Source organism: Lactuca virosa, chromosome 5 (genome assembly GCF_052849685.1).
Source record: "Lactuca virosa cultivar CGN04683 chromosome 5, Lactuca_virosa_CGN04683_v6, whole genome shotgun sequence".
In the NCBI taxonomy this organism is placed as follows: domain Eukaryota; kingdom Viridiplantae; phylum Streptophyta; class Magnoliopsida; order Asterales; family Asteraceae; genus Lactuca; species Lactuca virosa.
The window spans coordinates 188,037,796-188,109,884 of record NC_136430.1 but is presented as its reverse complement, the minus strand read 5'-3'; the positions used below and the strand labels follow the sequence as shown (position 1 = coordinate 188,109,884).

Genomic DNA, 72,089 nt, shown 5'->3' with positions numbered 1-72,089 from the left:
TTACGTGCGAGAGGTGGTGGCTAGGCACGGGGTGCCAGTGTCAGTAGTCTCTGACCGGGATGTCCGATTTACATCTAGATTCTGGAAGAATTTCCACGAGGAGCTGGGCACTCAGTTACATTTCAGCACAGCGTACCAACCCCAGACAGACGGCCAGAGTGAGAGGACGATCCGAACACTCGAGGATATGCTTTGGGTATGCGTGTTGGACTTTGGAGGGAGTTGGGATACATGTATCTCACTAGCAGAGTTTTCATACAGCAATAGTTATCATGCTAGTATCGACCGACCACCGTTTGAGATGTTGTATGGTCGGAGGTGTAGGACCCCTGTTTGTTGGGGTGAGGCAGGGCACCGGGTCATGGCGAGCATCGAGGTGGTGCTGAAGACGACTGAGTTGATTCAGCAGGTGCGCGACAGACTACGAGTCGCACAGAGCCGTGAGAAAAGCTATGCTGACTGGCGCCGATCGGATCTTGAGTTTCAGGTGGAGGATTTTGTCTTGCTGAAAGTGTCACCATGGAAGGGTGTCATTAGGTTCCGGAAGAGGGGCAAGCTAGGGCCCCGATATATTGGACCGTTCAGGATTACTGCCTGAGTGGGCAAGGTGGCCTATCGCTTGGATCTGTCGGACGAGCTTATCCATATACACAACACCTTCCATGTGTCCCGGCTTTGGAAGTGTGTCACACATGAGGCCACAGTTGTTTTTCTGGATGACATTCAGGTGGACGAGAGCCTGAACTACATTGAGAGGCCCGTTGCAATTTTGGATAGAAAGACCAACGTTCTTCGGAACAAGGAGGTGAGGTTAGTAAAGGTGCAATGGCAGCACCGAAGAGGCTCCGATGGACATGGGAGCCGGAGGATGAGATGCGAGAGCACTACCAAGATTTGCTCGCATCAGCAGACTTTGAGGACGAAGTCTAGTTCAAGTGGCGGAGATTTGTAACGCTCATTTCAGGTATCTATTTCTTTTCAGAATTTTAGGGTTTTAGACTGGAACTCGACGAGTTGGGGAGCTCCAACTTGTCGAGTAGAGATCATTGTGGGATGCGGGATTTAGGACCTACTCGACGAGTTGGAAGGCCCAACTCGACGAGTAGGCACTGTAAAGGAAAAGCCTAAATTTTAGGGTTTGCACCCTATATAATCTCCTTAAAACCTTGAGGTTGACCTTCCATCAGCCTCCAAACCCTAAGAACGTCAGTGCTAAACCCTAATCCCTATTTTTTTCTCATATTGTGAGCTAGAGTGACTTTTGGAGCTTAAGAAGAAGAAGATAGTGAGAAGAAGGAGGAGATCCAGCAAACAAAGCCTTCACTCTTGAGCTTGACCATCTTGTGGACTATTGTAAGCATTCAAGATTCGATTTTTATCTGAGAATATGACTAGATCTTGAGTTTACTCTTCGTTTCCCATCATTCTTGTCGATTGCATGAATGGGGTTCATAAAGTTTGCAACTTTATGAATCTCCAGGGAAAAATGGTCCCATGGTGGGCTAGATCTAGCTTTTGGTCAAGCATGGATGCCATGCATGGAGTTTACAGTATATGTTCCCTTTTTGGCCATTTTGACTTCAAGACATGCATGTCCATCAAGCCTCCATCTTTGGAACATTTTGAGGATTAGAACCTTATCTGGAAAGGAGGGATTCCAGATCCCTAGAGTCTTGAACCACATGGCTAAGCTTTTGAGCTTTCCAACCTTTGTTAAGCGCTTTAGAGCATTCAGAGTGGTTCTAGAGGATAAAGTTGGAAACTTTATCCTTTTAGACACCTTTAGGTTTCAGATCTAAGCCCTAGAGTCTCTGCAATTGACGTATCATCGGAATAAGCAAACAGGGGGAAAACTCGACGAGTTGCCCTGACAACTCGACGAGTTGGATCGGGTTTCCCCGTATACTGGATATTGCGTGAACTCGTCGAGTTGATGAGACAACTCGGCGAGTTAGCTAGGGTTTGTCCCGGTTTTCTGGACTCTGAAGGAACTCGACGAGTTGCTAGATGCACTCAACGAGTTGGGGTCAACATAGACTGTTGACCTTGACTGTTGACTTGGACTTTGACCAGGGTTGACCAAGTTTGACTTTGAGGGTATTTATGGTATTTCAGGATTTTGACAAGTTAATCACATGATAGTTATAGGTCGTTGAGTTGGAGCCGCGCGTTGGGACTTATCTGACCCAATCTTATCGGTTCAGCATTCTTGTGATGTGAGTCTCCTCACCATACCAATAGGTCGAAGGCACAAGGCCGTCCCATTTCGTGATATGTGGTATACTAGTTGATGTAGTGATATGTGGTATGATAGTTAATTATATGCTAAGTGGTATGCTAAATACCATGGATTTCCAGCTAAAGACCATGGGGGAGCCTATGCACTTAGGTGTAAGACCATGTGGGGGAGCCCATGACATCCTGGAGTAAGACCCTGGGAGGAGCTCACATCATCTTTATATGTTTGTATGCATGACTTATATGGCTTGTGTAGCTTTTATAGTTAGTATGGATTATGTGATTATGTGGTTTGTCTGGGGTATGCTCTGGGGAATTCACTAAACGTTAGCTTACAATTTGTTGATTTGTTTCAGGTACTTCTGAGCCTAAGGGCAAAGGCAAGCCTTGATGGCGCGATATGCACTCTCCGACATTTGATTTGATGGGACACTCTGATATTTGGAATAAAATGTTAATATTATGAATTTTGAAAACAATGGTCAATGTTACTTCATATTTTATGGGAATGTTTGGTTAATTAAAAATGAAAATTTGGGTCGTTATACAAAGCTAGACAACAAACCACACAATTACAAAAGGATACTCATAAGGGACTTTTCCCCCAAGAGCTCCAATAAATACATATATTTATTGTTCATATTCAACAACCAATCATACGATATTTAAAAATAAAAAAATGAAAAAAAATAAAAAAAATACATAAGCACTAACACCATTAGCAAACAAAGTACCAGCTGGGGATTTGGCGTTTTCTTTCCTTAACTAATGTTGGTTAGACTTGTGTTTGTTGATCCAATACCATACCAAGGAGTATACATCTGACTCTTTAAGATATTTGTATAGACATGTTGTGTTATGTTGTTGATGTTTGGGGCATTGTTTTGAATGAATGAAATCATAATTTTTCCTTCTAGATTTTCATCTAACAATATGTTAGCACTCTTGACTCTTGATGTCTCTGTGTATTACTTCATTATCCTTCTCTCAAGTGAAGATAGTCATATAGTTGAGCCCGCTTGCTACACTTAGTAAATCTTGAGGCGTTGTATCCATGTAGAACTTTTACAGGAGTCTTGAAATGATGATCAAGGCTACAATTGCTAGCATACTTGTAGACTATAATCATCCCATTGCCTTCATCACAATAACCAATGAAAGTAATGATAGCACCTGTTCGGTTTTGCCAACATTAAAGATAATAGTCAAGGCTTCCATTAGGATCATACACATAAACTATAATCATCTCATTGCCTTCATCACATTAACCATTAAAAGGGGTGATGTTTTAACAAACATTAAAGATGAAGGTCAAGGCTTCCATTGGCAGCATATTTGGAAATCATCTCAATGCCTTCCAATATATAGAGACATCATACCAATGTTGCTTAGAACTTGCAACACCCGTTCAATAGTTTAAACAAGTATCATACCAAATGAGTATACATCCGAATATCTGGGATCCACGTAGAAGTTGGTACCGGCATAATATTTGGGATCCCTCGTCTTCAAACCAAATCAAAACTCAAATCCCTAATTAAAAGCCAGAACGAAAACGTAAAACAGAGTCAAAACCCATACATAATCGGATTAGTCAATCCCATGTTCATATATATAGTCAAATAAAGAACACGCATAAAAAAAAGCAAATCAAAAGCATTTCGATACCTTACACGAAATAAGCTGACAAAGGCCAGCAGGTGACGTGCTAGGTTAGATATATTCGTCTTCGGTCAACAGATCGTTAAGTTTCTTCAGGACTCCGATGAGGCCGTGAGATTCAGGTCGGTGACGGCTGGGAGGGAGCAGTATGATGTACCAGGATTTGAAGGGCCAAAGGAACCAATCAGGATCGATTGCCTCACGAATCACGATGATGTTTTCGATAACATCATTAAGCTTTTATAACCCTAAAAGTTTCACATCTCGTTCTAAATCGAGCTTGAATTTTGTCTGAAAATCGATTCAGCGATTTGGTAGGAGGTGTTACGGAGGGCAACGAGGGAAATAAATGAGGGTAGAGGCGACGTAACTTCAGTCTTTAGTTTTTATAGTGTAGGACTGGACTGAATAGGGATGGCAAAAAGCCCCATACCCGATGGGAACCCGAAACCCGCACCCGTTTTGACCGGGGAATCCCCAAGTTGACCGGGGATGAGGACAGGGAATCCCCGAATAAAAAAGTGGGGAAGGGGATGGGGATGGGGATACCCCTAATCCCCGACCCTAGACCCGCCCCCGATATATATTAATATATAAAAGTAATACAAAACATATATTTATAGTACAATTTACAATACATAGAATTTTATCCACGTAACCTAACTCATTAGTAATTACTTGGTTCAAATTATACTTTGTTTTTCTTTTTATCTTATTTAAACTCATGTATAATTTTTTTGTATTTTGTTCATCTATTTTACCTCAAATATCACTCTGATAATTTTTTCTACTTGATTTCTCATGTATGTATTTAAATATGGTAGAAAATTTATTTATATTTTTTATGCAATCTATATATATTTTTATATTTTGTAAAATCTTTAAACTTATGCTGGTAAAATTGAAATTTAGATGTTTTCTTTACATAAAATTTTTCATATTAAAAGAGAAAAAGAAATCCCCGATTCTCCGTTGGGGATCCCCAATCCCCGTTGGGGGTAGGGATGGGGGTTTATCTATATTCCCCGGTGGGGATGCGGATGGAGATGAGGATTCGGGGATTGGGGTCCCCTGTAAAACCCGCCCCCGTTGCCATCTCTAGGACTGATGGGCTAACAACCTAACGTCAGTTGGCTGAAAACTATGTATTATGTACTAATGTAGGGTTAGTTCTACAAGTCTAACTTATCTGAAAGTTTAGATTCATGTTTAATATATATTTGAGATTTTTTAGCTCAGTTTCATGAGAAGTTATTGTTTCGAGTCTTAATTAATAAAAAAGTCATTAATTTATCATTTTCTTAGATATTAACAAAAATAATCATAAGGTTTTAATCAAAATAATCAAATTTTCATATTTTATAAAAATTAAAAACATATCTTCTGTTTAATATGTTATTCTAGACTGATAAAAAATATATAACTTGTATTTTTTTTTTCTTATTTACAAATAAACTTTTTCAATTTAATGTTTGAAATATTTATTTCAAAAAGTTTAATCGTTTCGTTTTTCAATAAAATATCATATTTTAAGTCTATCTATCATTTTATTTAACTTTTTGTTAGGTTTAGTAATTTTTTTTTTCAGAATTTTTCAACAAATTTCAAACTTTTTCACCGCATTCCAAAATATATAATTTTTTGGTTATTGTCTAAAATTCAGTAATTTCTTTTATTAAATTTTTTTTGATTAGACATAAAGGAATATGCCATGCCTCTCTCCCAAAAAGTTGGCTTTTTTTTTAAAAAAATAAATAAAAAAAAAATAATTTGGACATTTGTAAATACTACATTCAAAAGTGGTTGGTTTCCATAATAATTGATTTTTTTTACGTATTTTTCATGTATGGACAACATTTATTCATCCTGACAACAGTGGCGGAGCCAATGGGTTAGTAATGGGGTGCAAGGACCCCACTTAAATGTGGGTTCCACCAGGTATATACATAAACAATAAAAAAAAAAAATTCTGAATATATGGTCCCCTCTAAGAAAATCATGTGCACCCACTTACCCCATTTGAAAGGTGAAAGTTGTGTATTATTTTTCTCTCTGTTGAGTTTCAACAAAAGCACCCCTCTTCCTTAAACCTAGCTGCTCATATGCACTGCTTCTGATGCCGTCCACAGAGATCAGATACCGGAATGAGCTCGTTTTTTCGGGCTCTCTCTAAATCTGAAGTCTAAAAACAACCACAAAGCTAGGTATGCTATTTATTTTTGACATTTACTTTGTTAAAAACAAGAAAAATCCGAGTAATCGTAACGGATGTTTTCGAATCGGCTTTGGGGTAATCTTTATCGGACCATTTTGGCTTGGTCATTTGACAAAATTTATGATAAGAATTCAATCTAAACTCAGGCATTCAATCAGGTTCCTTTTTCCATGATAAAATTGACTTGATTGTTTAAGAAATCCCCATTTGGATATGTAATATCTTTTAAGAAATTCCTAAAGGGATCAGCTGAAGATTGATGAATCTGATTAGATTCAGCTCTGAGCTTCAAGAACATTGAATTGTGGGATTTGACTTTTGTGTTTGCTTGGGTCCTTCGTTGTGTTGTTGCCGCCATTTCAGTTTAATTGAAGTGTTTATCTCTTTACAGAAAAGTAGTGATCCATTGTCGATGTTTTCGTTTTTTTATTAGGCTGACCTTGTTTTAGCATAGTTTAAGAGGTATTGTTATGCTTAATTTAATAATTTGACTTGTAATCAGCCAACCACTCTATTGTTATGTGTTTTTTGTGATATAGGGTTTAATGTAGAGGCTTTTATATTATCTTTTTGTTTAGTTTAAGGGGCATTTTGATGCTAATTTTATATTCTTGTTTAATGCTTATCTTATTGTTTAACAGAATAACAAGGGGACAATGGCTTTACTGGTTGGAATAAACCAGAAAGACAGACAGACTTAAGACTCATAAAGAAGCAACGGTCAACGGTCAACGGTCAACTGTGCACCCCACTTGACTTCCGGGCTGGATCCGCCACTGCCTGACAACACCTACTATGTATTCTTGCGTCCGTTCCGGATTGTACCGTCCATATGTAAGTGTTTCAGTTTGTATGTACCCCACCCCATGTTTGAGTTTTTATGCAAGTGAGGAGGTACATACAGTGTTATCGATAGCGATAGCGAGGTAATAGCGACGACCTACCTATATGCTACGTAGCGATAGCGATGAAATAGCGACGGCTATTTCATTTTAGCGATTGCCTATTAAAAAAATTAATACTAGTTTAGCTACACCTATTTAACAGTTATAGCTAATAAATAAGCTAAACACCAATATTATTAGTTCAAATAAGTTCTAAAACATGAATATGACAAAACAAAAGTGTTATTTTGACACTCTAAAATAGGATTCACAAGTTAAAGTGTCAATGAGCTTATAAGCACGAAGTCAAACATCAGAATTCACCAAAATTCACTATAGAAACAAAATAACGGAATCAAAAGCATAAGATTTTGGAAACAATGAGCATGAACAATCAGAAAACTCACTGTAGTTTTCTTCGTTATTCAATTCTTCTTTATAGTACAGAGAGAGAATTGTAGAATAGGAATATAAGAATGAAATATATAATCAATTGACTCTATTGGAAGCATTATTTGAAGTATCAGATAAGAAACCATAGAGTCGGATGTGAGCGTCGCTGGTTATCAGTCAGTCGAGATGGTTTTCCCGCCAATCCCCAAGTCGGCGATTGATTCTCCAAATTGGCAATCCCAAACGCCAAATTGGCGAACCTAATCACACATTGGACCTATTCCGATCGCTAAAAACATGTTTCAACTATCAATTTTGCAATTCGGGAAAAAAACATCGCTACATCGCTATTTTGTCGCTACAGATCACATAGCGACATACCATCGCATCGCCTCGCTAATCGCTATAGCGATCGCTATGATCGCTATTGACAACACTGGGTACATATACTAGCATCTTCAAATTACTATATTCTAAGTTTTAATAAGAAAACCATAGGTAGCATTGCTTGACGAGACTGAACCATGGAATAACTGAATTGGACTTAATCATATTGTTTGTATAGCTTTTGGTCAAAGCTTAAACACAACATAACAAGACGTTAAAACTACAAGATTGCCATTTATATTTTATTAGAAATATTAATACGTGAAACACACCTGTAACATCCGGATTCCCAGGTATCTTATTTTATGTATTTTTATTGAGTATTAGAGAGGGACTCAGCGAGTAGACGCTTAAACTCGCCGAGTAGGATCGACGTTTGCTGACTGTATTAAATGAATGGACTCGGCGAGTCCACGCTGTTAAGTGAAACCCTAATCCTCGGGGCCTGAGCCCTATTTAAAGGCCTTTATGGCCTCCATTTGCGGCCAATGCACCCCAGAGGAACCCTAGAGAGAGCAGTAAGAGAGTTGAGAGCAAAAGGAGGCTATTTCTTCATCTTTTTGTGTGGTTTGGCTTGAAGGAAGTTAGGAGCACACATCTAGAACGTGAAGGGGACTGGATCTGAGCTAATCATCTTGTGGTATCATCTTTGGAGGTATAAACCTTTCCCATTTCGTGTTATGTTGATGGATTCCTTGCTTTTAGGGTTTTTACCCTCATTTTATGGAAGATCTAGAGAGTATGAGGTCCACTTTGGGATTATGACATCAGATCTGGACCCATAGAGGTCTAGAGGACCTTTCCCACTCTGCTTTATGCTGATTCATGGAGGATTGGAGACTAGGTTGCCATATCTAGTGTTATTTCTCCATTTGAGGCTTGATATGTGATGCATGCACGTAAAGGTTGCACCTTTACGTGACTTTTGAGTGTTAAAAGGATGGATCTACTGTTTGGTGAAGCAGATCTGACCTCAAGAGATCTTTTGAGGGTTTTCATGGGAGGAACTCGCCGAGTCCATAAGGGACTCGACTAGTCGAGTCGGGTTGCCCCGCGACTCGCGACCTGTGACGACCCATAGAGCACCGGGTTGACCAGCGAGTCCAGGGAGGACCAGGGACGTAGAGTACAGACATGTACTCGCCGAGTCACTCTAGTGCACTCGGCGAGTCCGGTCAATGTTGACCGTTGACTTTTGTTGACTTTAGGGTTTAGTCAGTGGTTGGTCTTATGAGCCATTAGAGGGGCAGATTGGTCTTTTGCCCTTCTTAGAGAACTTATAGAGAGGGGTTGACCTAGCCTTTAGAAGTTGTATTAATTAGAGTAATTATTTATGTGATTAGGCGAAGGCTAGCGCAGTAATTCAGAGTTCGAGATTTACCGAGTCACCCGAGGTGAGTCTTCTCACTATACTTTACCTTGAGTGGTAATAGAGCTATGTGATAGAGTATCTTGTATGTTATGTATGTGAGGTGTTGCACTGCATTATTTCTATGTGGTATATGCTGTGTGTATTCCAGAGTTACAGAGTTAGAACCGGAAGGTTCATAGAGTTAGGACCAGAGGGTCCACAGAGTTAGGACCGGAGGGTCCACAGAGTTATAGCCTCGAGTGGCTAATATGTGTTACATGTGGTATTTTGGGGAACTCACTAAACATTTATGCTTACAATGTTTTGTGTTATGTGTTTCAGGTACCAGTGAGGATCGCGGGAAGGCGCCGGCATGATCAGTACATACATGAGGAGTTTTTTTATACTTGTGATCTTGGGATATGTTTTCTTGAGTGTTATGTGATACAATGAGATTTTTATAATATTGTGAATAAAATTATGTTTTTAAAATGTAAAAAAATTGTTTGAAAATTTTGGGTGTTACAAGTTGGTATCAGAGCCTTGGTTTGAGGGATTCGGATGCACCGTCGAGCGCATTTGAACTGAAACTGAGGATTTGAGGAAATTTTTTTTGAAATAGAACAAATTTTTCTAAAAAGAGTAAAAAGATTTGAAACGAGCAGAGTAGAGCAGTGTGTACGATCAGCCAGCGCCCGAACGGTGATTTCCCAAAATACCCTTACATTATGCGTTATGAGATATTATGTGATATGATATGCATGCTAGAGTAGGCTAGGTATTACTATTAGGACTAGAGTGGCCTGATCTGTGATGCCTTAGCCTAGGAGTTACTGCTACTATGAGATGCTTCGAGAGTAAGTAGGTAGCAGCGAGAAACTTATGAGTGGTTTACTAGAGAGTAGCCTGAGTTTAGTGAGATATGGAGTATTGGTGACCTGGGATCCAAGGAGGAGGACTTAGGGTGAATATTGATGCGGTGTGGACGGTAGTATAGGGCCCGTACTACTGAAGACACCGGAGCAGTGCGCACTCTAAGTAAGAATCCTTTGGGTACTAAGAGAGCAAGTAGGGTCGAGTATCGAGTGCGAATATACTCGAGCGAGTCTCTGATTCCTTTTGTGTTGTATTTCAGAGACATCATGGTTGGGACGCGCCATCACCCAGGGGGCAGTGATACCAGTGGTACCAGTGATGAGGAGATCCGTAGGCTGATTCACGAGGAGGTGGTCGCGGCCATTCGAGCTGAGATACCAGAGATGTTCGGGTCTATCAAGACCACGTTGATCGAGACTTTTGATGAGCGGTACACTGCTTTCACTGAGGCTGTTGTTGCTGCGGCTACCGTAGCCGTCGCTGCTGCCAGGCCGCAGGGGGGTGACTCGTTGCTGTACCGAGAGTTCAGCAACACGAAGCCACCAGAGTTTGATGGGATGCGGGATCCGATTCCTGCGATGAGATGGGTTTCTGATATTGAGGGATGCTTTTATACGTGTTCTTGTCCGGAGCATCTGAGAGTTCGGTTCGCGCTGAACCAGCTTCGCTTGGGAGCGAAGGACTGGTGGAAGTTTGTGACAGCGCACTACACACCTGCAGAGTCTGCCGCAGTGACCTGGGAGAGGTTCATCGCTATGTTTCGTGATGAGTATGTTCCCCCGGTGGAGAGGGAACGTTTGGCCCAGGAGTTTCTGACCCTCAAGCAGGGTACTGAGTCTGTTACTGTGATCACCAGGATGTTCCATGAGAGGGCGATGTTTTGCCCTGAGCACGTGTCTACCGAGCAGGCACGTATGATTCGGTATTTGAGTATTCTGAGGAAGGACATACGAGAGTTCGTGGCGAACTCGTCATACCGGACATTTGCTGAGCTTCAGGCAAATGCCCGGAAGAGGGAGATAGAGCTAGAGACTCAGGCTAGAGAGGAGGCGGAGTCTCAGGGGAGAGATCGGCGACCGGCACAGTCCCAGCCGGCAGCCAAGCGGGCCAAGCCCGCCGATTCGAGATCAGGGAACCAGAAGGGCCGCACTTGTGGCAAGTGCGGCAAGGGTCACGAGGGAGTTTGTAGAGCAGGGTCTTGCTACAAGTGTGGCAAGGAGGGGCACATGGCCAAGGATTGCCCCAAGGGGTTTGCAGTTTGTTTTCACTGCAACCAGACCGGACACCGGAAGACAGAGTGTCCGCAGTTGCGAGGGTCAGCTCAGGGAGCTTCTCAGGGATCTGTCCCTGCTGCCGTGCGGGTTACGGAGAGTCGGCCAGTGAAGGCCGAGGCGCCGGCATGATCAGTACACACATGAGGAGTTTTTTTATACTTGTGATCTTGGGATATGTTTTCTTGAGTGTTATGTGATACAATGAGATTTTTATAATATTGTGAATAAAATTATGTTTTTAAAATGTAAAAAAATTGTTTGAAAAATTTGGGTGTTACAACACCTTCCAAGAATTCAATGATTTTTGTATATATTGGCGAATTTTATTTCTCAAATAAAACAACCCTAATTGAGGTATATAAAATTCAAAATTATCTTATGCAGAAAATGAAGAGAAATACTCATGAAATGGATTATGTAAATATGTTATTAATTAATAATAACATGTATTGAAAAAAATATAAGAATCGATAACTTTCAATTGGAATTGGAAACATTAAGATTAGATAAATGTACTAAAGGATAAATTGAAGGATATAAACATGTTAGCAAGCATCATTAACATGTTTTGATTCATAAACTTTATACATCTTGTTATATGGTTAAATAGTTATGAAAGTTGCATAAATTGAATACAATAACAAGATATTGGTATTATTTGAACCTATTGAATGATGCATTTATGAGAAAAAGGGCATATTGACATTATAAGAATGTCCTAAAAAGACAATAGAAGATACATAGTTTCCAGGTTATGTACGATTGAATTACATGTGTGGGTTATACTATTGATTGATAAATATTGTATTAGGACAATTCAAAAGGATCAAAGGAAGGTTTGGAACAAGGAAAATAGAAGTCGTTAGTGGAACTAACTACCAAAGGTAGTGTTATGGGTGATATTTTCATAACCTTATTTTATTATGACTAACATCTTGAATCACCCAAGATCTTGAACAAGCCAACATCTTGGGATTGCGAACGTACTTCTTGTGCAGGACTAAAGGCTTATCTCACAAGACATGGACTAAGTCAACTAAGCATGTAGTCAAAAAGAAAAGACGCTAAATCTCCCCGACATATATGGTCAAGTAAGAATAGGGGAAGATACCAGATTTTTAGGGAAGCTAGTTAGCTATCAGATGTATAAATAGAGGATCTGAGATCATTTCACGCATGTTCAGATTACACACATACACTTGGTCACTCTCACTACCTCTCGGTCATACTACTCACTATCAGCTTGTACTTATAACGTTATTGCTTATTTATAATAAAAGTTCTAAAGGCATAGTGACATTAGTCATCTCCGGAGGTTTTATGTCAGGGATCCTAAAGGATTAAGGGTTTTCCTCGTATATTCATGTGTTCTTGTTCTTACATTTATGTTTACATTGATCTTTCTCAATTTGCATTGCTTTTACACGATTTATTAAACATATTTATATCTGATTACATCTTTGGCATATGACATTTATATTGGGATACTTTACAATATCTTGACCTTTTTGAACGTCTTATTGTTCTTTTCAACATTTTCTATATATTTACCACTTTAACATTATTTTTGTCCAAATTTCCAAATATACACATACTCATATATTGTATTAAATAAACATTCTTTTACTTATGTGATTTTTGACCAAAAAATGTAGTATATATAAAGATTTTAAATTTGGTATACGTCATAAATGCTAATATTTTTATGATGAATGTTTTTGGTAAGTATTGAATTGATTATCGGATATAGTTTCAATATGAATTGTTATGTTATCTTTTACATTGTATAATGAGAAATTGCATAACTCATGACATAAGATTATATGAATGTGGACCGAATGCATTTGGAAATTTTGTATGTATTATACTTGTTAGAACGAGGAATCGGTTTGCTTAATGATCGTGTTTTGCAAATCGTTTCTTATGTTTTTCTATTTTTGTCTATTGATTATGGGTAAAACCCTAATGTTTTCATTAGATTAGATGTAACCTACTAATTTGGTATGATTCAATTGTTTGAATATTAGTTTTGTTTAATATATTATGTTTGTTTGATTAAATTCTTTGTGTGTTAAAGTTTTGATTTTATTATCTATTTTGAGTTATATGTGATTTAGACAAGAAAATGGACTGCATTAACTTGAATCTTAATTAGTTTATGAACAATAAACTGTTAGGACTAGTGTTTGACAAAACCTAGGGACAAGTGATAAAACTGTACACTTAAATGTATAACAAAGTGTTTATGAACCACTTATGTTATTAATTGACTTTCATGACCATTTCAGTTAATTCCTAGATTAAATCTCTCATAATACAAATATAATTATAATTGTTTAGATAGTTAATTACATGATCATTATGTTAATTGTCTTTATAATTATACAATTTAGTTAATTAGACCAAGATAACTAATACATTAGAAATCGGTAAATAATAACTAATATTCATTAACTGAAATCCACCATATCTGAAGGCGAAATCGAATTCTATGTGAAAACAACTTTATCTCTTTTGGCTTTAAAAATGTTCTCTAGTTTCTTTTATTTTATTTGAGTTTAATTAAGATTAGATAAAACCTCTTTTGCTTTATTGTTTATAGTGTAATTAGCATTTGAATATATCTGGATTGAATTCCATGCTCTCTATGATCAACACCTGGTTTTACCAAAACTATATGGTTACATGATCAAGTATATTGTCTGTAATATGTATTAGTTTAGCCGCGACAAATTAGGATTTATAAATTTAAAACATGATATATATATATATATATATATATATATATATATATATATATATATATATATATATACACACACACACACATTAATTGCTATAGTTTAGAAAGAAGGGATAATGATTGTGGTGGTGAAATTACATGATAGAATAGAGAGGTGGTTCCGAATTGGAACAGTTCTTAGGTTTATTGGAGGTGTTAGATATGTTTATTGTTATACCTCAGAGAGATAAATGGATTTTGGATCTCTTATGTTCTCACGATTTTGCAGTTAAAGAAGCACCAAATCACATTGACAACAATATCTTGACCAATAGTAATATTAGTACAAGATGTAATAGATTTGGGCCTCTAAAAGTTAATATTTTTGTATGGAGACTTACATGGAGTCGTCTTCCTACAAAGGATAACTTGGGAGTTAAAGGTATTGATCTCTCTATTTGTCTTTAAGCCCTAATTGTGATAATTGCTTAGAGGAAATATATCATATCTTCCTCAAAAGTGATGTAGCGAAGCAATTTTTGGAAAAAAATATGTCGGTGGTATGATATTCACTTTCCTTCATGGATCTAGTTTGAGACTTTATTTTGTGGTTAAATGATATTAATTTTATATAACCAAAGGGCCCTTCGCCTATTAGTATCAGATATTTTGAAAATGTGTCATCCCTTGAGGGGTTGAGGGTTTAAGCTTATGGTGGACAAATATGTTTTTTTTTAACTTTCAACCGTATAATAAAAAGAAGCTTTGGCAAGGAGCTAGAGAAAAAAAAACATTACAAGTTGTTTAAAGGGTGCTACAACCAGTCAACACCATTCTTTTTATTTGTGCCACACTTTAGCTCATCCACCTGGTCAAATAAATTCCTAATAGAATCAAACCGATTAAAAGTAACATCCATCCATTTGAAAACTGCATCCCACATTCTAGTTTCCACCTCACAACGAATTAATAAGTGCTCATGTTGTTCCACATCTAAATGATCCACATCTAAATGAAAAATATGACATAATAAAGAATGGACATCAATTCCGCGATAATCAAGGTTTGTAAGAGTAAGGAGTCTATCCAAAAGAATCCTCCAAACATGAATATTAACTTTTCTAGTTGTATCAACAAAAGGCAATTTTCTTTATCAATTCGTCTTCTAGTTTCCGCAACAGTAAAATCCCCATTAGAATCTAAATTTCAAATCCACCTATCTTTTCGATTTGATAATGAAACATCAACAATAACATCCATCAACAAACTTAGTTGAATACTCTCTTCTCATATCCTAACTTTCTCAGCCAATGCCAATTCCAACCCTCTTCAGTTTTTCTGACTGCAATCATGCAATCACGATTCAACTCAAGCTAGAAAAGCCGAGGAAAATAAATAGACAAAGCTTGGTATCCAAACCAAATATCCTTCCAAAATTTTATATGCATACAATTTTCTAATTTTCTTTGCAAAACTGAAGTATGCTAAAAAAAAAAAAAAAAAAAAAAAAAAAAAAACACGTGAAGTCTAAAATTTAATGAAATAATTCTAGCCCAAGGACCCGTTCCATTCCTTCTTTCCAACTCCAAACCGGTACAACCTTTATCACCATATATCGCCTTTATAACTTTCGCCCACATGGAGTGCTCATTAAAAAAGAGACATCTCCATTTTTGCAATAATGAAAAATTAAATGCAATTAGACTTCCTATATGGAGACCTATTTGAGATTTTGCATCTTAAACAAAATTCCATTTCACCCAAGACAATTTGCAATGGTTTTCATCACCACCCAAAAAAAAATTAGCATGTAAAAATTCTAGTTGTTTAGCGACTGCAGTTGGCATCAAAGAAGGGTGTTGTTATTGCCACCCATCAAAGCCATTTTACAAAGTCAAAACCAGTTTTGACTTGATTACAACCCCAAATTGAAGTGACGTGTGCTATTATCCCACTACCTTCTCATTTTCTTCGCACACCTTTTTACTTTTGGAAATTATAACGTACCTGCTTTCTACAATTATTGATATTATTATTAATGTTCCTATATCCTATTTTCTTCGATTAACTTAACTTTTTGGAAATCTCTTATTTAGCATTTTTTTTTTACATTTTCTATTATATATATATATATATATATATATATATATATATATATATATATATATATATATATATATAAAATGTGGATCCAGTGAGTTTTAAAAAAATTATGAGAGCTACGAGAAATATTCTCCACCACTCACTACGTCAAGGGTACAAACGTTAAACCCAATATTTTAACGTGACATATTTGTATGTGACGCATGTTCGTGATATGTATTATAGCTTGCATTGATCACAAAAATATATTCATAATATAAACAAATAATTCAAAGTATGTTGATGTTTCTTGCATTGAACACAAAAATATATGACATAAAATTTGAAAAGGCTTCATTTCCTTCGTTTTCTCTTCGTAGACATTACCCTAGTAAATATTCTTTCTATTACGTGCATTTGATAAAAAAAAGAAGCTTAAATCAGTTAACATTTTTTAGATAGTCTTAGTAATTTCCAAAAATAGTTTTTTTTTCCATTTTTGAGCATGAATTTTGGACTCTAGATATAATCAAAACAGACTAATGATTATATATCACACGTCAAAAACAGGGTTAAAATTGAATGAAAAATTAGTTGTTAAAGTAAGATAGTTGGAAGAGAATAATATATGGGTTAAGTGAGTTTTTAACTCATCCCATATTGGTGGGAGAATGAAAAGAAAATGAGTTTATAACTACAAAGTATAGCTAACTTTGTAAGACTCATAGAATCAAGGCTTTCATTTGCACGCACACGTAGGGGGTGCAAATGCTAGCCAGTTTGGCTTTGGGCCACTGAACTTCTGTGTGAGCGCGAGTCCTGTAGTTACGAATGCACTACCAGTTGATCACAAAAGTTCAAAGAGCTTTTTGCGGTTTTTTTCTTTTCGTTTAAACAATTATAAACCTGAAATTAAAAGCCATTAATGACATATTTCGGTTTTGATTTCTTCCGATTCTTGATAGTTAATTCTTTTGGGCATATTTCTTTTTGTTTAAATAGTTATAACCTGTTCTTTTTTTTCTTTTTTCTTTTGGGACATTTAATTCTTGACAATTACGATTTTAAATTAATCATATCAGTTACATTTTGCAGTAAAAATATTGCATCTCTTTCACTAATAGGGTTACATCAAATGATCGAATTTGTAGAGTTCATAGTTTTTGTTTTGTCAACTTGTAATGGTTTGTTCGTAATGTCTTTACTTTGTGTGAGTTATGTTGCGATCTCGTAAGCTTGGTATCCAAACCAAATTGTAATCTTCATATAACTGATGTCCATGATAAGTAATAAAAGTAATTTATACATTATTAAAATTACATATTTTATTGTTAATATTAATGTATGCGTAATAATATTAAATTATACTTGTATTTAACAAAACAATGGTAAATGAAGAAAATATTTTTTATTAATTGTAGTTGTGTTTGGTTAAAAATAGTTGTAATTGTGCTTTTTTAGTATGTTTTTGCTTGAAGTTAATAATAATAAAAGAAAAAAAGACTAGGTCCCACCAATATGACGAATATCATAATTTTACTAATTGCCTATATAAAAATTTATCAATATGTGTAGCCGAAACGATACGGAATAATTAAAGATTAACACGAGCTTAATAAAATATAAAAAAATAAAGACAATAAAATATGAATACGTGACTAATCAAACATAAGTAAAAAAACCCATAGATTATAACAAATATATATTTTGTAAAAAATATAAGAAAAGTTAATTTAAATATTATAGTATATATCAATAAAAAATAAATTGTATGGATAATAGTTAAAAACTGAAATTATATTATTTTAAACATTAATATAAAAAATTGTTTTAAATAAAAATGTGAAAATGTTTGTAAAAGGTGGACGCAGTCATGATACCTTATTCATTAAACCATAATTATTTATTTTTTTATAGTTTTTTGTTTGACTTAATTAGAAGTGGTATTGACTTATTTAATAGTGGTTTAGTTTATGGTGCATTTAGAATCCCGCTGAAAGGTAACTAATAAGTACCTAAAGAACCCAAGATCAATTTTATCAATATAGTTCTTCCACCAATCGATAGAGTATTGATCTTCCACCTATTCATTTTCCTTTTAAACTTCTGTATTATCGGCTTCCAATAGGAAATTCTTGTCATATTTTGGCCAACCGGTAACCCTAAATACGAGCAGACTTATCAGGTTTGCACCCAACCATACAAGCATATTTCAATCCTGGGACAAGGTAAAAACATTGAAGAATGGACTCCATATTGATCATATTAGCCCTGTCCCATTTACCAAAAATAATAACGGTCATCTCCATAAAAAAGATACGAAAGAATATAATTTAGATGGAGTGTGTTTCATTCTAAAAAAGAACTCTTCATCTATTTAACAACAAATGTAACGGGTAGGATGCTATTATAGTCTATACGCACGCAGGCCGTATCAGAAGATACAGCAGCATGGGCGATGGCCTAGGGCCTCTAAATTTTCAGGGCCTATTTTTATGTATTTACTTATATTATTTTAGAAATAAAAAGTTTTTGGCATTAAGTCATTGCAGGTAGAGGCAAAAAAATAACCTCATTTTTTTATTTTGTCCAAGGCCTCAAACCGACTTGAGTCGGCCCTATGATGGAAAATTTGGATTTAGTTGTCATTTGCTAGGACCAAAGTGAGAAGAGGTATTATCTTTGATAGTATATTCATGATTTGGTTTGTTGGTTTGTGCATAGAAACTCAAAAGTGATTGGGTTAATCAACATCGAAACCAATCATTAACATTATTTTGTAATTGCTATTTTTTTCCTGGCATCTTGATATCTTGATAGCTTAATATATTCAAATATATTTAGAGATGCTAATTTTTTTAACACAATTTTATAGCTTACAACAAGTTTTGATGAACACACACATCTATATATATATATATATATATATATATATATATATATATATATATATATATATATATATATAAAATGAAAACATATAGTTTATGTTGCTTAATAAGTTTAGGGAATGTCTTATTAAACATGAACTTATAACTTTTTTAAACAATATCATCAATGATTTCATGTAGTCTCGTAATAAGAAATTAATTTAAAGCCACTACGCTACACCCCGTCTCATCATGCGGGAGCATATAGATCCATCACAGAAAACCTCACCGGAGAGGGAGACACCCGAAATAAGCACCACGAGTTGTGAAGTAATCTCGCACTAAATGAAAAAACTTTCACTTTCCATAACCAAAACGAGGAAAGTCTTTGTTTGGTTGCCTGGGATGGGGTAGTTTGGGTTTTTTAAAATAATAATAATAAAAAATAACCGATAACCGAACTGTATTGAAATTTGGGTATTCGGGTATAGGTAATTCGGGTTTAAGGTTGGGTTCAGGTAGTTTAGGTATTACCAAGGTTTAAAAAACTCGACATAACTCCAAGACTTATACCTGCCGCCACATTTTGACAAAATGTTGCCTTAAATTATATATGTATATAAGAATGAATTATAGTAGGATATATATATATATATATATATATATATATATATATATATATATATATATATATATATATATATATATATATATATATATATTAATTACATAAAAAAATTGTCGCCTTAAGTCACACCTTACAAACAACATAGCTTGTCGTGGCTCGAAAAAACTTGAAACTTGACATTGCTGTCAAGTCACGTCTAACGTTATTTAAAATCTTGGGTATTATCCAAAAAATATTAATAAAAGCAATAATTAAATAAAAATCAACATGTTACCTAAATTATAGGGACTAATTGGGTAACTATCTATTTAATTCACAATAAAAAATATTAATACGTTTGTAAATTTTTGTATTTCAATTACTACCTGTCGGTGATGTCTCGGGATATAGTCTTTGTCTTTCTATATATTGTAACTAGTTGTGATACCCGTATATTATACGAGTTGATCAATCAAAATAGTAAATACAAATGATTAAACGGCAAGTTTATTTGTTTGAAATTTGAAATAAGTAAAAATTATGAAAAAAAAACATTAAAAAAAACATGAAAAACTTATATTAAAATTATGTGTTTAGTTGTCAAACCCGTGTATTAAATGTACTAATTATAACAAAATGTTAAATACAAAGGTTTACACTGTAAATTTATTTAAAATTGAAATTGAAATTTGAAATTCGAAATTTAAAATTTGAAATCAATATAGTTATTATGGTATGTTTAATTTATAGAAACTAAATTAATGATATATTCAAAAATAAAAAATGAAGTAAATGACAAGTGGAAAATAAATATCTCAAAATTATGACAAAATGACATGTGGCGTAATGCATGAGAGAATGACATGTGGCAAAATTATTTTCATTTATTAGGTAGGATAGTATTAGAAACTATTTTGTAAATGTTATAATCATGTTGTACAATCGGAGACCACCATATAATAAGTACAATTGTTTAAAAAAAATCTGGTATTTGGTTATACCCGGAATTTTATATGCATACCCGACACCCTATACCCAAACTAATTTAATTTCAGAATACCCGGATTTCTAAACCCAAAACCTGATCTACCCAAATTGATAACATGTCGATCAGTTTATTCGGATATCAGTTATTTTCAACAGACGTATCATTTATGTTTGCTTTGGGGGTTCTCCATCCATTCTTAAAGGATGCAGATCTCTTTTAAACCTCAACATATATAAGCAACTCACAATTGCAAAACTATATGCATCATTACATGAAAAGGGAATGAAGTTCATATTTCATAACATAACCAATATGATCCACTCACTAAATGTGTTTCAAAACAACCAAAATGCAGTCGCATGTTTTAAAGTAATTACCGTTTGCTCAAGTATATTAACATACAACTTGAAAACTTCTTAGTAGGAAAGCATGCGAGATTTTTAATTTATAAAAATAATACCAATATTGCAATGAAGTATATCTTTAAAAAAAAATGATTTGACTTTAAACTTGGGTAAATTACAGATAATAGCAACATACTTGACTTTCTTTATCAATATAGACAATGTACTCTATTTTTACCCATAATAACAACAATATACTTATATTTCTTTACACCTTGTAGTTACAATATGTAACTCACAATAACTTGTACTTCACGCTTCAAACTTGTACATAACTTGATATAAATGAGCTTACGATTGATACAACAGCTTTTAACACAATACACAAATAAGAAAGTCTTTTTGATACAAAAATAATAAAATAAAAAATATTACTACAATAAAACTATCACGCAACCAAATATTCTCCATCGCGTCTCTTCATTTAAAGGAGGGCCTGATAGGACCAAAAGCAAACTAGAGGGATGATTTGGTTTACTTTAAGAAAGTAATGAAAATGTCACTGAGGCATTTCACCAAACATTTGGAGGGCATCATATAGATATTCCATGAAACCACAGCAAATCTGTTTAATAATACACAATCATGTTAAAAAGTGTACAAGATTCTTTCCACGTGAATTCGAAGGAAATGGAAGACGCTATCTTAATGATTAAATTAATTAAAATGCTGAATTAAATGAAACAAAGTTTTATATTTAAAAAAATAAAAATCACCTATTTTAGTTACAGACCCAGATGTTTTATTAGTTAGAACTTTCAAAAATCATTTAGTACTTTATTTTGGATCTTGAAGATTATTTAAATTATAAGAAGAGATAGATAATTCGAGGAAAAACCCACTAAGACTTTGTCAAAATTCATCTGGAAATTACAGATTCAAGTTAAAAGTACTTGCTTTTTACCAAGATCCTTCAGTTGATTACAAACTAAGAATAGTTTGGGTTTTGTTAAATTCATATAAAGGCCATTGATATGGCAACAACTCTAAAACACAAAAGCAGAGCAAAAGTAAAGATGACAACATACCTCTTCAAAATAAGTTGATATCAAAGATTTTTCAAACCCGATCAATATTTCAAAGCTCCGAAACTTACCCTGCCAAAGGTATCAATGGCAATGCAAACAATCCTATCCTTCATTGCAGGTATAAGGTTTTGCATTAGATCAACATACGCATCAACTTTAGAGAACTAGGATTTCTCCTCTTCTTTCCTTAACCATTGTTGGCTAGACTTTTGCTTGTTAATCCAATATCATACCAAATGAGTATACATCTGTTTTCTTCCAGATTTTCATCTAACAATATGTTTGCGCTCTTTATGTCACTGTGTATTACTGTGTTGTCTCTGTGTATTTTCATCTAACAATATGTTTGCACTCTTTATGTCTCTGTGTATTACTCTGTTGTGTCCCCTAGACCCGAGTAAAGGTAGTTGAGTCCTCTTGCTGACCCTAAGCAAAATTTGAGGTGCCATGCCCATTTCGACAACACCTCTTGCGTGTGGAATTATGATCAAAGCTACAGTTGCTAACATACTTGTAAACTATAATCATCTCATTGTTTTCAACACAGCAACCAATGAAAAAGATAATGTTTTCATGGTGGAAGCTAGAAATCAACTTAAGCACAATAAGAACATTGTTCTTTCATTGTGAGATCAAGGAGTTTGATGAATGATAACAAGTATAAGGTTTTTCCAACGTTCAAGAAAATGATCACTTATTTCATTAATGGAATACATGTGAACCATGATCATTACCATAATCATCTCATTACATTCATAAGAATAACCAATGAAAGAGATGATGTTTTCATGATTGAAGTTGGAAATCAACTTAAACTCGGCTAGGAAGTTCATTCTATCCTTGATGACCTTTTAGAACAAGGCGTTTGGTAATTGATAGCAACTGTGCGGTTTTTCCAACGCTTAACACAATGGTCAAGGCTTCCATTGATAGCATACTCGTAAACTATAATCATATCATCACCTTCCTTGCAATAATCAATGAAAGGGATTATGTTTTTACAGTGGAAGTCGGAAATCAACTTAAGCTCAATGAGAAAAATCCATCTATTCTTAATGAACTTTCAGGTCATGACGTTAGATAACCGACAAGAGCAATGTGGTTTTGCCGACGTTCAGAGAGTTATCCTCCCTAAACGAAACCATATCCAATGCTTGCTCAATCCTTTCGAGGATGCTATCAATCTTGCCTCGATCTTTCGATGAAAAAAGTATCTTCATCAATGTTTCAAATATTATCATACCAAATGAGTATACATCCGAATATTTCTTGATCCACTGTTCATAATAATTGGGATCCATGTAAAAGTCTGTACCAACATAACAATTGGGATCCCTAATCTCTAAATCAAAACCAAAACCCATATCTCTAATCCAAAATCAAAACGTAACACAAAACCAAAACCAATACAAAGTCCTCTTCTTCAAACTTCCTGTTCATGTATACTTAGTGGAACAGAATCAATACCTTCAATGAAATAAGCTGACGGAGACCAACCAGGCGACGTTGTAGATGTATATCTGCCTTCAGTCAACGGATTGGCAAATTTGTTGAAGACTTCTTCGACATGGCTGTGAGATTCAGGTCGTTGATGGCAAGGAGGGATCCTAATACAACTCCATCTCCTGTTAAAAATTCAAGCTTGAATTCGATTAGGTTTGTGACGATCGGCTGAAGAACTGATTCGGTGGTTAGTTAGGAAGTGTGATGGCTAGGTCGCAGGACGCAGCCGAGAGAAAGAAAGAGGGTTGAAAGGGCAGGTAAACTCTTTAGGTTAAGACATATGATTATATAGAGGATCCAGATCTGATTTTATGTCGTCAGCGACTATTCTAATTAAGGAAATACCGGATCGGATCGCACAAACATAACGGCATTGTCCATGAATCCATGGGATCGAATTTAACCCAAATCACCTGATATCCGCCCCAACTCCATCAGATGGGATCCGGTGTTTGGTGGATCTGGTTTGTGAACCGGGGTGAAGTGTTATTTTTGCTATCGGTTTAGGCAATATTTTAATAAAAAGTTTTTTAGTTGAACCTATGATGATTAGTTTTTAGTTCAACTAGTTTAATTGGTTTGATCGTTGGGTCAACTTGGGTTTTAGAATTTTGATTTTTTTTTTTTTGATTTTTTTTCATTTTACTGCACACAAACACAAACACAAGTTCAATATTAAAAATAGACATAAAATAAGTTTGAACATTAAAATAAACATAAAACAAGTTGTAGATCACTTCAAATATATGAAAAAAAACATATAACGGCAAGTCTAACATCAATATGCATATATAAAAAAAATAAAGTATAATAACAAAATATACTTTTACATGAATACAAACGAATTAAAAAAAAATTCATAATATTTACTTTATGTTTTTATTCAATTTAAGAAAAGTTTAAATAGATGTGAAAAGACAACAAAAGTTTGTTATGTAAAATGTTTCATTTCTATATGTTTTTACTCAATTTAACCGATTTAAGTGATTTGATTTAACCCGTTCAACAAGGTTTTTGAAAAAATCGGTCGGTTCGTCCCGGTTCAGAAATAGACATAAAACCGGTGATAATTGAACTTCTCTCTCCCCGGCTTCCGGTCCAACCGGTTCGACCGGCCGATTTGAACCGGTTTTTAGAACATTGGGTTTAGGTTTAAATTGTAAGATCAGATTAGACCATCCACATCAATGTAATATTAATTATTTTTCAAATTTATAGCATCAAGTTTTGTAATAACCTTACACATCAGTATAATACCAATATCCTAACAAAAATGGATCACACTATCACATTAATAACCATTTTATACATTATATATATATATATATATATATATATATATATATATATATATATATATGAAAAAGTGAATATACCCATAAATACATAAGGTTGTGTACCCTGATTATTAAAACTAGCGTAGTTTAATAGATGTTTTACCCATTTTCCTTATTTTTCTATTACATCGATTCCTTATCTCTCTTCACTGGAAAGCGGTATTACACCTCCTACATTCATTCGCTACACTACAAAAGAACAGTAACCTGCGCCTATTTACGGATTCAGACACCGCCACCGCCGATTCATTCACCACACACCCCACTGCATCAAGAACGAAAATTTCTTCCCTTATTTCGCTCACCCCCAGCCTTCACCTAAATCGTACTCTAGTTGTTTACATTTTGGTTTAAAAACGAAAATTTCTTCCCTCATTTCTACTTTGGAAGTGGGTGGTTCTTTGGGTGGTGTATTATTACATTTGATCGACTTCCAACTCAAGCCAATTTGAATGATATAGGAATTGATGTTGGGTCGATTTTACGAGTTCATGCCTTCCTGTTCCACACAACTATAGCGATCAAGCACATCTGGTTAGTATTTACGGGCATGAAACTGAAAGCTAAGCTTCCCTAGCTAATATTTTGACTTGGTTTCGCTTCAATTTTGATTTCCCACTATGAAATTGTGTTGTCAAATGATATCAAGAGAAAAGGAGTATGTGGTTCAGGTATGGTATTGTAATCATTTAAATGGGCTACTAGGGGAAGAAGATAAGTTGTGCACATAAGGTGCTCGATGAAATGCTCGAGAGAAACTCAACATCAGGTGTCAGTTTGATTTTTTTTCTTTGAATTGTGTTTATGTCTTCTTATTGCTGCTTTTGGTATAGCAGATGCCCTAGTTCAAGGCGGGATGATTGGTGATTTGGCTCTCATGTGCCCTGAATTCATTCAAGTAACTCATCACCTCCTTGTTTTCTATAAACTCCCCATAAAACATTGTCATATAAAACATTTTGAACTCGTTTTCTTAATAATAAAAAATGTTTTTTCTTTTTTTAGTCTTTTCCTAGCCGGAATGGCTGCATCAGGAGCTATAACTTCTGGTTTAAGATTACTAACAGAAGCTATTTTCAATAATTACCAAAATGGCCTCACAAAGGAGCATGTAAAAACTTACTTCCTTCATTCCTTCATAAATCTATTCAAATCCATCTTCACAAACATTAATTTCTAAAGATTATTATTATTAGTATTATTATTATTATTATTATTATTATTATTATTATTATTATTATTTATTGCAGTGTTATTCCTATGGATCTCCACACTCTTTGAGTTTTTATGCATCTTTCTGTATGCCTTCATTTTCACTAAGTTACCAATCGTGAAGCACTATCGTACTAAAGCAGCCCTTGAAGGTTCACAAACAGTTTCATCAGATCTTAATGTTGCTGGAATTCAAACAGACATCACCCTCACCCAAAAACTGGTTCATAATTTAATTTTTATTATTTTTCTAAAAAAAAATATCAGTTTTTAGCTGTGCAAATTGCAAGGAATGTCAAGGTACTTTACTCTAATTAGCAATATACGTAATGTACATTGATGTTATTGATTAAAAGAGTAATTACATTGCTATTTCTTGCAATTTGTCTTTTCTAGTTTTTTAATGAAAAAATTATGTTTTTTTTTAATTAAATCTCAGGTTGAACAGATTTCTATTTACTTGCGTTGAACAGATTAATTTAAAAAAAAAAGTTCGATACGATGGCCATAAATATGGCTTGAATCTCATTTGTTTTTGCTATCCAACATTAGGGGTATTTTTGGAAATGTCTGCTGATTTATCTTTACTATGCACATGGATCACCATTTTGTTGTGTATTAATTTGTTTGTTTGTTTACAGAAGGTATATTGGGGCATAAAATAACAATTAGACCAAATGCAAAGAAGTTGAGTGCTTTATTCATGCAAAGAGAGAAGATGTCACGGCGGAGTTTCTCAAGTAAAGTGAAATCAGCTATTTTCAAAGAGAGAACCTTGAAGAGAAAAAAGATGATCATTTTTTAGAATAATGGTTTGTTAGCAATTTTTTAGAAAAATTGTTTGTCATTTCAAGTCACTTTACTCATTGTGTATTTATATATGCGATTTTTTATGAAGCAAATATCCATGAATGATATGTGATTATTGATCATAATAGATGGTATTTTCCACGCTCAAAAAGTGTTATGGATTGAAATAACAGATTTAGGGATGTTTTGACAAAAAGTATATAAACCATGTATTTTGTGGATTGAGCTGAAATAGCAACAAAGTTACATTTTTAACCCAAAATGACAGCATACTTTTGTTTTTAACCCGTAATTGCAGCAAATTTACATTTGTAACCCAAAATGACAGCGTACTTTACTTTTTAACCCGTAATTGCAGCAAAGTTACATTTTAACCCAAAATGACAACATACATTAGTTTTTTCACAAAATACCCTAATACTTTCGTTTTTACACAAAATACCCTCGTATTATGTTTTTTTTCACAAAATACCATCATAATTTCGTTTTTTTTAGAAAATAGTATCACACTTTTGTTTTTTCACAAAATACTCGCAAACTTTCGTTTTTTTCACAAATTCCCTCATACTTTCGTTTTTTCACAAAATACAATCATAATTTCTTTTTTTCATAAACTACCCTCATAATTTCGTTTTTTCACAAAATACCTCCATAATTTCATTTTTTTTTCAGAAAATAGCATCATACTTTCGTTTTTATCACAAAATACCCTCATACTTTTGTTTTTTTCACAAAATACCCTCATACTTTCGTTTTTTCACAAAATACCATCATAATTTCCTTTTTTTCACAAACTACCCTCATAATTTCGTTTTTTCACAAAATACCCTCATAATTTCGTTTTTTTTCAGAAAATAGCATCATACTTTCGTTTTTTTCACAAAATACCCTCATAATTTCGTTTTTTTCACAAAATACCCTCATACTTTCGTTTTTTTACAAAATACCCTCATATATTTGTTTTTTTTTTTTTTTTCAGAAAATAGCATCATACTTTCGTTTTTTTCACAAAATACCCTCATAATTTTGTTTTTTTCACAAAATACCCTCATACTTCTGTTATAAACAAATAGTGGCAACCAAATTTCAGGCATAAACACATAAATCATAAACAATCAACAAATTTCATTCAAAAACATTAAAATTGTTAAGAAACATCAATAACTTCTACATTATTCACACATCAATTGTGTCTAAAACATGGAAAAGTTGCAGTTAACCAAAAAATCATGTCATGAAGCATCTACTTTTTCTTTTGCTCACAATAACAACACGTCTCATCATTATGTCTCTTGCAACGATTCATCCGCCTGATCCATGAAAAAAAAATAATTGTTAATATAATTTTTAGAGTTGTAAATAATGAATATTAAATTAATATAATAAGAACCTTTCTTTTTAAACAACTAGTAGCGTAATGACCCAATCCTTGACAGTAAGAGCATATTCGTTTTTTGGGGGCTTCTAAAGAATACTTGATTCTACTAGCAATTTTAGGACGCCCTTTTGTAGTAGTTGGACCAAGAGGATCACGGACAGATAACTGTGGAATCATATCTACTTGCGAAACTCCCATACAAGAACTTTGAGATACATTCTCCAAAGACATAGATTTTTTCGATTTTCTTGATCATCTAATAGACTTATCAATAGAGTATTGACTTTATGTATCTCCGAAGGGGAGTCTCTTTCTTGTTCAATTAGTTTACTAAAATTCGAACGGACACACCATAGTGTGTAGTCACTAACTGCGTTTTCATTATTCATTTCTCCGAGTCCGATACTAACACTGCCTAGTTTGTACCTAGCATCAAGGGTCCATCGTGGTAAAATATAGTGAATCGGGAGTTCTTGAATGTGCTTCTTCTTCATCACATATAGGCTATGCTTGCATAAAATGCCATTTGTCTCATACATAGCACATGAACATGTGACACTAACTTGACCCAAAAAACGAAAGGTAACAATCCGCCAATATTTTTTATTAACGTCCAGTTGCCCAACTCTATATATGTTTTCTTCTGTAGTTTTTGTTAGAGTCTCGTGAGTCAAATTGGTAATAGCTTCGGTCCATTCTTTTTTGAAAGTATCAAACATCTTTCTTGTATAACATTGACCTGCTTTTGCTTCAATTGGATACACTGAGGAAAGAACCGGCCGCGAGTTCATAGTCTTGAAGTCTTCATCTTCTTTGGCGGCCCTTCGAGACTCAATTGCTTTGTCGTATTGTACAACGAATTCATTCAACATAGTCCTCGAGTTAACAAATCCATCAAAAAATGAATTGATACTCTCACTTCGTCCGGTTGTTGTTGTTGGATATAGTGTCTAAGTCCATAACTATATTTGGTATGTACTTGACCCGACCCGGCATGGTCCATTTGGGTTGCACTTCACCCGAACAATTTATGGATAATCGTTTGAGAATAGTATAAGTTATGATTTATTAATATATTATAAGTCCTAATATATTAATATAAAATCATATTATTTAATTAGTATTGATCTATAATTAATCTAGAATTAATTTAGAGATCAAAAGTATGACTAATTAAATATGGGCTCTTGTATTTATATAGTGTGGGCTAATGCTTATTTGGAATGGGCTAGGCTTGCATGGAAAGTCCATGGATACTCCATGGAGCTTTAACCCATGGATCTCATGGAAATGAAAAGACATGGGTATTAGGGTTTACATGAATGTAACCCTAATCCACCACACTATATAAAGGAGACTTTGGTTCTTGAAATCACACGAGTTGTGGTGAGTAAAGTAAGAGGGCCGATTTCAAGAAGGTGATTACTATTCTCTCAAAGTTCCAAGTTTGTGGTGATTTGTGATTTCCATTTGAGGCATCCACACTATTGGTGCTAGGCTCTAAAACTCCAAGCAATCAACTACAACTACAAGGTAAGTAATTCTTCTAGCTTGATTTGATTCAAGTTCCCCATGCCATGCTAGATAGGATAAGAACCTTGGAAAAATAATTATTTGCATGTATCATAGTCAAACATAGATCCAAGGTTTCTAGGGTTGCATGTACACCATAGGAGTGTTAGAATGCTCAAAAACCCATCAGTGGTATCAGAGCCAGGTTTGTTTATTTGATACTTGATGCAAAAAAAAAAAAAAACTTGAAAATCGAAGTTTTGTTCAAAAGCTCGTATCAAAATTTCAAGTTTTGTATATGTACTTACAATTCTTGAAATTTTTGATATGAACATTCATAAACATATGAGTTTAGAAGATCATAGAAATTATGTGCTAATAATTGATTAGATTAATTCTTGATCTTTATGTGTTTTAATGGAGTCCATAACTAGTTCTTAAGTTATGGATAACCAAAAGTCACATTTATAAATAACCATTAAAAGAACACATAGGTTACAAAAAATGAAGAGTCTTCATTTTTAATAACCATTAACTCATAAGTTATGAGAAATGAAAAGTTTTGAAAGTTTACAAAACTTGCCCTCAAGTTTTGGAACATGTAAAGTCATATTAAAAACTTTAGTTCCAACCCCTAGAATTTTAAAAGTTAAAATTCAACCCTTATACTTTATAATATTATAAGTTAATAATATATATATATATATATATATATATATATATATATATATATATATATATAAGATCAAGTCGTCTTACCGCTAGTACGCCTCATTCACGAAGCCGGTCTATAAGGGGGGTATAAGGTTGTTGCCTATAAAATGACAACTTAATGGGTGTCCACTCTCACCCACTGCTTCCTTGATCGGTGGAGGGTCGTTAGCCGAACGTGTAGGACAAGGATTTATAAATTCTCATTAAAAGTATAATGATAATACTAAAGTAACTAAACTTTATTGAATTCTCAATCTTAGTTATTTTAGGAAAATGTGAATAAGGTGTTAATCCATGAAATTACACTTTACACTTTGTTTAAGTCGTTAGTGGAGCGTGTGTGGTTAACCGGCACACTAACTTGAACTTAACAAGGTAGGTAAAGGGTGACTTAATGTTTATCATAGTATCGATGGAGCGTGTGTGGTTAACCGACACATCGATTGAGGGGTAATACATTAAGGGTACCAAGTAATTTGCATGGTTACTTCACACCTTGTTTTGTGATCCTCGGCATCCCAGTCACAAAACTTGAAGGGCACACTCGAGATTGAAACATGCCATTGAAGAAAGTTCAATGAATCTCAAAGAATCTAGGAGTTTCTAAACCAATTAAAACCTAATTAAATATTTCGTTTTTCATGGTGGAAATTGGTGAATCGTCATTCACCTACCTTCAAATATCTTATAGCTTAGATTACGGCATCCCTCTTCTAAGTTATAAAATATTGTGTTGGGTCCTAGCCTTAATATTACGTTTGGGTGTTTTGTTAAGGACTATCTCTATATCTAATCTAATCTATTCCCTCTTCTTTTCAGATGTCTTCCAATAACAATGCTTCTGGCTCAAACCCTACTAGCTCCTTCTCTCTCATGAATCTTTGTGGGAGAGTCATCTTTGATGGGTCCAACTTTACAGATTGGATCAGAAACATCAGGATGGTCACTCGGTATGAGAACAAAGAATATGTTCTCGACAAGGAGCTGAAGGTACCCGAGCCAACTGCTACTCCTGAAGAGTTTGCTGAATATGAGGTACATGAAAGAGATGCTACAAAAGTGGCATGCATCATGATGGCCACCATGACAGCCGAGCTCCAAAAGTCCTATGAGGACTATTATACTTTTGAGATGCACCAGGACTTGATGGACCGCTACCATCAAAGTGCTCGTCAAGAGCGATATGAAATAATCTCCTCCATGATAACAACCCGAATGAAGGATGGTGAACCCATCACGGGCCACATGCAGAAAATGCAAAGGTATGTGGACCGTTTACTGAAGCTGAATGTGAACTTCCCTGAGGAGTTAGCAATAGACATCATTTTGCACTCCTTGCCATCGTGTTATGATCAATTCCGCATGACATATCACATGAACAAGGAAGAAGTCACCGTCAGCAAACTTCAAGGACTCTTGAAGACCGCTGAAAGTGGTCTAAAGGGTAAGTCGGTTGTTACTACTCCTACTCCTACTCCAACTGCGGCCCATGTCTTGGCAATCGGGCATGGCAAAGGGAAGAAGAGAAAGAACCCTTCTAAGGGTACCAAGGGTAAGACCCTTGAAGGCTCCTCTTCAAGCAAAACCAAGAAAGGTTTTGTCACTCCTTCTGCTAACCCTAATGAGGCTGAATGCTTCTATTGCCATGAAAAGTCGCACTGGAAGCGAAACTGCCCAAAGTACCAGCAAGATTTGAAGGATGGGAAAGTAAAACCCAACCATGCAGGTATATACACTATATTGTCTAATAACTCACCTCATTCTAAGTCTTGGGTCCTTGATACAGGTTGTGGTATTCACATATGTTGTGATTTGCAGGGACTAAAAAGAAGTGAGAATGTGGAGCAGGGAAAGATAAACTTGATCATGGGAAACAGGAAAGCTTCACCTGTCACCAAGATAGGAGTTTATTCCTTAGTGCTAAATAGTGGGTTTACATTAGATTTGAATAAATGTTATTATTCTCCAGAAATGGCAAGAAATGTTATTTCCTTTCATGCATTGTATAAACAAGGTTTTACCTTTTATTTTGATAATAATAATGGTAGTGTTGATGCTTTCTTTAATAATGTTCTTTATTTTAAAGCATTACCTTGTGATGGCGTGTATGAAACTGTATCTGTTGTAGATAATCTAGGAAATAATGTATTGTGTATTAACTCTTCCACTAGCTTAGATAAAGCATCCTTATGGCATTGTCGTCTTAGACATGTAAGCAAGAAACGCATAGGCCAACTCCAAAAGGATGGAGTCTTGGAGTCATTTGACCTAAAGTCAGATGATAGTTGTGAATCTTGTTTGCTTGGTAAAATGACAAAGTCACCTTTTACTGGCACTTGTGCTAAGGGTGAAGGTTTGTTGGACCTCATACACACGGATGTGTGTGGACCCTTCAGAATCGCCACAAGAGATGCTAATCGGTTTTATGTGACTTTTACTGATGATTTTAGTAGATATGGATATGTCTACCTAATCAAGCATAAGTCAGAAACCTTTGAGAAATTCAAAGAGTTTAAGCAAGAAGTGGAGAATCAGTTGGGCAGGAACATTAAGATGCTTCGATCCGATCATGGTGGTGAGTATCTTAGTACTGAGTTCCTTGACTTTCTTAAGGAATGTGGGATTGTCTCACAATTGACACCTCCTAGGACACCACAGTTGAATGGTGTAGCTGAGAGGCGCAATCGGACCTTGTTGGACATGGTTCGTTCCATGATGAGTCGAGCTTCGCTACCAATCTCATTTTGGGGGTATGCCTTAGAGACTACCGCCCGTATCCTTAATCTAGTCCCTACAAAGAAGGTTGCCAAAACACATCACGAGGTGTGGACTGGAAAAGTTCCCAATCTAGACCACATCAAGATTTGGGGTTGCGAGGCTTTCGTGAGACGCGAGACTCACGATAAGCTCGAACCCCGAAGCGAAAGGTGTATTTTCATCGGCTACCCACATAAATCCTTTGGTTACATCTTCTACAGACCCAGTGATAATGTGGTCTTTGTAGCAAGAAGAGGATTCTTTCGAGAGAGAGAATTCATGAGCCAAGGAGATAGTGGGAGGCAAATTGACCTTGAGGAAATTCAAGAGTCAAGTGGTGAAGGAACCTCAAACCCTAGCCCTCAACCTGAGGAGGAAACTCCTGTTGAGCCGACTGAAGAATCTATACCTCTGAGGCGTTCCACCAGAGTTAGGAATGCACATGAGCATTATTATGGTTTTCATATTACTGCAGAAGGTGAGACACTTATCAGTGATAACACACTGGTAAATCTGGATGAGCCTAACAGCTATACGGAAGCCATGGCAGGCCCTGAGGCTGCTAAATGGAAAGAGGCTATGGATAGCGAGATACAGTCCATGTATGACAATCAAGTTTGGAACTTGGTTGACAATGTACCTGATCGTAAGATAGTTGGGTGCAAATGGATCTTCAAGAAGAAGACCGACATGGATGGTAATGTACACACTTATAAGGCACGACTGGTTGCAAAGGGTTATTCTCAAACTCCAGGAGTTGATTATGATGAGACCTTTTCACCAGTGGCCAAGATTAAGTCTATTAGGGTTCTGTTAGCCATTGCTGCATTTCATGATTATGAAATATGGCAAATGGATGTCAAAACCGCTTTCCTTAATGGAAAGTTGGCTGAAGATGTTTACATGGTTCAGCCAGAGGGTTTTGTCAGTACAGAGTACCCCAGTAGAGTGTGTAAGCTTGAGAAATCCATTTATGGATTAAAACAGGCACCTCGCAGATGGAATCTTTGCTTTGATGAGAAAATCAAAGAATTTGGCTTTTCAAGGAGTGAAGATGAATCTTGTGTCTATATCAAGGCTAGTGGGAGTATAGTCAGCGTTTTGGTACTGTATGTGGATGACATACTACTCATAGGAAATGACATCCCAACCCTGCAGGAAGTAAAGTCCTGGCTTGAGAAGTGTTTCGCTATGAAGGACCTTGGAGAAGCTGCCTATATCCTAGGGATAAGGATTTTGAGAAAGAGGAGTAAAAGACTAATTGGACTTAGGCAAAGCACCTATGTGGACAAAGTGTTGAAAAGGTTCAACATGCATAACTCCAAGAAAGGAGAGTTACCCATCCAGAGTAACGCCAGATTGAGTAAGACACAAAGCCCTAGTATTGAGGCTGAGATAACAGAAATGAGTCGAATACCTTATGCTTCAGCTGTAGGATCGATCATGTATGCTATGACTTGTACTCGACCTGATGTAGCCTTTGCTTTGAGCATGGTTAGCAGGTATCAGGGGAACCCTGGCAAGGCACACTGGACTGCGGTAAAGAATATCCTCAAGTACCTACGGAGGACTAAGGACTGGGTCCTTACCCTCGGTGGCAGTGAGGACTTGAGAGTTGTAGGGTACAGTGATGCTAGCTTTCAGACTGACAGGGATAATTTCCGCTCTCAGTCGGGCTGGGTCTTTACTCTAAACGGAGGGGCAATTACTTGGAAAAGTTCCAAGCAGGAGACAGTGGCTGATTCCACTTGTGAATCAGAGTATATAGCAGCAAGCGAGGCAGCAAAGGAGGCTATATGGCTAAAGAACTTCATCGGAGACCTTGGAGTTGTACCAGCTATAAAGGAGCCAATGGAGATTTTCTGTGACAGCAATAGTGCGGTTGCCTTAGCCAAGGAACCAAGAGATCATGGGAGATCCAGACACATTGACAGAAAATATCACTTCATTAGACATCGAATAGAAGAAGGAATCCTCGTGGCAAAGAGGGTATCATCAGATGAGAACCCAGCAGATCCCCTCACGAAGGGACTGACTAGGGCTAAGCATCTCCAGCATGCTCGGAGCATAGGGCTGAAGGATGATATTAGTTTTAGTAGTTAGATAATATTGAAATTTGTAAAATGTAATTGACATTTGATGATAAATAAAAGCTGTTATTTATGAGTAAAGTGTTGATGGGTTTTGAGCATTCTAACACTTCCTAAGTGTACATGCAACCCTAATAACCTCGGATCTATGTTTGTCTAATAATCATGCAAAGTTGAATTCCAAGGTTATATTCCTATCTAGCATACATGGGGAACATTTTTAACTTGAATGAAAGATAGAATAACTTACCTTGTTGTTGATTATGATCCTTGAAACCTTGTGAGCCTAGCACCCCAAGTGTGATGCCTCAAATGCTTCACACAACACCAAATGCAAAGGAGTAAACTTTGAGAGAATCTTACACTTGCAAAATCGGCTCTAGCCCTCTTGTTTCTTAGTGTCGCCAATTTTGGTGGAGAATGGGTTTCTTATATAGTGTTGACACATCTAGGGTTACACCATGTAAACCCTAATGTGTCATGACTCTTCATTTCCATGACCCATGGGTTTGTAACTCCCATGGAGCATCCATGGAGCATCCTATGGGTGGAACCCAACTTGATAATCCATGGAGCCTCTTAGCCCACTATATAAGATATGGAAGATTTACATAATCTACCCATATATTTAATTAGTTATCTTTTGATCACTTAATTAATTCTAAATTAATTCTTGATCAAACTAATTAAATAATATTATTAATATATTAGAACTTATAATATATTAATAAACCATAAGTGTTATTTCTATCATTTAGTTTATCCAATTGCATGGTGCCATGCAACCCAAATGGACCATGCCGGGTCGGGTCAAGTACATACCAGAAATAGTTATGGACTTAGACACCTTATCCAACAGTCTCCCACTTGGATAAGTCTAATAACTATAACTGCAATACTTCAGGAACCGATCGGCAATCGTAGCTCTTTCAAGGTCTCTCGGAACTGAGAAGATGATGATACGCCATTTAAGATAAGTGATCATATAATCCTCTGTTCTAGATATCAGCCGGACAAATACATGGAACAATGTCTTACTTATTGTCCAACAGTTTGTTTCCCGATTTCCGATTTGTTTGACAAAGAACTTAATTGAACACATCAACTTAGTTCTGACCGGGCCCGGTACATAGGTCAAAACAAAATCATCGAGGGGCCCAGATATCAGCTTCTAATCCAAGAAGGAACAGATAAACTTCGACTCATATGTTTGTTCTACCACTCATTGAATTATACACAAAAGCACGTTTTATAACATCGAGTTACCAATGCGTTAACATACAATCAATGCATAACCAACTCATAAGTAACAAATCATATCTCTAGGTTTGAAGACTTATATGATATTACCGTCTCACGATCACTCGAGATAAATTCCATGAAGTGATTCCAGTGAGCGTGGGTTGAGTCCAATGCTCAGAACTTATGAGCACTCATGAGTGTTGTAGCCATGTCCAACAACTTACACCTCTGCAACCAATCATGACAGTCTTGATTCATACCTACTTCCGACATATGACCGACTGTGGAGGTTCGAATAATATGATATACCAAACATAATTATTTTGGAAGTCAAAACATGCAAAAGAAATACAGTAAACGATCGACAAGAGATAGCAACACTTTACTCATAAATAAAACACCTTTTATTCATCATCTAATGTCAATTACACTTTACAAATTTCAAGGTTATCTAACTACTAAATCTAATATCATCCTTCAGCCCTATGCTCCGAGCATGCTGGAGATGCTTAACCCGAGTCAGTCCCTTCGTGAGGGGATCTGCTGGATTCTCATCCGATGATACCCTCTTTGCCACGAGGAGTCCTTCTTCTATTCGATGTCTGATGAAATGGTATTTTCTGTCGATGTGTCTGGATCTCCCGTGATCCCTTGGTTCCTTGGCTAAGGCAACTGCACTTTCACTATCACAGAAAATTTCCATTGGCTCTTTAATAGCTGGTACAACTCCAAGGTCTCCAATGAAGTTCTTCAGCCATATCGCCTCCTTTGCTGCCTCGCTAGCTGCTATATACTCTGATTCGCAAGTTGAATCAGCCACTGTCTCTTGCTTGGAACTCTTCCAAGAAATTGCTCCTCCATTTAAGGTAAAGACCCAGCCTGACTGAGAGCGGAAATTATCCCTATCAGTCTGAAAGCTAGCATCACTATACCCTACAACTCTCAAGTCTTCACTCCCACCGAGGGTAAGGACCCAGTCCTTAGTCCTCCGTAGGTACTTGAGGATATTCTTTACCGCAGTCCAGTGTGCCTTGCCAGGGTTCCCCTGATACCTGCTAACCATGCTCAAAGAAAAGGCTACATCAGGTCGAGTACACGTCATAGCATACATGATCGATCCTACAGCCGAAGCATAAGGTATTCGACTCATTTCTGCTATCTCAGCCTCAGTACTAGGGCTTTGTGTCTTACTCAATCTGGCGTTACTCTGGATGGGTAACTCTCCTTTCTTGGAGTCCTTCATGCCGAATCTCTTCAGCACCTTATCCAAGTAGGTACTCTGACTAAGTCCAATTAGTCTTTTACTCCGGTCTCTCAAGATCCTTATCCCTAGAATATAGGCAGCTTCTCCTAGGTCCTTCATAGAGAAACACTTCCCAAGCCAGGACTTAACTTCCTGCAGAGTTGGGATGTCATTTCCTATGAGTAGTATGTCATCCACATACAATACCAAAAAGCTAACTATACTCCCACTAGCCTTGACATATACACAAGATTCATCTTCACTCCTAGAAAAGCCAAATTCCTTGACTTTCTCATCAAAGCAAAGATTCCATCTGCGAGGTGCTTGCTTTAACCCATAAATGGATTTCTCAAGCTTACACACTCTATTAGGGTACTCTGTGTTGACAAAACCCTCTGGCTGACTCATGTAAACATCCTCAGCCAACTTTCCATTAAGGAAAGCGGTTTTGACATCCATTTGCCATATTTCATAGTCATGAAATGCGGCTATGGCTAACAGAACCCTAATAGACTTAATCTTGGCCACTGGAGAAAAGGTCTCATCATAATCAACTCCCGGAGTTTGTGAGAAACCCTTTGCTGTTGGATTAATGTCTAAGTCCATAACTATAATTGGTAAGACTTGACCCGACCCGGCATGGTCCATTTGGGTTGCATGGCATCATGCATTTGGATAGACTATAATGAGAGAAATAACACTTAAGGTTGGTTAATATATTATAAGTTCTAATATATTAATAAGGTTATTTAATTAGCATTGATCAAGAATTAATTTGGAATTAATTAAGTGATCAAAAGGAGACTAATTAAATATATGGGTTGATTGTGTAAATCATTCATTCTTATATATGTGGGCTTGTGATCCAAGATTCCTTATGTTGGACTAAGTCCATGGGGTGACCCATGGATACTCCATGGAGGTTAAAATCCATGGAGCATAAGGAATGGGTAAAGTTATGAGTTACATGGTGTAACCCTAATAGCCACCATATAAAAGAATCCCATGGCTCAAGAAATCGTGCACTAATGTGTGAGTGTGAGGGCTAGACGATTTCAAGGAGTGTTCAAGTTTCTCTCAAGTTATTCCAAGTGTATTTGGTGTTGTGTGAACCATTTGAGGTGTCACACTTGGGGCACTAGGCACTCAAGCTTCATGAAGACATTCTACATCAAAGAGGTATGTATTCTATCTTGTTATATTTATTATTTTGTATGCTAGATTAGGATAATACCTTGGATGTTCATAATTGTATGTATAATAGAGAAAACATAGATCCAAGGTATTTAGGGTTGCATATACACTTAGGAGTGTTAGAATGCTCATAACCCAACATTTGCAACCAGTCGTGCCTTATAAGTGTGTACATTACCATCCATGTCGGTCTTCTTCTTGAAGATCCATTTGCACCCTACAGTCTTACGACCTGGTACATTCTCAACCAAGTTCCAAACTTGATTGTCATACATGGACTGTATCTCGCTGTCCATTGCCTCTTTCCACTTGGCTGACTCAGGGCCTGCCATGGCTTCCGCATAACTGTTAGGTTCATCCAGACCTATCAGTGTCTCATCACTGATAAGTGTATCACCTTCCGCAGTAATATGGAATCCATAGTAATGCTCAGGTGCATTCCTAACCCTTGTGGAACGCCTCAGAGGTACAGACTTGTCAATTGGTTCAACAGAAGCTTCATCCTCAAGTTGAGTGCTAGGGTTTGAAGTTCCTTCACCACTTGACTCTTGAATTTCTTCAAGGTCAACTTGCCTCCCACTGTCTCCTTGGCTTATGAACTCTCTCTCTCTCTCGAAAGAAAGCCCTCCTAGCTACAAAGACCACATTCTCACTAGGTCTGTAGAAGAGGTAACCAAAGGATTTCTGTGGGTAGCCGATGAAAATACACCTCTCACTTTGAGGTTCGAGCTTATCATGAGTCTCGCGTCTCACGAAAGCCTCGCAACCCCAAATCTTAATGTGGTCTAGTTTGGGTACTTTACCAGTCCACATCTCATGAGGAGTTTTGGCAACTTTCTTTGTGGGAACTAGATTAAGGATATGGGCGGCAGTCTCTAAGGCATACCCCCAAAATGAGATTGGTAGCGAAGCTCGACTCATCATGGAACGAACCATATCCAACAAGGTTCGATTACGCCTCTCAGCTACACCATTCAATTGCGGTGTCCTGGGAGGTGTCAATTGTGAGACAATCCCACATTCCCTAAGATAGTCGAGGAACTCTGAACTAAGATACTCACCACCTCGATCGGATCGAAGCATCTTAATGTTCCTGCCCAATTGATTCTCGACTTCCTGTTTAAACTCTTTAAACCTCTCAAAAGTCTCTGACTTATGCTTTATTAAGTAGACATATCCATATCTACTGTAATCATCAGTAAAAGTCAAATAATAACGATTAGCATCCCTTGTGGCATGTTTGAAGGGCCCACACACATTCGTGTGTATAAGATCCAACAAACCTTCACCCCTCTCACAAGAACCTGTGAAGGGTGACTTTGTCATTTTTCCAAGTAAGCATGATTCGCAACTATCATCTGACTTTAGGTCAAATGACTCCAATACTCCATCCTTTTGGAGTTGGCCTATGCGTTTCTTGCTTATATGTCCAAGACGACAATGCCATAATGATGCTTTATCCAAGTTATTATCATTAACAGAATCAATACACAATACATTATTTCCTAAGTTATCAACCACATATACAGTTTCATACAAACCATCACAAGGTAATGCTTTAAAATAAAGAACATTATTAAAGAAAGCATTAATCGAACCAACTTCATTATCAAATGAAAAGGTGAAACCTTGTTTATACAATGCATGAAAGGAAATAATATTTCTTGCCATTTCTGGCGAATAACAACATTTATTCAAATCTAAACTAAACCCACTACTTAGCGATAAAGTATAAACTCCAATCTTGGTGATAGGTAAAGCTTTCCTATTCCCCATGATTAAGTTTATTCTTCCATGCTCCACATTCTCACTTCTTCTTAGTCCCTGCAAATCAGAACATATATGAATACCACAACCGGTATCAAGGACCCAAGAGTTAGAATGGGGTTAGTTATTAGATAAGATAGTGTAAATACCTGCATGGTTGGGTTTAACTTTCCCATCCTTCACATCTTGCTGGTACTTTGGGCAGTTACGCTTCCAATGTGACTTTTCATGGCAATAGAAGCATTCAGCCTCTTTAGGGTCAGAAGAAGGAGTGACAAAACCTTTCTTGGTTCCACTTGAAGAAGAGCCATCAAGGGTCCTAGCCTTGGTACCCTTCGAAGAGCTCTTCCTCTTCTTCCCTCTACCTTTCCCGATTGCCAAAACCGGGGCGGAGTTTGGAGTAGGAGTGTTAACAACCGACTTACCCTTAAGACCTGTTTCTGCGGTCTTGAGGAGTCCCTGAAGTTTGCTGAGTGTGACCTCTTCCTTATTCATGTGATATGTCATGCGGAATTGATCATAGCATGATGGTAAGGAGTGCAAAATGATATCTATTGCAAGCTCCTCAGGGAAGTTCACATTAAGCTTCAGCAACCGATCCTCATACCTTTGCATTTTCTGCATGTGGCTCGTGACGGATTCCCCGTCCTTCATCATGGTTGTTATGATAGAGCATATGATTTCATACCTCTCTTGTCGTGCACTTTGATGGTATCTTTCCATCAGATCTTGGTGCATTTCAAAAGGGTAGAAGTCCTCATAGGACTTTTGGAGTTCCGCTGTCATGGTGGCCAACATGATGCATGCCACTTTTGTAGCATCCCTTTCATGTGCCCGGAAGTCAGCGATCTCCTGGGGAGTTGCAGTGGTCTCATCAATCTCCTTAAGCTCCTTGTCAAGGACATATTCTTTGTCCTCGTAGCGGGTAATCATCCTGATGTTTCTGATCCATTCATTGAAGTTGGATCCATCAAAAGTGACTTTCCCACACAAGTTCATAAGGGTAAAGGAGCCATTAGGATTAGAGCCAGAAGCAGCATTGTTTGAAGACATCTGAAAGAAGAGAACAAGATTAGTTAGATATTAAGAGAGTCCTTAATAAAACACCCAAATGTAATATTAAGGCTAGGATCCAATCACAATATATTATAACTTAGAAGAGGTATGCCGTAACCCAAGCTATAACATATTTGAAAGGTAGGTGAATGACGATTCACCAATTTCCACCATGAAAAACGAAATATAAATATTAGGTTTTTAATTGGTTCTTAGAAATTCCTAGATTCTTTTGAGATTCAATGAACTTTTCAAAGGCATGTTTCAATCTCGAGTGTGCCCTCCAAGTTTTGTGACTGGGATACCGAGGATCACAAAACGAGGTGTGAAGTAACCATGCAAATCACTTGGTACCCTCAAGGTTTATCACTCAATCGACGTGCCGGTAAACCACACACGCTCCACCGATGCTATGGTAAACCTTAAGTCACCCTTTACCTACCTTGTTAAGTCCAAGTTAGTGTGCCGGTTAACCACACACGCTCCACCAATGACTTAAACAAAGTGTAAAGTGTAATTTCATGGATTAGCACCTTATTCACATTTTCCTAAAGTAACTAAGATTGAGAATTTAATAAAAGCACTTAGTTACTTTATAATATTCATCATACTTTTAATGAGAATTTATAAGTCCTTGTCTTACCCGTTCGGCTAACGACCCTCCACCGATCAAGGAAGCGGTGGGTGAGAGTGGACACCCATTAAGTTGCCATTTTATAGGCAACAACCTTATACCCCCCTTATAGACCGGCTTCGTGAATGAGGCGTACTAGCGGTAAGACGACTTGTTGTTATACAAATATATATTAGTAACTTATAATATTATAAAGTATAAGGGTTGAATTTTAACTTTTAAAATTCTAAGGGTTGGAACTAAAGTTTTAATCAAGACTTTACATGTTCCAAAACTTGAGGGCAAGTTTTGTAAACTTCCAAAACTTTTCATTTCTTATAACTTATGAATTAATTGAGTAATAAAAATGAAGACTCTTCATTTTTATAACTCTTGTGTTCTTTTAATGGCTTTAATAAAAGTGAGACTTTTGGTTTTCCATAACTTGAGGACAAGTTATGGACTCCATTAAAACACATTATGATCATGAATTAAACTACCATGAAGGTTACAAACAATTCCTATGATCATCTAATCTTCATAAGTTCAAGAACATGAATATGAACACTTTCAAGAATCAAAAATTACACTTAAAAAAAAACTTGTAATTTAACGATTTTTTTTTCAAGCTGTTTACACACAAAAAAAAAACAACAAGGTTATATTCCTATCTAGCATACATGGGGAACATTTTTAACTTGAATGAAATATAGAATAACTTACCTTGTTGTTGATTATGATCCTTGAAACCTTGTGAGCCTAGCACCCCAAGTGTGATGCCTCAAATGATTCACACAACACCAAATGCAAAGGAGTAAACTTTGAGAGAATCTTACACTTGCAAAATCGGCTCTAGCCCTCTTGTTTCTTAGTGTCGCCAATTTTGGTGGAGAATGGGTTTCTTATATAGTGTTGACACATCTAGGGTTACACCATGTAAACCCTAATGTGTCATGACTCTTCATTTCCATGACCCATGGGTTTGTAACTCCCATGGAGCATCCATGGAGCATCCTATGGGTGGAACCCAGCTTGATAATCCATGGAGCCTCTTAGCCCACTATATAAGATATGGAAGATTTACATAATCTACCCATATATTTAATTAGTTATCTTTTAATCACTTAATTAATTCTAAATTAATTCTTGATCAAACTAATTAAATAATATTATTAATATATTAGAACTTATAATATATTAATAAACCATAAGTGTTATTGCTCTCATTTAGTTTATCCAATTGCATGGTGCCATGCAACCCAAATGGACCATGCTGGGTCGGGTCAAGTACATACCAGAAATAGTTATGGACTTAGACACCTTATCCAACAAGTGTTGCTTTCTCTTGTCAATCGTTTACTATTATTTGTTTTTTTTGCATGTTTTGACTTCCAGAATAATTATGTTATGGTTTATATCATATTATTCAAACTCTCCACAGTCGGTCATATGTTGGAAGCAGATATGAATCAAGACTGTCATGGGTTGGCTTGTAGAGGTCTAAGATGTTAGACAAAGCGGGGCTACAACACTCATGAGTGCTCATAAGTTCTGAGTATTGGATTCAACCCACGCTCACTTGTATCACTTCATAGAATTTATCTCGAGTGATCGTGAGACGGTAATATCATATAAGTCTTCAAACCTAGAGATATGATTTGTTGCCTATGAGTTGGTTATGCATTGATTGAACGAAAACGCATTGGTAACTCGATGTTATAAACCGTGCTTTTGTGTGTAATTCAACAAGTAGTAGAGCAAACATATGAGTCGAAGTTTATCTGTTCCTTCTAGGATTAGAAGCGATATCTGGGCCCCTCGATGATTTTGTTTTGACCTATGTACCGGGCCCGGTCAGAACTAAATTGATGTGTTCAGTTAAGTTCTATGTCAAACAAATCGGAAATCGGGAAACAAATGCTGGACAATAAGCAAGACCATGTTCCATGTATTTGTCCGGCTGATATCTAGAACATAGGATTATATGATCACTTATCTAAAATGACGCTTCATAGTTCAACAGAGTTTAAAGAGCTACGATTGCTGATCGGTTCCTGAAGTCATACTTGCAACTATAGTTATTAGACTTATCCAAGTGGGAGACTGTTGGATATAGTGTCTAAGTCCATAACTATATTTGGTATGTACTTGACCCGACCCGGCATGGTCCATTTGGGTTGCACTTCACCCGAACAATTTATGGATAATCGTTTGAGAATAGTATAAGTTATGATTTATTAATATATTATAAGTCCTAATATATTAATATAAAATCATATTATTTAATTAGTATTGATCTATAATTAATCTAGAATTAATTTAGAGATCAAAAGTATGACTAATTAAATATGGGCTCTTGTATTTATATAGTGTGGGCTAATGCTTATTTGGAATGGGCTAGGCTTGCATGGAAAATCCATGGATACTCCATGGAGCTTTAACCCATGGATCTCATGGAAATGAAAAGACATGGGTATTAGGGTTTACATGAATGTAACCCTAATCCACCACACTATATAAAGGAGGCTTTGGTTCTTGAAATCACACGAGTTGTGTTGAGTAAAGTAAGAGGGCCGATTTCAAGAAGGTGATTACTATTCTCTCAAAGTTCCAAGTTTGTGGTGATTTGTGATTTCCATTTGAGGCATCCACACTATTGGTGCTAGGCTCTAAAACTCCAAGCAATCAACTACAATTACAAGGTAAGTAATTCTACTAGCTTGATTTGATTCAAGTTCCCCATGCCATGCTAGATAGGATAAGAACCTTGGAAAAATAATTATTTGCATGTATCATAGTCAAACATAGATCCAAGGTTTCTAGGGTTGCATGTACACCATATGAGTGTTAGAATGCTAAAAAACCCATCAGTTGTCATACCGGCAAAGAAAATATCCTTCAAGAAGGGTTTAGCCCAATGTATACGTTTGTTATACATGTCACTAATCCAACAATTGCTTTCCAATTCATACTTAATACGCATATCTTCCCATGTTGCTTCAAATTGTTCAATGGTGTCACTATTTACCCATTTTCTGTGCGTTTATTGAAAATCACTGTAACGGGAAACATACGATCGAAGGTGCTCAGTTTCATGCTTCCTGATATGCCATGAACAAAAACGATGTCGAGTCTTTGGAAACACTTTTTTTATTGCATTGCCCATAGCTTTGTCTTGATCAGTAATAATTGCATTCGGATACTTGCCAAACATACATTTGAGGAAATGTTCAAATAACCATTCAAATGTCTCTTCCTTTTCGTTTTCAAGCAATGCTCCACCAAAAAGTATCGACTGCCCATGATGATTCACCCCAGTAAAGGAAGCAAAAGGCATCTTGAATTTGTTAGTCATATAAGTGTCATCAAACACAACAACATCTCTAAATTTTGTATAGGCATCTCTTGATCTATCGTCAGCCCAAAAGATATTTCTAGGATACCCATCATCAGACAAATCCACGATAAAATACTGGTCACTGTCAACTAATGTTTTATCTTGAAAATGTTTTATAAGTCCATAGAACTCCTTTCCTCTATGTTGTTTTCGATGCTCAGATAAGACATCAGCACATTGCTTTGAAGTTACATCAGCTACATTTGAGGTTTTCATTGTATTAACAACCTTTTTAATCTGAGAAGGTTTCAACCCTGCTTGACCAAATTGCACCATAAGAGATTTACCTTCTATTGAACGGTGGAAATTGCTATGAGATCGATGCTTCATCACCTTCGTAGGTGTCATGGTCAATTCGTGATTGTGTGTGTCATTAAACGAATCCACCAACCACTTCCCATCGTCCTGTCTTGTTATTCGAAGCTTTGATTGACATCCGGTTCTAACATCTCTGCGACGTTTTTTCTCATTGTTACTTGAATCATTTTTGTCAATCCGTTTGAAACCTTCTTTGTTGCATACATATATCTTCCGAAAAGCCTCATTTGTTTTAGGATTTTTAATTGTGTCATCTCTACGTATACCAAAGCCATGTGAAAATGAATAATCATTATAAAATGTATAGGCATCATCGGGTGTATCAAAAACCTTTCCCAGTATCCTTTCATCATTAACATCATCTTCGTCAACATCAATGTTCACTCCGAAATTGTTAAGTTCTTCAGAGTCAAATGTTGCTTCTATAAAATCATTTGTGTCAACATTTTCATTTATATACGGTTCTATAGCCTTATCAGCTGCTTCGGTTTCAAACATCATGATCTGCACAAAACCACAAGTAAAAGACAATGAGAACTTGACCATATTAATGTCATGCCAGTAACTTTTTAGAGATAGCCTAACTTTTTCATTATATCAAAAGCAATAAATTCAACTAAATTTGATCAAACAAAAGCAATTTGGATAAAAATAGAACATATAAAATAAAAATTCAGATGATAAACAATCAGAACTAGAAAACATATGGAAAATTAATAGTTGAAAGTGAAATAATTGGTGAATTGTGAAAAGTGTTATAGCAAACCAAATAAAAGTAACATGTCACCTGTGAAAAGAAACTTCTTGGGATGGTGCAGCCACAATTTATCGTTTTTTTTTCTGGGACTCGCGATTTCTATGATTTGTTTTTTCTGTTTGAAATCGATTTCTCAACTCTCTATGAATTGAAATCATTTTTTTTCTAACTTATTAAATTGAAATCGTTTTTTTCTTACATGAAATTCCGATTTCAGAGAAACCATTTTTTTGGGAATTATGATGACTTGAAATTCCGATTTCAAAGAAATCGTTTTTGTGATCAAATGTATTTTTTTTCGTTCAATCTCATGGAGTATGGAAACAGCGTGAATAAGGAAACACGTATTGAAATCGTTTTTTTTAATTTATTTTTTTTCCAGAATATTAATCACTAATCAAAACTACATAGTTTTAATGAATGAGTATCTAAGCTTATATACCCTTAAGGGTATATTCACTTTTCCCATATATATATATATATATATATATATATATATATATATATATATATATATATATATATATATATATATATATATATATATATATATATATATATATATATATATATAGAGTGTTAGGTTCATGTGAGACGACCTAATTTTGTGAGACAGTGAGACGCAATCCTAGCCACTCATTTGGTACATAAAAAAACATTTTTAAAATGCAAAATAATTGAAAATTTTCGAAATTTTTTTTTTCAAATATTATTTTCAAAATTTATATTTTCCAAAAAAAATAAAAAAAAATACCAAAAAAAATAAAAAAATAAAAAAATAAATACATTTTTTTTACATATTCTAGTAGAATATTAGAATATTCTACATATCTGACAAATCTAGTAGAATATTCTAACATTCTAAAAATCACATTAGAATATCTACAGTGTAATATTCTATTAGAATATTTCACGTATTTAAAAAAAAAAAACAGTAATTTTTTTATTTTTTAAAATTTTTTTTAGGTAATTAATGTTCCGAAAATAATAACTAAAAAAAGAATTTTTGGATTTTTCCTTTTATTTTGCATTTTAAAATTATTTTTAGATTTGGTCTCACGGTCTCACAAAATTAGCATGGTCTCAAATGAACCTGAACCTATATATATATATATATATATATATATATATATATATATATATATATATATATATATATATATATATATATAGATATATTAAATATAATTAATCAATATTAACATAATGTTTATAAGGGTTAATGTTCAATTTGATCATTTAATTTTTTGGTTTGTGCTCATTTTGCCACTTAACTTTGTTTATGTTTAAAATGCCACCTAACTTTTTATTTCTTTCTGAAATGGTCACTATGACCCCGTGTAGCTTGTAATTACTAACGTGACTTTCTCAGGCCCACTTGGTTGTATACTTGGACTAATTAATCTGATATGACGGTATACATGGCTTTTGACACTGATCGGATTGGAAATATCATATAACAAAGACAAAACTTTATTTAAACTGAAATGTTTTATAGGTTACAAAAATCATGTGGCGGAAAATAAATTCACTCTTAAGTTCATTTGCAACCTAATTGGATCTATGTTTCACTATTGAATGCTATAATCTATGAACGTCAAAGAACCATATGGAAACTGTAGTATTTTAAAAAATCATAAATAAGTTAGGGTTTACATAACTTTTGACTATTCTTGTAAATAACAAATGAAATCCTTCTTTAAAAGCTCTTGGAAGCAAGCACCAGAAAGTTCGTGCCTCTGATGGTTCACACCCAAACTCTAGCAACTAGGAAACTTGAAGAGAGAGGAGAGGGAAGGTAATTTTCAGCTATCCTTCTAAAGGAATGAGTAGCTGAAAATGGGTTGCATAGGGACCCTATTTATAGCTGATAAGAAAACCCTAAATATCTTAGTTTGAAATATAACAATATTGTTTCAGATCCAGAATTATCTAGTTTCCTAGTTATCCATATTATCTATATGGAATATTCCAGAAACCCTAAGGAAGCCTCTAAATTTCGGCCAACCTAGGATTATTCTAGAATTCTACTCTTGTTCAACTATCGAACAATTACAGCTTTAGTCGTTGCACTTTTAATTAATCCAATTAATCCTAAAATTAATTCTAATTAATTTCTGATTAATTCTTAATTAAATAATACTATTTCTAATTAATATATTATCTACTCTAATAAATGAAAATCCATTTTGCCACATGTCAATCTCTCATGAGTTTTGACACTTGTTATTTTGTAATATTTTTGAAATAAATAATATCCACATGTCAATTTCTAGGTTTTTTTTAATTTTTAAATTCAAAATCCACATAATACATATAGCTATATAAGTAAAGTATTAAATGTAATAAATATGATCTTAAATTGCAATAAATATGTTTTTTCCTTTCCTATTTTAAAATTTAATTTTAAAAAATGTTTAATGTTTACATTTTGATATTTAATTTTTTTAATTAACCCATGTAATACATGAGTCTCACACCTAGTTCTCATAATATATTAATAAATCATTTATTACTATTTATTAATCATATAATAAGTTAATAAATTAGTATCTCTCTCTCTCTCTCTCTCTCTCTCTCTCTCTCTTTCTCTCTCTCTTTTTAAAAGTCATCCTATTCAATTACTAGGTTTGAGGGCAACCCAAAAGAACTTTGCTTTTAATTCAAGTATATACCAACTTAGTTATTGGCTTAGAAACCTAATCTAACATAAACCACTCCTGCTTTTTAAAGGTCTAACGGGGAGTAATAGTTCGATATATTTTTGCTTCGTATCTTAAGGAACAAATATCCAAGTGAAAGTCCAAGTATGCAAGTATCCTTAAACAAACACCGGGCATAGATTCCCTTTGATTTTGAACTGTAGTGTTTGTATTTCTCAAGCTCATTAACTGGAATAATGAAAATACACAATTATGCAAATCAATGATACAAGTGATATTACATGTATACGTTTTTCAAAAAACAACCACATTTTAGATTCAATTTTATACTAATGAGTTTCAATTTATTGTTAATGGCAAACATATGTTGAATGTTAAAGTTAACTACAATGGTTTTTTGTATCAATACCTTAAAGTACAAACGCGATTTGAAGTTAACTGTGTCTGATGTTGATTTCGAAGAAATGGAGTACCCATATCTAGTTTAGTACCCTTTTGGGTTGACCAATTGCAGAGTCAAAAATCTTTTTTTACTCTATTGGAAATCGATCATTAATAAGAAGCTTGAAGTTATTGATATGATATATATATATATATATATATATATATATATATATATATATATATATATATATATATATATATATATATATATATATATATATATATTTCAAACAATATAAAACTAAGGGACATGTTCATGCTGATCAAATTTGTATGTATATTGACAATTATGATTTTGAAGTTCTAGATTGGATTGTAGAGGAAACCATTCATCTCGATGAAATTGATTTCAGACATGATGAACTTTATGGGTGTGATGGTTAACATGATAATGATGATGATGACCGTAAGTATGAAGAAAATGAGGAAGATGACGAGTTTTAATGTGAAGATGATAAGGAAGAAGATGCTTTACCTAGTGATTTCAATATGGAACATGGAACCGATGAGGAGAAAATAACAACCAAGGCAAGTTATGAGGATCCATTTGTACATGTGTTGACTCCAAATACCAATGTTAAAGGAAATCAACAAGTTAAAAATTTCATTCACATAACCCCACAATGGATTGGAAGACAATGAAACTTATCTGTGGCATGTGTTTTGAAGACAAAGAAAAACTAAGAGGCTTGGTTACAAACTACTCGGTAGCAAATGGATATGATTTGCATTATGACACTAATGAGAAGAATTGAGTTTTTTCTTTATTTCTAAAGACGTACATATTTCAGAATGCTTACAAGTATAACATAACTCCATTTAACAGAAGTGCAATGTGGCCCATTACTTTGTATATACCGCCATTTCCACACAAGAAAAGATGTATGTTTAGGATACCAAAAATCAAAAGTAAAATGGGTATATATGTAAACTCATAAAATTTGAGATTAGGATTTTTGTAAAATTGATGTAACGACTAATGCTTATGTATGCTAATGGAAAGACAATTACTTATGTAATACGTAAAATGGGGACAAAATCATGATTTTGCCAAATATGCTTTAATAACCAAGTGTAAATGTCATAAATGATTGAACATGTTACATTATGTGTAACACCCAAAAATTCAAGCCAATTTAAAACTTTTTAAACAACCCAAAAACCATTAGTTATTACAAACTTGTTTTCAAAATGTATAATATCAGAGTATCCCAGAAACATAGTCATAAAAAGTGAGGAGTTGTACAATCACGCCTTTGCCCTGCCACGATCCCCTGATGCACCTGAAACAATAGACTGAAACTGTAAGCCCGAAAGCTTAGTGAGTTACCCCCAGAATACCGATACACATACAGTCCACATAACCATGTCACACAATGACATATCATAACAAACTGAACAGAACAGCATGCAATGGGTCCACAGCTTTACAAGCTGGATTACCCCTGGGCCCTCAGTACGAGTCTGGAATGCCTATCGGGCCCTCAGCTTGTATCTGGAATACCATCGAGCCCTCAGTACGAGTTTGGAATGCCTACCGGGCCCTCAGCTCGTATCTGGAATGCTCCCGAGTCCTTAGTATGAGTCTGGAATGCCTACCGGGCCCTCAGCTCATATCTGGAATGCTCCCGAGTCCTCAATATGAGTCTGGAATGCCTACCGGGCCCTCAGCTCATATCTGGAATACTCTAGGGTTTGTTGGCTACCGCACGGAGCAGTACATCCTCAACCCATCCCACATAACATATCAACATGTAACAGATAATGCACATACAGGAAATCAATCAGTATCACAGGTAGTCCTACAGACCCACCCTCTAGCATATCAAACTAGCATTCATAACCAACTCATACTCAACGTAATACAACTACTAGGATAACATATCCAATGGGCCGGCCTTGGTTCCTTAGACCCCTTAGTATAGTGAGGATAACTCACCTGACATTGCTGAAGTCCCGCAGATAAAACTCCAGCTGCTGGTTGACAGGTTCCCGAATTGTCAACATCAAACAATACCCAATTAATAATTGGGTTCCAAGCCTAAGGTCCAACTCACACTACAAGAGCCCAAAAGTAAAATAATGGGTCAAATCCCAACGTATGGCCCACTTTTCCAAATTTGGCCCAGACCCCTACATGGACTTTCCTTAAGGCCCATTCAGTTATTCCAATCCAATTCACATGGCCCATTATCACATAGTCATAAAGGCTCAATTATGGCCCATCTATGGCCCAATTTTCCAAATTGGGCCCAAGTCCTCACATGGGCCTTATCCTAAAGCCCATCTAATTACTTTGGTCCATTAATTTGTTCTTGGACAACCCATCAATAGTCCAATCACCAAAGCCCACTAGGAAGGCCCAACTCAAGGCCCATGTGAAATTAGGGTTTCACATAAAATGACAATTAGGGTTAAGTGTTTCTCACTTAACCCATTAAGGACTTAATCCATTAAGTCCCTCACTTTACTAAATAAGTCATATGGTGTGATTGGGCTTAATACACAATTCCATTCCAATGGCCCAAATGTGGGTCCCGATAAGTCCAAGCCCATAATCCTAAAATTAGGGTTTTCACATGAAATGGTTATTAGGGTTAAGTGTTTCTTACTTAACCCATTAAGGACTTAATCCATTAAGTCCATTCTTGCCTTGAGTTAGCTTGCCAATGATTATTATTTATTATTTCAAGTTATTAAATAATCTCGTGTGCGTGCCGATTAATTCTCAAGAACTAGAGTTTTATGCTATTAGGGTTTTCCAAACCCTAATTAGGGTTTCCTACCCAATACTAGCTCATTAGTCAATTGGTTGAGCATCTAGGTCACTTTGGGCCTTATTGAGCCCAATAGGGTCTTATTATGTCCATTGGGGTCTCTTTGGGCCCACTAAGGTTTCTTTTGGCCCATTAGGGTTTAGTAGTCCCTTGTCCAAACATCCAAACGAGTCACAAACAAAAGAAGGCACACCGCCACCCGACACGGCGGCCGGTGGCGGCAGCCACCACCTCACGGTGGTGGTTATAGATTTTCTTTTGATTATTCCCACACTATTACAACTTTACAGCAATACTCAACACACACACACAAAAAATACACTCACACTAATTACACACACACACTAAGCAACATACACACCCTCCATGGCGGTCTTGAGGCGACAGCCACCTGGCCGGCGGCCATGGTGGTATTTCCTTGACTTTTCTCCGACAGCAACAACCCGAGACATCCAAACTTGCGAGACACGCTGAAACACACACCCACTACACGCACACACGCCCCCATTACCCGAAAAGTAAACCCAACACCCACTGAGGTGGGTGGCGAAGGCGGCAGCACAAGAAACGGACAACAGCGGCGACAGCTTCGCGACTCTATGGACTTAACCACCATTCCACAGTGGTATGCGGCGGCCGGAGGGCGTCATCCTCCAAACGGTAGTAGTGAGGCAGCCACCGGGAAGGAAATGAAGAGGGAATAGGGTGGTTCGAACCCACTGAGTACAACAACAACAATAACGAAGAGGCGACGGTTCGCTGACCTCGTCGGCAGCTCCGTCATCAACAACGACGGCACAGCAGCGGCTGGTGGTGAGGACCCGACTGCAGGAGGATCGTCTGTTGGTCCCCCGGTGGTCTTTAGTTCCTCCGGTCCTAGAGGATTTCGCCGTTGGTCTTGGTTGATCGGAACAGGCGACATGGTGGGGTGGCGTCGGAGTTAAGAGATAGAAGAGGGGTGGTGACGGTTAGAGGGAGGTTAAGGGGAGAGTGGCGGCCGATACATGATATTAGGGTTAGGGTTAGGCTGCATGAGGGTTAGGAAGAATTTATATGAAGGCCAAATAGGGTGACGGGTTCACCCGTGTCCATCTTCAAGCATTTATATATATTACACATTTAGTCCCTCTCCATAAGAAAGCCTTTCCAACTAAGTCCCAAAATTTACTCCTTTAGTCCCTGCCTTTTAAAATCTTTTCACAATAAGAACACAAAGTTACCAATCATACCCTGGCTTTTGAAAATCTTTACAATTAAGTCTGAATTTACCGAACAGCCCCTCCCTCTACAAATCCTTTTCAATTTAAATCCAAATGATACCAAATAGTCCCTGACTTCTAAAATCCTTTGCAAAATAAATCCTGAAATTATGCTTTAACCCCTGGAGATTCACTTCTTGTCATTTGGCTTCCCGAAACCAACAACCCACTATTTGTTATTCGATTTTAGGCTCAAATAATATAAAATGATAATAATAATTACTTCCTGGGGTTCCTGATTTATTATCTAATTACTTTACTTAAAATGGGATGTTACATTATGCTTATCAATGAAAATTTTGTGTTTGAAACTCTAACCACATAAAGAATAATGAAAATAACGAAGCATAAGCTTATAGTGCATTAAAGTGGGACAAAAAGTGAGAATTATTTCTAAACGTGCTTGAGTGTCTTAACATTGTGATAAGTTCATTTAAATATTTTATGATGTGTATGAGAAGTAAAATGATGCAATTTTATTTGTACTTTCACTTTATTTAATAAGTCAGGTGGGCCCCATGACCACCATCACAAATCCCAATTTATATTCTTCCTTCAACATCACCCACTTCTTCAAGACATTGTCTGAAAAGACCACCACCAACATATATCGTCTTTCCAACAAGACGTCCACTCCCTTCTGATTTCCTTTCTTCTTTTTTCTTGTTTCTTATCTTTCCCTCCCTTTCATCTTATTCCATTACAACCCAAACCCATGATGACCCCTCACTGTGAGGTAGAATTCAACCCAAATCAAAGATGCTATCACTTTCTACAACTCGATGATGTTCCTAATGTAAAGATGATATCATTTCTTGCAAGCAAAATTGAAGTAGATCTCGAGTAGTATTCCTCCTTGGCAACCCAAATCAATCTTGGTGATAGGCAGCTAGGTAAAGAAAGGACAAGAAGAAGAAAAAATGTTCATTTGATTTCCCTGAACTTAATCATGAGTCTAAAATGGTGGTCACCGATCTAGGTTTTTGAAGAATGAAAATGCTTGTTGAGATGGAGAGAAGCGAAGAAGGAGGCCTAGGATGGTGTAACCTCCCATTTTCATAAGAAAATGTTTTCATTTTTAAATAAGGTAAAATCATCATTTACATAAAACCCAAGTTATGAAAACCCATTTGTTCCAAAATACAATTGTTTGAAAATCAGAGTAATATAAATAATGCAAAATCTCCATTGCTACTGATGAGTGTTTAGAATCACGCCTTCTACTTCCCACGATCACTAATGGTACCTGAAAAACATTTAATCCATAGATGTAAGCAAAAGCTTAGTGAGTTCCTTCAAAATAGCATACACCACAAGACACATATAATGCATGCACACATGAGACCTCAGTTTGTCTGGCCCATCTCGCAATGCCTACAACATTCCTGTATCGCTCTCCTAATCCTAGAGTCTGACTAGACCGCCTCATAAGGCCTACAATACACCTAGACTACTTTCTCTTAGTATACATCTGATCCACAATCAGCCTACAACATACCGTTGGCCCACCCGAGTATCTTGGCCTACAACACAAAGTAGGACGACCACAATCCACCACCCAATATGTCGACATATAGATCAAACAATGTCACAATTGGTATTTTAGCCAGGAAATTCTGTGATCATGTAAATGTCATCTATGATAATATTTGTAACTCTAACTTGTTATCATACACTATGTTCATTCTATGACAACAAAATTAGTCAAGATCCACATTTGTAGTTCAAAACTCTATGCAAAACATTTTAGAGAGTCAATTGGGAGTTGAAAACCCTAAAAATCCTGGTTCAAGTTCTTTATGGACTAGGATTTTCTTATTGGGCCTAATGGACCAATAAGCATTCAATTCGACTATATTGGGCTTAGAAACCCTATCTGGATTCTAAATGGACCCAATTCATAAATCTATATCAGTTTAGACCATATGGGCCTAGAATGATGCATTCTAACCCTAATGGGCCTTAATGGGCCATAAACTCCATTTCTTTTACTCAAATGGGCCGTGAACCATCCTAAGGGCCCAATGGGACGAAAAATAATATTGGGCCTATGAAATTTGATCAAAGCCAAGAAATTAAGCCCAACACCATTTTCCTTCATTCCATAGGGCCCATTCTCGGCCCATAGATAAAAAAATATAATAAAAGCCAAAAAAGGGGATGGATTAGAATGGTGACAACACATAATTATCTAGCAAACATCTAGATAATCACATGTATCAATGAGATTATTACCCTCCATGTAAAACTTTCCCCTCCCCCCCTCTCTCTTTATCACTCTCGGCCGAGCCCCTCCCCTCACTTCACTCATTTTCAAGTTACAACTTCTTCCAAAACCTCTCAAGAACTTCTTCATTATTCTCTAAATTTTCGAGACTTTAGGGTGTTTCAAGAGGAATTCTTCATCAAGAACTCATTTATTTTGGTAAGATCTTACAAAACCAAGTGTATTACTTCATCTTTAAACACCTTCACTCCCCTTACACTTTTGTTTTCCTAAATAATGTTCTTAGAACATCTTAGAGCTCAAGATCTACTCAAGGAAAGCTTGCTAGAGTTAAAACCTCTCTCTTTTCTTCATCAAACCGAGAAAAAACAAGCAAGGTGAGTTCATACCCCCTTGTTTTCGGTTTTACATGTTTTTGGGAGGAGAATACAAGTGTTTATGTGTAGATCTATGTATTTATGCATGTTATGTGTGATTTTGTTGGTTTATGTTGTGATTATGTGATAAAACTTGGTGAATCTAGAATACTCTAACAAAAATGGGTGAGATTCATAAACTAAAACACTCTAAACATCATACTACAAGGATAAAAGTGTTATACATGCCTAAGATGTGAAAAACAAAACAAAAATCTTGTATAAGGATCATTTTTGACAAGTAAACAAAAGATTTGGGAAAATTTTGCCACTTACGGTTTTGTAAGGATCAAAAGGGTCACATTTGTATAAAAATGAGTTTTTCTAACAACTATACCTTCCAATGGACCAAAAGTGTAATATTTTGCATTATGGGCCTTAATTTGGGCCTTACGGCTTTTTGGGCCCAAATTGCAAAAATATAAATTTTTATGGACTAAAAATGTTATTTGATCAAAAATTGAGTCAAAAATGAAAACTTACAAATTTAGGGGCTGAAAATGACACTTATTTCAAAATTGGGCCAATAATGTAAATTTCAAAAGTTTGGGCCGATAATGTCATTTTATTCAAATAAGGGCTGAAAATGTAATTTTCTGCTAAATGGGATGAAAATGTCAATATATGTATTTTTGGGCCAAACCCATCAATTACTAAACATTTGGGGCGAAAATATAAATTTTTATAAATTTATGGGCTAAAATGTTATTTTTAATTAAAATAGACCAAAATGACAATTTATGTAAAAATAAGCCTTTAAATGTTCAAATTAGTTCTTAAGGGACCTACATTAATAAATTGGGGTCAAATTATAGAATTTTGACGTATCAAACTAAAAATATCATTATAACAAAACACTGGACTTTTTATAACATTATGGATAAATGTTTCGACTAAATGAACTATACTATAGCAAACAAACGAAATACAACAACGGCACAATTATTGGGCCGGGTACTCGCTATACATGCTTATTGGGCCTTCGTGATCCATATGCATGTTTATTGGGCACAGTATAATCATTTCATGTCGATTGGGCCTTCGCGATCCAATTACATGCTTAATGGGCCTAAATTAGCCTTTGCATGTTATTGGGCCTTAGTGGCCCATTTACATGCTAATTTAGCCTGGAATAATTCGTCGTATGCTTAATGGGCTTTAATGTGCCCATTGCATACTTAACAAGCCTGGAAATAACTTACATCTCTAATGGGCCATAGTTGTCTTTTCTTCATGTTTGTTGGGCCTTATCCTTTCACGTTCATGTATCATCTGGTGTTCGAAATTCTAAATACATATAACGTTATACATATTCATGTGGCAATAATTGGGATCTAGTGAGACTTGTCGGTTGACACCACTGAGTGTATGGCCGTAGCCTGTAATTATAATCAGAGTCTCCTTGAGGGAGAGCGAGAGTTTGTGTATAGATCTATACGAGGGTGACTCCCCCACACCTGAGCTGTTCGCTACAGTTAGACTATGCTAGTCTAGGGTGCCAAAACCTTGATCAAAATCCGGCATTTGGAAAAATGCCAACACATGCAATTCAGTCACTATCATGCATGATTATAACGACTCATATAGAGATCTATTACCATCACGACATTACGGAAATCAAAACTCGTAAATCATATTGATACCAAGAAGTCATACGATAATGTAAGGACTGCAACATTTTTATAAATAAGAAAATATCGGATTTTCTGGGGAAATGCTATTATTCAATTACCTTCTACTTACAACAGAAAGAATACAAAGAAATTTGGAATGCATACTTATACATGTTTTTACCATGAAATTCACACATGCAACTATACTCGATTTTCACATCATTTTTCAGACTTTTTACAGAAAATATCGGATTTTCTGGGTTTTACAAACACTACAAAAATCTTTCATTCAAACATGCTTATGAACTCACCAACATTATATATGTTGACCCTTTTCAAAATAACTTGTATTCTCAGGTAACCGTTAAGCAGAAGAACCTTCAAGTGTGTAGATATATTTTGTGTAATATCAATCATCGTACAATTAATATTTTGGAATTATGTAACCTAAGACAATGTACTTGATGTGAACAATACCAGTTGTAATATGTAATGTTTGGTGATGATTGTGTTATGTTTCATGTATATTCATTGTGATGATAATTCAATTGATAGTCACGCGAGCCCCCGAACAATTCCGCCGTCTGGTTCGGGGGTGTGACAGATTGGTATTAGAGCATTGTTTATAGTGAACTGGCATATCTAACCATACTTGATATGCAACTATAAATACAATGGGACTAAAACACTCTGAATAAAATGCATACATTAAAAACTATAACATTAAAAGTCTCTAGAGGAAATGGAACACTGTGATTAAACCCGAGCAGTTATGTAGTTATATTGGGGGGTAAATATAGCCTGATCAACTATATTTATTCAAAATATGACCAACATGTGTTTGGGGGTAATTATGGCGGGAAATTGACCTAGAAGCTTACCCTTTTTCCAAAACTTCTCAGGAATTCAAACACAAATAATTAAAATACTATAGGAGTATTTTGGAAATACTATATGCATACGTGATTTATTTTTACAACGTCTTACACCCCTCGTGCAGACTTTATGGCTTGATTCCGTCATCCCGGAGATCCCTATTTCCCCAAACAGGGAAATGGTGGATGGTGAGAACCCGAGGAAGAACCTGAAGAAGAACCGGAAGAGGAGCCCGAAGAAGGACCGACAGAACCGGTAGCCGACTCGGACGAGGAGGAGGCAGAGGGCAGCGACTCAGACGACTCTGACACAGGGTCCGAAGTCATCAACCCTCCGTACATGGCCAGGGTGCCCCCATACCGGATGGGTCCCAACGGACCTACGCCCCCATGGGCACACGACATCTGGAGATGGAGCCGCCAGCAGGGGGTATGGCCCCCATTTGGTATGAACCGGGACTACTACGATCTGAGTCGCGGTGGACCCGCCGATCAAGCCTTGCCGGTGATAGTAAGGAGGCTTCGCGACATCGACGAGCAGGCGCAGGCGACCGCTGGCCAAATGGTGGCCATGAGAGCCGCGATGGAGTGCACGGAGAGGATGACGCACGAGGTAGTCAGGGACTACCAGATGCATCGGGCAGCTTTAGAATCCCGGCATCGGGACGCCGAGGGCCACCTGGCTAGACTTCAAGGCGCATCCACCTCATCGTCAGCACCACCAGATCCACCCCGCCGCGACTAGCACATGTTCATGTGCTCCCGTTACGATTTCCTTCACTATATTTTACTCTATGTACTAACGACCATATGTTTAAGTGATTACATTACTCATAGGGTCGTCATGCTGTCAGATCATATGTTTTTCCCATGAACTGTATGCCTTTTTGGCAAATTTTCATGTATTAAAAACAATTATTATTAATGGAAATACTTTATGTTTTTATCGTGATGTTGTTATCTGTTATGTGTTTTATTTTCTTGTTTTATGTTAATGCATGGAATCACTTAAATGCACACTCGATTCGCCGAGTCTGTGAAATTCTAAAACTCGAAATGCGATATGTAGTCAACATCTTTCCGTTCTTTGACAGAAAGATGCCTCAAAGACCCAACCGTGGAAACAACGCAACACCGACCCCGCCTGATATAAACTCAGTTGCATTCCAAGCAGCAGTGTCCGTTGCGGTCACTGCAGCTCTTGCGCAGATTCGCAACGGAAACAATGGAGAAGGCAACAGAAAGGGAAGCGGAAGCACAAATTAAGGAACAAACCATGGAACCACACGAACCTGCACCTACAAGGACTTTACCAACGCCAAACTTCGAACCTTCAATGGAACAGGAGGCGTAATAGCCCTGAAGCGATGGATTGAGAAGGTGGAATCAGTTTTTGAAATTTGCGGGTGTTCGGATGGGTGCAAGGTCAAGTTCGCGGCCTACACATTCATTGATCAAGCTCTCTCCTGGTGGAATGGCCACGTAGAGGCCATGACACTCCCGGTGGTGAACGCGATGCCATGGGAAGAGCTTAAGGAAATGATGTTGGCTGAATACTGTCCAAGAGGCGCAATTCAGAAGATGGAACAAGAGTTGTGGAACCTCACGGTTCAAAACTCCGATATCGACGCATACATATCCAAGTTTAGTGAGCTATCTCTCCTGTGTCCCGGAATGATCACCTCTGAAGGGAAAAAGATTAAGAGGTTTATCTGGGGATTGACCGCACCTACCCAAGGGAACGTCATTGCGGCAAACCCTGAGACGTATGATAGTGCAAAGAGGCTGGCTAAGAAATTTGTAGTGACATAAGAACATGGTTTGACATGCGGAATTAAAGGTTGCACAATGAACATGGTGATTTGGGTGTTCAAGAGATGTATTGAATATGTATGGTGTTACAAAAAGGGACATAGATCTACATCTAAATAAATAACACACACTTACACACTCACTTTTACTCCTCTCAAGCACACCTCTACAAGTGGTATGAACCCACTATTTATAGAGGTGTTTACATGTCTCTCCCTCACTCTCACTAACACATGGGTCTAAAGGCTAATGCACCACATGCAAGTGGGTCTACAAGAGTCAAACCATTACAAAGTCATACATGAAGAACTTTGCACCCCAACATTCTCCCCCTCAAAGTTAGGAATGGATGACCCACTTCAAATCTTCCAAAATCGAGCAACTACGCGGTTCGAGCCTCAAAGGTGACACATGTCGAAACGAACTTCAATCTTCAATTCTTCCATGATTCTTCAATTTGGGCTCTAGGATGTGAGACCATACAATCCGAGCAGCAACGAATGATTAACTCCAAATAATCACCCAAAAGTTGCGCATAAAAACACACCCCAAAAATCTTCAATAAAACCAAACCCATTTCGAAAATAAATCATTTCCGAACTTCCAATTGCATCATCTCGTAGGCTTCAAAACTTCAAGATCACTTCGGTCTTCAAATCCGCGTAATATGAAAAATTCAAGTTCGAATTTCCATATAAACTTCTCCCCCTTTTTATAATCGAAATTTGATTATAAAACTCCCAAGGAAAAAGAACGTGCTCTATTCGGAATTTTTTGTGTCAAAACTCCCCCTTAACATGTGGCATAAACTTTGTGCTTTAATCCGGAAAATCCAAAAAATATTGAATTTTTAGCTTCGTTCACGGATCGCCTTTGACAAAATTTCTCAAAAATGGGTAGAAATTGTCAATTTCAAAATTCTGCAGTGACCCGGTGCGCCCAAAACAGCAAAATATGCAAAACTCTCCCACTTTTCCAAAGCTGGGTAGAAAGCGTCAATTTGCACAAACTACAGGGGCTTGAAATGCATTTTCTTCAATTTTCAGCAAAAACAGTCCTTTTTCGAATTTGGGTATGAACCGCCAAACATTCGAAGCCTCAGGGACTATTTTCAAAAATTCTGCCATTATGCACCAAACATACGAAGACTAGTCCCAAAGATACGAAGCTCCAAAAATTTTCGAATTTGGGTGAAAAGTGTCAAACATACGAAACTTCATTTAATTTTCAAAGTGCCAAATATTCGAAATTTCAGGGGCTGAATTCGAAAATTCTGCTTTTTGATCAAAACATACGAAGACTTTTGCTCGATCATACGGAGCCTATTTCCAATTGACAACCATTCGAAATTTGAGGGACTAAAATTGTAACTGTTTGTTTTCTTCTTCCATTCATACGAAGCATACGAAGACTTATTGATGAACAGTAACTCTTCGTTCAATCAGAGCACTCTTCGTTCAAATGATAAACCCAGATACACATTTACCCTTCGAATATTATTCAACTGTCCTTCGTTCAAACTCCCAAATCATCGATTCCTAAATCTTCGAATCTTAACCCAAATCGATCGTTAACCCTTCGTTCAAATCTCATACATCAACCCATCTGTTCGATTTTTCATTATCTGTTCCTCTTCACTTCGTACATTCAATCTTCCCTTCCCAAATCAATATTATCTACTCTTCGAATGAATCCAATCAACTTCCCTTCGTTAGATTCAATCGACACCAAACTAACGAAAATTTCTCACAGCCATTTTAACAAATGCGTGTCATTCTTCGTTAATTTTGATCAAGTGACCCTTCGACTGATTCATACGCACCAAAAATTCTTCGTTTCATAATCCTTCGTATCTCAATCATCAATTATACCCTTCGTTCCTTAATCATGTAAAGCCATGAACATCAAAATAACCAAATCCAAACCATCGATCAAACAACCAAGACTTCGTTCGTTCAAGTTCCAGTTCATCAACACCAAAAGTTAAAATTGATATCTGACTTTCAAAATCAATTGAGTGACAAGCTTCGAAATTCAGATCATCAATCAAAATCGACATCAACATCCGAGTCCAAATCCAGATTAACATCCAATTTCAAGTTCAATTTATCAAGAACATAACTGTTGACTTTTTGGTTGACCCCGACGAACAACAAAACCATCGATCGATTCCTATTTTGATGAAATCTGCTTCGAATTTCATTTCAATATTCTCAATCGTCAACCATCGTATTTGAGAACAACAATTAGAACTTGATTTTGACTTTCAATTTAATCAAAAATCAACATCTTGATCATAATCGATTTTGGGAATCAACGGAATTAAAGAAAATCGATTCACAAGATATAATGACCTAGGATTAATAACCGATTTTAAGGAACAAAGAAGCGAAATCAGAACTCAAGATCACTGATTACGATGAAAGACGAGAATCATAACAATCGATTCAATCATAGCAATCCCAACCGATTTCAAGAACATTATGAGTTTCCAACTAAACTCGATCTTCATCAACAATCACCAATACTCAATCAATGTGATATTCAATTTACAGTAAAAGTAAACGATACTTCAAGAACTCGATCATAAAGAAAACCATGAAGGTACAACACTTTTATGCATACGATGAAGAAAAGACATAGGTAATGTTCCAAATTGATTTAATCAGCCTTTGGACTCCACTATCAATGAAATTAGATCACGTGAAAAAAAAATATGGGCTTCGAATGTGTATTGAATAGTAACAAATCAGAATTTTGGGCTTAAATGATTTAACTGAATAATAATTGATATACGAAATGGATTGGGCTCAATGAATTTGGACATGAACAGTATTTGAATTTAGATTTTGTTTTTGGTTGGATTTGATCTAAAAAAAATTATTGGATCATCAATAGGGTTTTTCAAAGAAAATTTGATCCAATGAATCAAACGATCAAATTTAAAGAACGCAACGAACGATTCAAATATTACGAGAGATCATAGAGAGAGACTCACCAAAATTGCTTCAATTGTGACAAAAGTTGCCAAACCGAGAATCGTTCTTCAAAAATCACTTTGATCTTGAAGACCCGCTCTGATACCAATTGTAGTGACATAAGAACATGGTTTGGCATGCGGAATTAAAGTTTGCACAATGAACATGGTGATTTGGGTGTTCAAGAGATGTATTGAATATGTATGATGTTATAAAAAGGGACATAGATCTACATCTAAATAAATAACACACACTTACACACTCACTTTTACACCTCTCAAGCACACCTCTACAAGTGGTATGAACCCACTATTTATAGAGGTGTTTACATGTCTCTCTCTCACTCTCACTAACACATGGGTCTAAAGGCTAATGCACCACATGCAAGTGGGTCTACAAGAGTCAAACCATTACAAAGTCATACATGAAGAACTTTGCACCCCAACAAAATTGTATGATCATGGCAACAAAAAGGGTGCCAAAACAGGAGAAGCGGAAGTTAAGAAAGAAGGTGAGAACAAGAAGGGGAAAAACAACAAGCGAAAGGGAAAACAAAACTCTGAATCATCAAATAAACAACAAACGGTGACTGTCCATGCTGCAACTCAAGCTACCATCACACCACATGCTCCAGCCTCATCCACACCGAATAATCCCAAGCAATACTCAGGGACCCTACCTAAGTGCAGCAAATGCAATTTTCACCATCAGGGAGAATGCAGAGAGATGCACTGTACGAGCTGCAACCGAAAGGGTCACACTGCCTGATTCTGTAGAGCTTATCCGCAACAAAACCAACAGTCAAACAACAACAACAACAACAATGCTGGGGCCAGTTACACCTGCTATGGGTGTGGAGAAACCGGCCATTTCCGGCGCAACTGCCCCAAAGCAAACAATCAAGGGGCAGGAGCAGCAGGGAGAGTGTTGACAATGGGTCAAGGTGAAGCAGTGCAGGACCCAGCAGTTGTTACTGGTATGTTCCTACTTAACAACTCATACGCATGCATCTTATTTGATAGTGGGGAGGAGCGATGTTTCGTTAGTAATAAATTCAAACACTTACTAAATCAACAACCCCAGAAGCTCAACGAAGCCTTCACGGTGGAAATCGCTAATGGGAAAACTGAAACAACCAAAAATATCTATGTAGGGTGCACATTAACGCTAAACAATCACTCATTTCAAATAGACTTGATGCCAGTAAATATTAGGAGTGTTGATGTGATAATCGGCATGGATTGGTTAGGCCCCCACCATGCTGATATAATGTGTTGCGAGAAGGCCGTTCGTCTTCATCTCCCCAATCACAAAACCCTAATAATCTATGGCGATAAACCTGGTGCCAACGTTCGCCTTATCTCGTGTATCAAGGCACAAAAGTGTCTACACAAGAAGAACTACGCATTCCTTGCTCATGTGGTGGATAAGACCAAAGAGGAAGTGAACATTCAAGACATTCCGGTGACATGTGATTTCCCGGATGTATTTCCAGAAGATCTTCCGGGAATACCCCCAGAAAGACAAGTCGAATTCCAAATCGGCCTCGTGCTTGGAGCCACTCCGATCGCCAAATCACCCTATAGGTTGGCTCCCGCTGAAATGCAAGAATTATGAAGCCAACTGAGTGAACTCCTGGATAAAGGATTTATAAGACCAAGCTTCTCTCCATGGGGAGCTCCGGTTCTTTTCGTTAAAAAGAATGACGGATTCTTCAGGATGTGCATTGACTATAGGGAACTGAATAAGCTCACCATCAAAAAGCGGTATCTACTTCCACGATTCGATGATCTATTTGACCAGCTTCAAGGGGCTAGTTACTTTTCGAAGATAGATCTGAGATCCGGTTATCATCAACTCAAAGTCCGAAATGAGGACATTCCTAAGACTGCTTTCCGAACTCGCTACGGTCATTACGAATTCGTCGTGATGCCCTTCGGTCTAACAAATGCCCCCGCTGTATTTATGGACCTCATGAATCGAGTCTGCCACCCGTTCCTTGACATTTTCGTAATCGTTTTCATCGATGATATTCTTATTTATTCTCGAAGCGAAGAAGAGCATGGTCAACATCTCCGTCAAATCTTGGAAACCCTAAGAGCTGAAAGACTTTATGTGAAGCTTTCCAAATGCGAATTCTGGATCCGCAGTGTAAACTTTTTGGGACATGTAGTCAGCAAGGAAGGGATTCACGTAGATCCTTCCAAAATAAAGGCCATTGAAGGCTGGGCTATCCCGAGAACCCCAACAGAAATCCGTCAATTCTTGGGTCTCGCAGGCTACTACCGAAGGTTTATCCAGAATTTTTCTAAGATCGCCAAACCCCTTACAGCCTTGACGCAAAAGGTTGTGTCTTTCAACTGGGCAGAAAAGCAAGAAGCCGCCTTCCAAAACCTTAAGCGAGCCCTTTTTAGCGCGCCAGTACTATCCTTACCAGAGGGAACTGAAGATGTCGTAGTCTACTGCGATGCTTCGAACCAAGGGTTAGGCTGTGTCCTCATGCAGCGCAGGAAGGTGATAGCTTATGCATCCAGGCAACTAAAGACGCACGAAGTAAATTACACCACACATGATCTCGAACTGGGAGCAGTGGTCTTCGCCCTAAAGATTTGGAGGCACTACCTCTATGGTACAAAGTGCACCATTTTCACCGACCACAAAAGCCTCCAGCACATTCTGAATCAGAAAGAGTTAAACATGAGACAGCGAAGATGGGTTGAGGTGCTAAATGATTACGAGTGCGAGATCAAGTACCACTCGGGGAAGGCTAACATGGTAGACGATGACTTGAGCAGAAAGGAATATTCAGGTCGCCGGGTGAAAACCTTAACCATAACAAACCAATCCCACCTAACCTCGCAAATCAAGGAAGCCCAAACAGATGCGTTGAAGTCGAAAAACATCGTAAATGAAATGCTGCGTGGGATGAATAAAAGTCTGGAAGCCAAGGAGGATGGAGCATAATATTTCATGAATAGAATCTGGGTCCCTAGACTTGGGGGATTCAGAGAAGTGGTTATGAATGAGGCCCACAAGACACGATACTCTATTCATCCTGGGTCAGATAAGATGTATCTGGATATCAAACAACATTATTGGTGGCCAAATATGAAGGCAGAGATAGCCACTTACGTGGGCAAGTGTCTCACTTGCGCCAAGGTGAAAGTGGAATACCAAAAGCCCTCTGGATTATTGCAATAGCCAGTGATACCCGAGTGGAAATGGGAAGGGATTGCTATGGACTTCGTGACTAAATTACCAAAGACAACAGACGGATTGGATGCTATCTGGGTAATCTTCGATAGGTTAACAAAATCCGCTCATTTCCTACCAATAAAAGAATCCTATAAGATGGAAAGGCTGACCCGAATCTACATCAAGGAGATCGTGAGACTCCATGGAGTGCCAGTGTCTATTATCTCGGATCAAGATAGTAGGTTCACTTCAAGATTTTGGTAATCTCTCTAGAAGGCAATGGGAACGCAACTTGATATGAGCACTTCTTACCACCCTCAAACTAACGGTCAAAGTGAACGAACCATACAAACACTTAAGGACATGCTCCGAGCTTGTGTGACTAACTTTGGCAAGTCATGGGATACCCGCTTACTGCTAATCGAGTTCTCATACAACAACAGTTATCACACAAGCATCAAGGTTGCTCATTTTGAGGTTCTTTATGGTCGTAAATGCAGATCGCCTCTATGCTGGGCTGAGATGGGTGACACCCAGCTAGCAAAAGGGCAATCACCAAACTGTACTTTAACAGGGCCAGATATTATTCGTGAGACGACAGAGAAGATAATCCAAATCAAAACTCGACTTCAAGCATCGCGAGACCGACAGAAGAGCTATGCTGACAAGCGGCGGAAGCCATTAGAATTACAAGTCGGGGATCGAGTGTTATTGAAGGTCTCTCCTTGGAAAGGAATGATCCTCTTTGGGAAACGGGGAAAACTGAACCCGCAATACATTGGACCGTTCGAGATTCTTGCCCGGATTGGTCTAGTGGCTTACAAGCTGCAACTACCTGCCGAGCTCAGCAACGTACACCCCGTGTTCTACTTCTCGAATATGAAAAAGTGCCTAACAGATGAAACTCTTGTCATTCCTCTAGAAGAGATCGAGATCAACGAAAATCTCATGTTCGTCGAAGAACTAGTCGAGATATTGGATAGGGAAGTGAAGCGTACGAAGTAGAGCCGCATTCCGATTGTGAAGGTTCGATGGAACGCTAAGCGTGGACCGGAATTAACATGGGAACGCGAAGACCATATGAAGCAAAAGTACCCTCACTTATTCTCTCCTTCATAATCCTAGTTTTCAAAAGAATTTCGGGACGAAATTCCCTCTAACGGGGGGATGATGTCACAACTGGCATTTTAGCCAGGAAATTCTGTGATCATGTAAATGTCATCTATGATAATATTTGTAACTCTAACTTGTTATCATACACTATGTTCATTCTATGACAACAAAATTAGTCAAGATCCACATTTGTAGTTCAAAACTCTATGCAAAACATTTTAGAGAGTCAATTGGGAGTTGAAAACCCTAAAAATCCTGGTTCAAGTTCTTTATGGACTAGGATTTTCTTATTGGGCCTAATGGACCAATAAGCATTCAATTCGACTATATTGGGCTTAGAAACCCTATCTGGATTCTAAATGGACCCAATTCATAAATCTATATCAGTTTAGACCATATGGGCCTAGAATGATGCATTCTAACCCTAATGGGCCTTAATGGGCCATAAACTCCATTTCTTTTACTCAAATGGGCCGTGAACCATCCTAAGGGCCCAATGGGACGAAAAATAATATTGGGCCTATGAAATTTGATCAAAGCCAAGAAATTAAGCCCAACACCATTTTCCTTCATTCCATAGGGCCCATTCTCGGCCCATAGATAAAAAAATATAATAAAAGCCAAAAAAGGGGATGGATTAGAATGGTGACAACACATAATTATCTAGCAAACATCTAGATAATCACATGTATCAATGAGATTATTACCCTCCATGTAAAACTTTCCCCTCCCCCCCTCTCTCTTTATCACTCTCGGCCGAGCCCCTCCCCTCACTTCACTCATTTTCAAGTTACAACTTCTTCCAAAACCTCTCAAGAACTTCTTCACTATTCTCTAAATTTTCGAGACTTTAGGGTGTTTCAAGAGGAATTCTTCATCAAGAACTCATTTATTTTGGTAAGATCTTACAAACCCAAGTGTATTACTTCATCTTTAAACACCTTCACTCCCCTTACACTCTTGTTTTCGTAAATAACGTTCTTAGAACATCTTAGAGCTCAAGATCTACTCAAGGAAAGCTTGCTAGAGTCGAAACCTCTCTCTTTTCTTCACCAAACCGAGAACAAACAAGCAAGGTGAGTTCATACCCCCTTGTTTTCAGTTTTACATGTTTTTGTGGGGAGAATACAAGTGTTTATGTGTAGATCTATGTGTTTATGCATGTTATGTGTGATTTTGTTGGTTTATGTTGTGATTATGTGATAAAACTTGGTGAATCTCGAATACTCTAACAGAAATGGGTGAGATTCATAAACTAAAACACTCTAAACATCATACTACAAGGATAAAAGTGTTATACCTGCCTAAGATGTGAAAAACAAAACAAAAATCTTGTATAAGGATCATTTTTGACAAGTAAACAAAAGATTTGGGAAAATTTTGCCACGTACGGTTTTGTAAGGATCAAAAGGGTCACATTTGTATAAAAATGAGTTTTTCTAACAACTATACCTTCCAAAGGACCAAAAGTGTAATATTTTGCATTATGGGCCTTAATTTGGGCCTTACAGCTTTTTGGGCCCAAATTGCAAAAATATAAATTTTTATGGACCAAAAATGTTATTTGATCAAAACTTGAGTAAAAAATGAAAACTTAAAAATTTAGGGGCTGAAAATGACACTTATTTCAAAATTGGGCCAATAATGTAAAATTTATAAAGTTTCGGCCGATAATGTCATTTTATTCAAATAAGGGATGACAATGTAATTTTCTGCAAAAATGGGCTGAAAATGTCAATATATGTATTTTTGGGCCAAACCCGTCAATTACTAAACATTTAGGGAGAAAATATAAATTTTTATAAATTTATGGGCTAAAATGTTATTTTTAATTAAAATAGACCAAAATGACATTTTATGTAAAAATAAGCCTTTAAATGTTCAAATTAGTTCTTAAGGGACCTAAAGTGTAATTTTTAATAAATGCGAGGTCAAACTATAGAATTTTGACGTATCAAACTAAAAATATCATTATAACAAAACACTAGACTTTCTATAACATTATGGATAAATGTTTCGACTAAATAATCTATACTATAGCAAACAAACGAAATACAACAACGGTACGATTATTGGGCCGGGTACTCGCTATACATGCTTATTGGGCCTTCGTGATCCATATGCATGTTTATTGGGCCCAATATAATCATTTCATGTCGATTGGGCCTTCGCGATCTAATTACATGCTTAATGGGCCCAAATTAGCCTTTACATGTTATTGGGCCTTAGTGGCCCATTTACATGCTAATTTAGCCTGGAATAATTCATCGTATGCTTAATGGGCTTTAATGTGCCCATTGCATACTTAACAAGCCTGGAAATAACTTACATCTCTAATGGGCCATAGTTGTCTTTTCTTCATGTTTGTTGGGCCTTATCCTTTCACGTTCATGTATCATCTGGTGTTCGAAATTCTAAATACATATAACGTTATACATATTCATGTGGCAATAATTGGGATCTAGTGAGACTTGTCGGTTGACACCACTGAGTGTATGGCCGTAGCCTGTAATTATAATCAGAGTCTCCTTGAGGGAGAGCGAGAGTTTGTGTATAGATCTATACGAGGGTGACTCCCCCACACCTGAGCTGTTCGCTACAGTTAGACTAGGCCAGTCTAGGGTGCCAAAACCTTGATCAAAATCCGACATTTGGAAAAATGCCAACACAGGCAGTTTAGTCACTATCATGAATGATTATAACGACTCATATAGAGATCTATTACCATCACGACATTACGTAAATCAAAACTCGTAAATCATATTGATACCAAGAAGTCATACGATAATGTAAGGACTGCAACATTTTTATAATTCAGAAAATATCGGATTTTCTGGGGAAATGCTATTATTCAATTACCTTCTACTTACAACAGAAAGAATACAAAGAAATTTGGACTGCATACTTATACATGTTTTTACCATGAAATTCACACATGCAACTATACTCGATTTTCACATCATTTTTCAGACTTTTTACAGAAAATATTGGATTTTTTGGGTTTTACAAACACTACAAAAATCTTTCATTCAAACATGCTTATGAACTCACCAACATTATATATGTTGACCATTTTCAAAATAACTTGTATTCTCAGGTAACCGTTAAGCAGAAGAACCTTCAAGTTTTTGGATTTATTTTGTGTAATATCTATCATCGTACAATTAATATTTTGGAATTATGTAACCTAAGACAATGTACTTGATGTGAACAATACCAGTTGTAAATTGTAATATGTAATGTTTGATGATGATTGTGTTATTTTTCATGTGTATTCATTGTGATGATAATTCAATTGATAGTCACGCGAGCCCCCGAACGATTCTGCCGTCTGGTTCGGGGGTGTGACAAACAAACAATCAAAGAAATACATATGCACATGCAACTATCTACACTAAACTACCTATCTAACATCCCTCTACCACATACAAGGTATCATACAATACTCCACATCACCACTTGCAAATCACTAATGAATGCATATATATATATATATATATATATATATATATATATATATATATATATATATATATATATATATATATATATATACTAGTCGTGTACTCGCGCAAAGTGGCGGCGACGAATATTTTCCGAGCGATGATTAATTCATTTTGATGTATAGTTTCCTTATGGCTATTGGATCAAACCATAAAATCCATTACGTGAAACAATTGATGCTTAAACTTCAGATGCCAAATAACTAAAATCACACCAAGAAGTACACACATTGATGACTAGATATAGGTAAAATCACATGTAAGTTGGGAGTGGAAAAAATTAGTATCGTGGAAGGTCAACATCATGGAGGGTCTCTCATGGAAGGCTTCCAA

General features: G+C 36.5%; 2 protein-coding genes and 1 long non-coding RNA gene across 18 annotated transcripts; 2 read left to right on the top strand and 1 right to left on the bottom strand.

Annotated features, from left to right (window-relative positions):
* The first annotated feature begins 5,891 nt into the window (after positions 1-5,891).
* Positions 5,892-12,737, top strand: LOC145114824 (uncharacterized). Of its 15 annotated transcripts, none has more exons than XM_079050907.1 (6): positions 5,893-6,104; positions 6,757-6,949; positions 8,364-8,434; positions 9,123-9,173; positions 9,473-9,832; positions 10,266-12,083. In XM_079050907.1, exon 6 carries the CDS (start codon positions 10,273-10,275, stop codon positions 11,407-11,409), a length of 1,137 nt encoding a protein of 378 aa, XP_078907033.1. In that variant the 5' UTR covers positions 5,893-6,104; positions 6,757-6,949; positions 8,364-8,434; positions 9,123-9,173; positions 9,473-9,832; positions 10,266-10,272; the 3' UTR covers positions 11,410-12,083. The 15 variants fall into 15 exon arrangements, 9 of the variants coding, with proteins under 9 accessions (XP_078907035.1, XP_078907033.1, XP_078907032.1 ...); XM_079050906.1 differs by having other exon boundaries at positions 8,360-8,434; XM_079050903.1 differs by having other exon boundaries at positions 5,894-6,104; positions 8,107-8,434.
* Positions 12,738-24,919: 12,182 nt separating this feature from the next.
* LOC145110990 (uncharacterized) lies at positions 24,920-26,968 on the top strand. 2 transcript variants are annotated; one of them, XR_013710151.1, is made up of 3 exons: positions 24,920-25,590; positions 25,658-25,719; positions 26,072-26,968. It is a non-coding gene; the product is annotated as an uncharacterized LOC145110990 (long non-coding RNA). The 2 variants fall into 2 exon arrangements; XR_013710150.1 differs by having other exon boundaries at positions 25,658-25,932.
* An 18,484-nt stretch (positions 26,969-45,452) lies between these two features.
* LOC145112155 (protein FAR1-RELATED SEQUENCE 5-like) lies at positions 45,453-46,670 on the bottom strand. The gene has a single exon (XM_079048365.1). The coding sequence runs from the start codon at positions 46,668-46,670 to the stop codon at positions 45,453-45,455; it is 1,218 nt and encodes a 405-aa protein (XP_078904491.1).
* Positions 46,671-72,089: the final 25,419 nt, after the last annotated feature.

What these genes read in the sequence shown, in the direction of transcription:
- LOC145114824 (XM_079050909.1), top strand. Translation starts at nt 10,273, where the DNA reads ATGGTTGGGACGCGCCATCACCCAGGGGGCAGTGATACCAGTGGTACC.
- LOC145112155 (XM_079048365.1), bottom strand. Translation starts at nt 46,670, where the DNA reads ATGGTCAAGTTCTCATTGTCTTTTACTTGTGGTTTTGTGCAGATCATG.